General features: G+C 34.9%; 5 protein-coding genes and 1 non-coding gene across 6 annotated transcripts; 2 read left to right on the forward strand and 4 right to left on the reverse strand.

Moving 5' to 3' along the window:
* Positions 1-19,706: 19,706 nt before the first annotated feature.
* On the reverse strand, positions 19,707-19,780 carry Trnat-agu (transfer RNA threonine (anticodon AGU)). The gene has a single exon. It is a non-coding gene; the product is annotated as a tRNA-Thr (tRNA).
* Positions 19,781-20,479: 699 nt separating this feature from the next.
* Positions 20,480-23,227, forward strand: LOC133325587 (protein farnesyltransferase subunit beta-like). The gene is made up of 5 exons (XM_061534326.1): positions 20,480-20,575; positions 20,632-20,891; positions 20,954-21,389; positions 22,657-22,892; positions 22,957-23,227. Exons 1-5 carry the CDS (start codon positions 20,480-20,482, stop codon positions 23,225-23,227), a joined length of 1,299 nt encoding a protein of 432 aa, XP_061390310.1.
* A 1,351-nt stretch (positions 23,228-24,578) lies between these two features.
* On the reverse strand, positions 24,579-25,487 carry LOC133325590 (J domain-containing protein CG6693-like). The gene has a single exon (XM_061534328.1). The coding sequence runs from the start codon at positions 25,485-25,487 to the stop codon at positions 24,579-24,581; it is 909 nt and encodes a 302-aa protein (XP_061390312.1).
* Positions 25,488-28,188: 2,701 nt separating this feature from the next.
* LOC133325580 (myoneurin-like) lies at positions 28,189-29,877 on the forward strand. Its single transcript, XM_061534318.1, has 6 exons — positions 28,189-28,374; positions 28,449-28,754; positions 28,908-29,266; positions 29,330-29,464; positions 29,534-29,644; positions 29,724-29,877. Exons 1-6 carry the CDS (start codon positions 28,189-28,191, stop codon positions 29,875-29,877), a joined length of 1,251 nt encoding a protein of 416 aa, XP_061390302.1.
* Positions 29,878-32,209: 2,332 nt separating this feature from the next.
* On the reverse strand, positions 32,210-34,281 carry LOC133325581 (zinc finger and BTB domain-containing protein 14). The gene is made up of 6 exons (XM_061534319.1): positions 34,132-34,281; positions 33,819-34,068; positions 32,774-33,752; positions 32,572-32,706; positions 32,394-32,504; positions 32,210-32,330 (listed from the first exon to the last, which is right to left on the reverse strand). Exons 1-6 carry the CDS (start codon positions 34,279-34,281, stop codon positions 32,210-32,212), a joined length of 1,746 nt encoding a protein of 581 aa, XP_061390303.1.
* Positions 34,282-39,214: 4,933 nt separating this feature from the next.
* On the reverse strand, positions 39,215-39,992 carry LOC133325588 (ras-related protein Rab-23). Its single transcript, XM_061534327.1, has one exon. It carries the CDS (start codon positions 39,979-39,981, stop codon positions 39,253-39,255), a length of 729 nt encoding a protein of 242 aa, XP_061390311.1. The 5' UTR covers positions 39,982-39,992; the 3' UTR covers positions 39,215-39,252.
* Between the last annotated feature and the right edge of the window lie 18,688 nt (positions 39,993-58,680).

Here is a 58,680-nt window from a genome sequence, read left to right on the forward strand (position 1 = left end):
CCAATTATTGCAACCCTTTTCCTTTTGGCATTCCCAATTCTTACCGAAGATTCCGATGCCGCGCTCTTGATATTAGAGCAAGCTTCGCTGCACTCAGTCAATGGATTCTCATGACAGTTTTATTCAACTTTGGATTGACACAGCTTTCTCTGTTTATCAAAAGACTGGAAGCAATTTTTCTTTTTTACGGGTTTGGAATTCGTCAACTGTTCCAAAGACCTAATCCTCTTCACAGCAGTTTGCGTTCAGTTTTCGGATTTGTGTCCCAGATAACTGCTGTTTTCTTGTTGTCACTTTTGGCGATATCCTTGCTCACTTCCTCTACCATCTTATCAGCCTCATTACCCTTGTGTTAAAATGGTTACTACCCTTGAATTTGATTTTGGATCGCCACCTTGCTCGGAAGGTTAAGTCCAGACTGATTTATCCCTGTGTAAATCCAAATCCACTTTCATGGCCTGCTGGTAGCGAGGTTATAACAAATGCTTTTAACTAAGGCAGAAGTAAGTTCAATCGCTGCCAGGGTCAACCTAAGGACCCACAAATCTTAAGTAAAAACACGACTTATTACGATTTCAATCTTTATTATAATACTCTGGTGTTTACAATATGAATAATAGTTTGGATGTGAGGTAAGTTTTTATGTGTTGATGGATGGAATCTTTTAATCGTGGTATTGGTGACTGGATATGGATCGTTAATAAGTGATGTCGGCTGGAAACTAATCGGCTTGTATTCGGTTTGTATTCAAGTTTGTTGTGGTCGGCTCGAAGGTGCTGGGTTAACTGATGTCGGCTCGTTGGTGATCGGCTGGTTACAGTCGGCACGAAGATACTCGGCTACAGGGTTACCGTTGTGTGACTAAAGACGCACTTTGCAACCTTTTTGATGCCCTGTAACTCTGTGCGCAACTTTTTAAGCATTGTGCGACTTTTCTTCCCTGTTATTTATACCGTACACAACTATGTTGTCAGGGTATTATAGCTTTGTGCAGCACCAAAAGTTTGTAACGCCGCGAAATATTGATCCTAGACCCACCTTTAAGTATACCGATCGTCATATCTCGACTAGCTGAGTCGATCTAGGCATGTGTGTCCGTCCGTCCATTATAATTTGTAAAAACGATACAGGCCACAGTTATGGACCAATCTTCACGAAATTTTGCATGTAGGATGGGTTCTGGCTAATGAAGACCCCTATTGTTTTTGGAAAAGATCGGTTATTATTTAGAGGATGAAATGGACCAATAACTTTATTTTTGTCGGGTTTTCTGGTCGCTCCAGAGGCCGCAATTATGGCACAAACACCGCGAGAAGGGGATCGGGGCACAGAATAAGAATGCCTATTTTTATGAAGATCGGTCAATATGACCTGACTTTTGTGTGAAAATGGACCCTGACTTTTGTGTGAAAAATTACAAAATTTGTATTCTATAGTGTATATATTTACCCCTGAAGAACAAAGACCCGAGAAGTTGATAGCATATCCAAGAGGAGTGGTTGACCTTTAAATTTATACCAATTATATTGTCGTATGTACTCGGGTGTGAGAGTTACACTTAAGTATTTTCAGGTGCATACGTATTCAGATATAATTTAGTTGCCCATTACCCAGAGGGCGGAAATATAGCTCTGATCGCTTCAACATTGTCCATGAGGTTCTAGTTATAGTCAAGGAGAACGGCTATCATTTTCGATGATGATAAGATAGAAATTTTGGGATGAAATGCACCAAAAACTTAAATTTTTGTGTTTTTTGATCTATAGGCCACAATTAAAAGCCGAACATCACAATGCAATCTATGTCGAAGGGAATCTGGAAAAGTAATTAGAAGCGCTATTCTGAATATTTTGATATTCGGAAAATATGTCGGTGTAAGGAAAAGGTGCTGTTGACCTTTAATCGGGTAAGTGGGAGCAAATATCACGAAATATTGCCCAGAGTCGAAATAAACATCCGCAGAAAGTTAGAGTTCCGTGGTAGTTGTGTAGGGTATCATATGGTCGGCTATACTGCTCCGCTCACTGGTTTTTAAGTTGTATTTTCCTTTTTATGTGTAAATTCAAACTAATTTGGATTCGTCTACGTCGTTTTTGTGTTCCAAGAGTATCTGGCATATTCTCGGAACAGTTTTATTGACAAATGTATTTTTCTGTACGACTTTGTTTTTTCAAGGGAACTACTTTTTGTGTAACTTTTTTAAAATTCCCAGCGGTAACACTGCTCGGCCAGCTGCTGTCGGTACGTTGGAGATCGGTGGGCTACAGTAGGCTCGAAAATACTCGGCCTAGTTGGTGATCGGCTGGTCGACTCGTTGGTCGGCTGCAGGGATGGTCCGTGTGACGAATTTTTTGGCTTTCGACTGTCAAAAAGGTGTAAACGTCGAAAACGTCATATACCTGTATAAAATGTAATAAATGGTAAACCATTTATTTGAATATTATTACCATATACAGTTATTTTCGAATATATATTATTTTTACATATATCTGACTATTCCTTATAACTGATAAAAAAAAATTCTTAACGGTAATTTCCAAATTGATTAAGGGAAATCTATTTTGTCAAAAACCTGGTTTCCGACGTTTCTGGCGTATGTATTATAAGTCGGAAATGTATGTAATTTACGTCACTGTTTCTGACGGACCATCTCTGGTCGGCTGGTTCGGGTTTGTCAGGGTTCGGTTAGTAGTTATTGGTTATTAGTGTTTGAGCGTGTAGCTGGCAAAGAGCGGGAAGCTGGCTATGAGCGAGTCTGAAACGTTGTTAATAACACTCGTAGTTCATTAACGTCCGAGATCGTACCCTTCGGCATGAAAAAGTGGAACATATATCCGTATGGTACTACGAAGTGAATGAGAATTATTATGTACTTCAAGAAAAGTGTCTGTCGATTAATGCTTTGAAGTTAAAGAACACAGGTAATGATGCCGGCTTAGGTTTACTGTGAGACGTTACTTACTACAAAATATTGAGGTGGGTTGACATTAACTTGGGTAGTGCATAATGTATGAAACGGTCACATTACAAGGTACAGTTACAAAGACATCCAAATCTGAAGGAGATGTTTGCTTACAATCGCAGGATGGCAACGATGCGAGACTCGTTATTTAGGCTCTGCAACCTAATTTTATTACACCCTTCTTCGTACTTTCTATACTATTTGTTTCTATTACCCGCATAGTAAGTTTTGGTCTGCAGGGATAAGGATACATTTATATTTTATAGCAAGCAATCAATTTTTCTTAAAAACTTAACCTCAGCTCTGACAATTCTTTCTATAAAAAAATATATATTTTTTCAATATTGCTATCATTAAAGTGAGTGGATTCAAGCTCCATTGCTCTTTGTTTGCTCTTTCATAGCCTAACTTATTAAAAAAAATTAATTAAAAAAATATCCCCGATCAATTTTTCTGCCTGCTATCATACATTTTTCTAAACAACAATTTTGTCCTGCACTTAATTTCAATAAATTATAACAAGTAATTTTCAGAAAACATTATTTGTGCCATGTACAAGCAAATAACAAAAGTGGACAAGGAATTTGCCATAGCAATTAAGTAAATGTGGCACGTGTTAGGTAGGATGGCACAGCCAAGTATGAAAAAAAATACACTAACTTAGGGACACTGAGGTTGTAAGAAAACCATGTCTTGCAACCCCTTCTACATCAAAGACACTGGCACACTGAAATCACCCTTCAATAAATGAGTTCAAATTGATAACGTTTTAATTCCTGAGATGGTTTACTTGTAGTCCAAGGCATTCATCTGCTCCCAATGTCCTTTAAAAAGGAGGCATATGCAAGGTGTGCCTGGCAGAATGATTACCCTTTTTCGCTGGTGGTGGTGCTGGTGGTTAATATGTCAAATACCATTTCATATCATTAACACAGAAGATGCCGCCAAACGGCTATGCGAATGGGTCACTTTAATGAAACAGATCCCTTACCCTCTTTTCATGTGGTCACTTCTAGGCAATTTTCCGCCTAATACAAAAACTCCAAGCTTAGACAAGTTTTTCCCCTTTTGGAAGAAAAATTTAAAAAAAACTACTTACATAAATTTGTAAGGCCAATTACTCTCAATTGAAGTGACCAAGGAAAACCAGTTCTGCAGGTGTAGATTATTCAACCACTCTTGTCATATTTGTTATCCTTTTGGCTTAACATTTCAGGATATTTGTTCGTCCGTTTGCCAAATCGCCAAAACAAGCCGCATAATTCGTGAAATTATCCCCTGGTTTTCCTTCTGTTTAATTTGCTGAAGATATGTGCTTTTTGGAAAGGATAATAATAAGGCTCCTTGTGATTATGAGGATGATTGCCTTGGCACACTTTTATCTCCTCTTTGAGGGTTTTTTTTTTATTTTGGATTGGCTAGGGATTCCTTAATGAGTGACAGGTTTTCCATCGCTTCTTCAATTCTAATTCTTCTTTTCTTTCTTATTTTATTATTTTGACAATTCCTTTTATGGTTGATATGGGGGCTTATCCTGTTTAATGATAATTACCGTAATTTATGACCAAATTATATGACTTTATTGCCAAATTCAAAATATGGCGATACACAAGAGGTATCATTGTGGTGAAATGGATTAATGGGGGTTTCTTTGAAATGATACTAAAGGATCGGCTGAAATAAGATCCTTTACGCGAGCTGAAAGGACTCTCTATTGGCGATATGATGACGTCTCTTTAAGTGGCGTGAGTGGCAGTATTGCGTCTCTATGATCGCAATAACAGACAGTCCCTATAGAAAACCTGGAGAAAGTCTCCATAGACCAGCTGACGGCTTCCTTGAAGGTAAGAGAAATGCAGGCGAACTGAAGACTTCTTTATAGACGAGAGGAAGGGTGAATAAAGGTAGATTTTATAGATGAAATGAAATGGGGTTTCATCCGGAGGCGGCTCCTTTAGACAGCTGAAGCCTGTCATCATAGACAAGCTGAGGGTTGTCTTCCTAGGCAACATATAGGCAGTCTTTATATAGAGCTGGAGGCTTCCTTATAGGCTCTATACACAAGCTTAAGACTGTCTTTATGGATGAACTGAAGCCGGTTTTTATAGTCGAGCTGAAGAGATCTTACCAGAGCCTATAAGGATTCCTGAAGGGAGTCTTTATAGACGAGCTGAAGGGAGTTTTTATAGACGAGCTGTAGAGAGTCCTTATAGACGAGCTGAAGGGAGTCTTTCATAGACGAGCTGAAGGCTATAGAGCTGGAGGATTCCTTATAGGCTCTATACACAAGCTTAAGACTGTCTTTATGGATGAACTGAAGCCGGTTTTTATAGACGAGCTGAAGAGATCTTACCAGAGCCTATAAAGATTCCTGAAGGGAGTCTTTATAGACTAGCTGAAGGGAGTCTTTATAGACTAGCTGAAGGGAGTGTTTATAAACGAGCTGAAGGGAGTAGTCTTTATAGACGAGCTGAAGGGAGTCATTATAGACGAGCTGAAGGGAGTCTTTATAGACGAGTTGAAGGATAGTCTTTATAGACGAGCTGAAGGCTAGTCTTTATAGACGAGCTGAAGGGAGTCATTATAGACGAGCTGAAGGGAGTCTTTCATAGACGAGCTGAAGGGAGTCTTTATAGACGAGCTGATGGGAGTCATTATAGACGAGTTGAAGGATAGTCTTTATAGACGAGCTGAAGGCTAGTCTTTATAGACGAGCTGAAGGGAGTCATTATAGACGAGCTGAAGGGAGTCTTTATAGACGAGCTGATGGGAGTCATTATAGACGAGCTGAAGGGAGTAGTCTTTATAGACGAGCTGAAGGCTAGTCTTTATAGACGAGCTGAAGGCTAGCCTTTATAGACGAGCTGAAGGGAGTCTTTATAGACGAGCTGATGGGAGTCATTATAGACGAGCTGAAGGGAGTAGTCTTTATAGACGAGCTGAAGGCTAGTCTTTATAGACGAGCTGAAGGGAGTCTTTATAGACGAACTGAAGGCTAGTCTTTACAGACGAGCTGAATGCTAGTCTTTATAGGCGAGCTGAAGGCTAGTCTTTATAGACGAGCTGAAGGCTAGCCTTTATAGACGAGCTGAAGGGAGTCTTTATAGACGAGCTGAAGGCTAGTCTTTATAGACGAACTGAAGGCTAGTCTTTACAGACGAGCTGAATGCTAGTCTTTATAGACGAGCTGAAGGCTAGTCTTTATAGACGAGCTGAAGGCTAGCCTTTATAGACGAGCTGAAGGCTAGTCTTTATAGACGAGCTGAAGGGAGTCTTTCATAGACGAGCTGAAGGGAGTCTTTCATAGACGAGCTGAAGGGAGTCTTTCATAGACGAGCTGAAGGGTGGCTTTATAGACGAGCTGAAGGGTGGCTTTATAGACGAGCTGAAGGGAGGCTTTAAAGACGAACTGAAGGTCGCATTTATAGAGAAAATTAAGGCTTTTTTGTAAACGAGCTAAAAATGGTCCTCTCGGCAAAATGAAGGCTGCGTTTATGTAGATCAAAGGCAGGTCTTCATGGACGACCTGAAGTCGTTACAGACTCCCTTCGTCTATAGTTTGTCTGAACCCTCAGATGCTCACAAAACCTTCAGCTCTTAGGTACGTTAAATTTTTGGAGGACTTTATGGCCCTTTTCCCCCCTTCGCCACTCTTTGTCACTCATCAAAACGTCATTTCCATTTCGAAGTTGTCACTCATACCCCACACGTTTTTTGGCAATATCCCCCCTCAAAAATGTTTGCAAAATCAAAGGGGAAAAGTATTGTCAAAAAGTCTTTAAGACATGTCCTTGTTAACTAATTTCGAAAAAACAGAACTCCACCCTTCACATGTTTACCACACTTATAAATGTATTCATGTGTGCGTATGTGTATTTATCTTTGATATTAAGTTATTGATAAAAAAAATTGTTTGCTTCTTGTTCGAAAATGTCCTTAAATTTTAAATTGCATATTTATGAATATTCATGAAACACTCTGGCAATTTTATTCGGCATTAATGAGTGATCCGAGAGGGTGAAGTGTGTGCGTCCGTCTTTGTTTGTGCCAAAAAGGTGGTACTCCCTAACAATTTATTTTCACAACACATTAAAAAGTAACGGCTCTTAATGGAGCTGTTTGTTTTGGGTTATTTAGGGTTTGGTTGACTAACGGCCAAGAAAGTGGTTAGAATGATTCTTTAACAGTACAGGGAACATTGTGTTGCTAGCTTATTATTGGAGCAAAGAGATTAGACTGAGAGGGGGTGGTTATTTCCTCATTAGGTCCAGTCATATTATATACTATAGACCGTCATCTAATCCTCTCTCTGAAAAGTTAAAAGATCAAGATGAGACTTGAATTTTTAACACCGACCCTTTTTTGTTTTTCTTTCCATTCTTTACGAACAATTTTTATGATAAGTTTTATTATTGCAATTTGCAATTAAATACGCAATAAAATGCAGTTAAAGTGTTTCTTTGGCCATGGTAATTAATCACCCAGTACTTTTCGTCATTTCCACCATCCAAGTGAGGGCAAACTGAACAGAAATGATATGTGGCCGAAGAATGCAAAATATGTGTTCTTCAGTCGACCTGGTTGTCATTAAAAGTCAAGTTCGGAATTGAGTGCGGCAGGCAGGCCGGCAGGTGTCATACATTGTCCCGACAATATGTAATGCTGCTGCTGTTGAAGTTGTTGCTGTTTCTGTTGATGGCCAATAATTAAATACAAATTATAGTGGTAATTAAAAAAGATGACATTATTAATAAAAACCAGTAAGGAAAGTAGTAAAGTCGGACGGGGCCGACTATATGATACCCTTCACCACTATGGGTACATTAAACAGGACTATTAACATGAAATTGGATGAAATAAAATATGTGATATTTATCTAAATGTGAATCTACCTAGATCTATCCATAAAGTATGTAAATCGACTTCAAACAAATATAAATAGGTCATCCGTATGCCCGTACTTCTAGAAAACGCAACTACGTAATTCTATGCCCAATTTTGTACGTAGTGCAAAATTTGATGTCAATCTGACTAACATGAGGAGTTTGATGCCCAATTTACTTGAAATCGGGCAAAAAAAAATATATGGAAGCTCTATCCAAATATTAACCGATTTCAAACAAACTTGTCACAGGTTAGGTTATACTTATTTCAGAACGTTTTGTTCCTATTGGTTCCTTGGTGCGTCAATTACTTAAAATCAATCTATAATAAAAGGGAGCTATATCTAAATCAGGACCGATTTTCATGAAGCTTGGCAGACATCATTCTAGGCTCAATTCAGTACGGTATGCCAAATTTCGTGCAAATCGAAAGATATATAGGGACTTTGGGGCACCATTTACATGAAATCGGACGAAACTATATATGGGAGCTATATCTAAATCTGAACCGATTTTCTTGAAACTTGGAAGACATCACTCTAAGCTTAATTCAATACGTTATGTCAAATTTCGTGCAAATCGAAAGATATATAAAGACTTTGGGGCACCATTTACATGAAATCGGACAAAACTATATATGGGAGCTATATCTAAATCTGGACCGATTTTCACGAAACTTGGCAGACATCATTCTAGACCTAAATGATGAGGCTGTACCAAATTTCGTGCAAATCGAAAGATATATAGGGACCGTTTACATTAAATCGGTTTAATATATATATGGGAGCTATATCTAAATCTGAACCGATTTTTCCCAATTTCAATAGGGTTCGTCCTTGGGCCGAATAAGTGACCTATGCCAAATTTCATCCAATTCGGATTATAAATGCGACCTGTACTTTGTTTACAATTTAACATGGACAGACAGACGGACGGATATGCATAAATCGCCAATACAGGCTCCCTTTGTCCCGTCCCCTGCTTCAGCAAGTATAAGGAGACTCCCATCTAGCTAGTCTATAGATAATACACTCCTCATTTCTGTAGTGTCTATCTTCATCTCTTTTACAGAGACTCGCTTTCTTTACCATTCTAGGACCACTTTCTGCATCTTTTAACCTATAGAAACTCCCTTTAGATATTGTTTTAAGATTTCCTTCAGCTCATCTAAGGAGAATCCCAACGTTTTTAGGTAAGGTCCTAATTAACTATGTAACAGAATCATAACTGGATCCTATAGTTCGACTAGAGTTTTTCAAAATGTCCACCTCCTCCTTCCAATTCATTCATTAAATTTTAATTTTCATTCATTAAAATCCAACCACAACCAAAGCTTCTCACCAAACAAGAATCATTTTTTTTTTTTTGTTTATTTTTACATCCTTCAACTCCTCTTCAGCTCTTTCGTTGCGATTTTCACAGATGATAGCCCGAACACAAAATGTTAATGAGCAATTTGAGATTGTGCGAAAAGATTTCATTATTTAAGAAGCTGCTGCTGTTTTGTGTGGCAGCGTGATTCCGAATGCTTTTCATTTCATTTCGTTTCGTTTTTTTTTCTTTGAATTCAAGGGAAAACCAAAACATCGAAGTATCGAATCGAAGGGAATTCTTTTGTGAATGAATTTCGAATGGGCAAAACATGTACATCTGGTTAACTGGATGGCAGAAGAAACATTGGTGTGGGTTTTATATTAGGTAAGAATTTAAGAATGAAAACCATTTTAATTGGTATTTTGCAATGAGAGATGCTGGAGAACTAATAACGACATGAATAGCTAAATATACTCTCCAAAAAATGTGGCATTATCACCACTTCAGCAGACCTTTAGATCGGCCACAGAGAATATATGGACCTCCAGCTCGTCTGGGGAATTTTTATGGCCCATTATTTCGTCTATGAAGACCGCTTTGTTCTTAAGATCCACACTATGTACCCACTGACCTGCCCTTAGCAAGTCAATAGGAACATCTTCGACTTCGCTCGTCTATATATTGACTCAATGGCCTGCCTTCAACGCGTCTAAATCTCAACAATCTGACCTATCTTCAGTCCGTCTATTCAGACTGTCTAACCCTACAACTCGTCAATATAGCTTCCATGTTGGAACCGGTGTTTAGACGAGACATACCGGTTGGGATCATAATGTTGGGAAATCCGAAATATGTCCAAGATAAAAAAAATAAAGAAGAAGAAGAAGGAAAATTGAGAAACAAGGAATACGTGTAGTTATCCTAACCTATAAATACGGAAGCAGTGGTTCCCCGACGGCTAACCTGTCGAGGAATGGTTCTTCTTATTTTCAGTAGTTAACTAGAGGCGCACCCCACATCCATTGCTCTTGAAGTAGCTTCAACAGATTCTGTGGTACTTAAGCTCGTCTATAGGCACCCATTCCAGATCATTTGATTGTCGATTTCCTCACCCTTAAACTTGTCAGTAACCACTCACAAACCCATTTGATTGTACGGGAATACGCCCAATCCCCCTACATATCGATTGCAATTCCAAAGTGGCTATGTAGCACTTCAAAACACTACTGCATCTTGATATAGACATTTCTTGGTTGTTCTTTTTCAGCGAAACTACGGATACTCCCATATTTTCCGCTAGTTTATCAAAATTCACTGGCCCATCAGTCCGCCTTTAGAGATTCGCCCTCTTCTATAGGAATCACTGTCCCTTCAGCTTACCTCTAAAGAATTACTAAACTTAATATCTGATCCATATACGCACTGGCCCTTCTACAGGTCTCTGGTACTCTCAAGTGTTTGATTTCGTAAATATAATCTTCTTGGCCATTCAGTTCGCATATATAGACCTGCTGGTCATTCAGATCAGCTTTAAAGATTCTAGGGCCCTTCAGATCGTATTTGGAGACTCTCCTTCAGTATATCTGTAGAGATTAATTTGGGTTTTAGACTCACTGGCCCTTCAATGGTCTGGTAGGGTTTTTCATAAGCTCCATTATGAGTTTGGCACTGAGAATGTCTAAAATGAGTCAGGACCCTTTTATTGCCATGTCAATACATGGAACGAAATTGTAAATGGCATGTTGAAAATAATCTGGTTAAGATCATAAATAAGTCGTAAACGAGGAGAAGGTATCTCAAAACAACAACCTATATTAAAAATTGTCTTCGAAGAAGATTAGTTTCCCAATGAACCCGGTGGAAATGCCCACCATTTCGGTAAGAAAATACGCAGAGGAATATTGAAATATATAGAATTGGACAGTTTCTTTATATTATGGGGACATGGACCTAAGCTGACAAATTTCTGAAAAGAATTTAATCCACTTGGAACCCGGAATGTCAAATTACAGTCACTAATTTTGAAAAATTAGCCTTAATCATTAAAATATCTTAAATGGAACGGTATTTTATGGGAAAATTTACAACAATAATATATATTTTGAGGTGTCCAATTTTTGGTTCTCAGTGACCTTACATATCGTCTCTAAGGGCACTATGGGCTTTCTGCTCGCCTTTATATACACTGTGACCCTTCATCGGTTGCCATTCCCCTATCCCTCTCTTTAGCTTTTCCCTTTCTGCAAAAGAATTCAAAAATTTCCAGATATCAAATTAATTCCCACGATTTTTTTTTATTCGCAATTCATTTACAAGTGCAAAATAAGAGGTGTGATAGAGGATGGAGGCTAGCATCCGCATCCAACAATTCGGTCAATGTAAGGCAGCATTAAACAAAGACCAGTAGCAGTAACAACATCAGCTTCCCAAAACACCAACCTTAACAGGCTGAATGTAAAATGTATATGGATGGCGAGAGAGAAAACGAAGAAGATCGTTTATCGCTCTTAGCTAACATTTTGTGAGGCTGGTGTGAAGATGGGAGTACATTTTGGGGACTACATCGAGTGGTGTCTGTATTTTAATTTGAAATGACACCAAAACATATTCAAAAACATAAAAACGTTCGAAAACGTTCGCCACCATATGTTGTTGGTGCTGGTGGTGATCCATCCACCATTGATCAAGACAAGCCAAAGTCAGGAGGAAGAAGACTTACTGTGCTACTCATTCAAAGATCTGACAAACTAAAATAAAAAAATAGTGAGGTGTTAATGGTTTTGCTGGAACTTAAGAAGCATTACAAAAGACCAGCAACGACAAAAAAAAAAACAAACTTCAATTCGATTTAACAATAAATAAAACAAGCTACAAGGTGTTGGTATGATGTCGTCTCGCAGTACATTTGACCGCGTATTGACTTCTGTGGTATTTATTTCTTTTGGCTGCTGTGCTATGCTAAACCCGACTAAGACAGCAGACACTTTGTCTGTGAAAAACACTTGGGGAGATAAAGCCTCCAAAAAAACAAGGTGTGAAAAAAGAACTTTTTGTTTTGTCTGTCCGTCCCGTCTATCGCTTTCCCAAATACATCGAAGAGACCAAACTATATATTACGTATTCATTGCTAAGTCACTACTAGGATTCCCTGGCTTTTTGAAATCTCAACATTTCCTTCCAACCAAATTCTAACCAAGAAAGAAAAAAGTCAACAGCCATCCAGCCAGCCAATTAAATTAAGAAATCTGATGAGCTGGCCAAGATTCATGTGGCAACAAAGTGTTTTTTTGTTTTCTTTTCATTTTTGGCTTCTTCCAATACAAGTGCTAACTACCTTTACTTCTTTGTCCTCTTCTATAACATTTTGAGAGAATCGTGAGTCACAAGCCACAGATATTTTTATTCCGAACTTCTGTTGTTTTTTAATTTATTTTGTACGTTTGTTTAACATTTGTCATCGGGTTTAGTTGTGTTTTTGTTTTTTTTTTTTCTTCGATGTTCTTATAGCTTCTGTATGGATTTATCGCAAAATCATTTTGTTTATGGAAATTAACTGAAAGTCTATGGTCATGGACGAAGTGCCGCCAACAACAACATTTCAAAATCATTTATAAGTGCTTATTATTCAAAGCATCATTATTAGATTTGTTTTTGTGCAAATTTAATGAGCTATTTTCAAATGAGAAAAAAATCCCAGGATTCGCAGGGGAGAGGTTATTTATCTTTTTTTTTAGGAAAACCAGCCTTTTCTTGGGCAGATCTTTGGTGACTCACAAGGTGAAGAGTGGGGATTTTCTAAAGACGGCTAGATAGTCAATCAGCCTTTATAGTCGCACTGAAGGAACAGTGGATTTTCAATAAGAGATATTGATAATCTGTAGACAAACTAAGGGCAATTAATGAATATTTTCATATGTAATTTTTTCCATATAGTACATGTACCTTGCTTTAAAAACAAGTAACAATAATTATAATCACGGGAAAGCCACTATTTTTCCAAAAATGTAAGCATTTCATTAATATCACAAATAGTTTCCTACTTCGCTCTACTTTACCACTATTTGGGCTCATTTTTCTTTTCTCTCCGAAGTAAAAAAGAAAACCAGTGAGCGGAGCAGTATAGTCGGACGGCCATATGATACCCTACACAACTACCACAGAACTCCATCTTTCTGGGGATTTTATTCCCAGCCTGGGTAATATTTCCTGATTGTTGCACCCTCTTTCTCGATTAGAGGTCAACAGCAACAGCATATTTTCCGAATATTACCAATATTCAGTACATCCCTTCTAATTACATGTCCATGCTCCCTTCACCGTGGGTTATGTTGTGATGTATAATATTAGCCTGTAGATCGAATCGAAAACAAGTTTTCGGTCCACTTCATCCCAAACTAATTATCTGATCATCCCCGAAAATTGTAGGCGTTGTCATTGACCATAACTGGAACCACATGGAACATTTCAAAGCGATCAGAGCTATATTTCCGCCCTTTAGTGTGATAATGGTTTATTAAATAATATCTGAATACGTAAGCACCAGTAAATATTTACGTGTAACTCCCACATCCAAGTGCATACGAAAATATAATTGGTATCAATTTAAAGGTCAACCACTCCTCTTGGATGTACTATCAACTTCTTGGCTCTATGTCCTTCAGGAGTAAAATATACGCTAATACAAATTTTGTCATTTTTCACACAAAAGTCAGGGTCCATTTGACCCGCTAAATATTGACCGATCTTTATCAAAACACGCATGCTTATTCTTTGGCCCAATCCCATTCTCCATGTAATCCCCTTCTCGCGATGTTTGGGCCATAATTGCGGCTTCAGGAGCGAGCAGAAAAACAAAAATTAAGTATTTGGTCCTAAATATTAACCGATCTTTACCAAAAACAATAGGGGTTCATTGGGCCGAACCCATCCTACATGCAAAATTTCGTGAAGATTGGTCCATAACTGTGGCCTGTATCGTGTTTACAAATTATAATGGACGGACGGACACACATGTCTAGATCGACTCATCTAGTCGAGACCAATATTTCTTGGGGCACAAAGCTAGAAGAATTATTTGAAGAACATATCATCCGAATTAATTTGAAGAACATATCATCCTAAAAAAACAATATATGCACAGAAAAGAAAAATAATTTGTATATTGTATATGAATAGTGTTCAGAAAGTGTTGCCAATGTCTGGATTTCTGCATTTTATAAAAAATTCGATTGGGATTGCTGATCGTATCAACATTTGTCTTATATATTGTATTTGACATTTAAATCGAAATAATTTGGAAAATACATATGCGAATTTTATAACACAATAAAGAAACAATGAAATGCAAAACTAACCACAACGGAGTAGGTGTGTTTAATAACTGGAACTTCCGAGGAAATCCTCGTTATTTTATACTAATCTAATAACTTGAAATGTAAAAGGTATTTACATTTGGTCTTTTTTCGTTTTAATCTCCTCTATGAGGATTTATTTAGGTCGGAAAGTGACAAAACCCTGTAATGATCAATAACTGTTAAGCATGGATGAGTAATAGGATAAAGGTTAAGGAAACGTAGATTAAAAGCTGGTGATGAACGAAATAACATGGAGGGATGGATTTTTCTCTCACAAAACCAATCTTATTTTATTTCAATCTCTGCTGTTTTGTAAAAGGTCACATCGCTAGTTTATATTACGATCCGCTATAAAATTTTGGTTTTTTGTCCACCCTAACAGGTCTAATGGGGGAAACACATAAGAGGACTTCAGGATTGACATGTAAAGTTGGCATCTTTTATTGTAAAATAATAAATGTGAATGGCGTCCAAATTCAAGTTTGTCTATGTGTTTCTTCCTTTATTCACTGACCCACAGACTGAGCTACACCGGGGCAAATTTGTCATCTAGCCCGCACCGTCAGTGACTTGGTTCCACTTCCAAAAGCTAGGGGTCCCTAGGACAATATCCAACTTGGAAATTTGTGCAATAAAAGTATTCAATCTTTTTTCAATTTTACATTTTAGACTCGCATCTAAAAAGTCTCGAATGATCATATCTTAAGAAAATACAACAATACTTTCAAAGAATTTTGAACAATGTGTTCAAAAGAATTTGCATATATAACTCCTAGCTAAAGCGTAAAAATTGTTTATCTAAAATATATGAGCTTTCATAATTTATAAGTATCATGTACCTGAGGCGATACTTAGGTAAGTTTCCCCCAAAAATGAAATAAAATAACCATGTCAAAAGTCACAAAAGCTTAAGCAAAGTCAGTGATATTTATCACTGATATGAGGTTGAAGACAATGCGGATGATATGCATAATAATTAAATTTGGCACAAGGGGTCAATTCATCACAGCCAAAATAATGCAGCCAAGGGATGTACTTGGCAAGACCATTCCTCCGCACACTGTCTTTAAGACAAAGATCTATACACAGAAACTGAAGAACTGCCATCATGTCCGGTGTAAGTTGAATGGATGGATGATGTCTACCAGCTAATAGCATGCAATAATTTTTTTTTATTTACCACAGGGAAATGGGGTGAGAAATATTTGCATTTATCTGGGGGTAAAAAAGAAGATGAAGAAGTGGCAGGAGAATATGAAGAGGTAAATAATATGCAATAACAACGATTATGCTAATTGTTGGTCATTGTTTATAACTCATCAGCATGTGGAGGAACAAAAGCCGCATTGGATCTACATGTAAGTGGACACGCGCAATGACCCAAAAAAACTGACTTTACAAAATTGTTGGAGTTCTTTTCTCTCTTAATTAAATATGTTAATAAGTTGTATGTTCTCTCTCTTACGCTCTCTCGACTCGCCCTGTAAACATTAGTAAATGTCAATTTGAATAGAAAACTCATAAAATTAGTGTTTTGCTCATGTACCCAGGTAAATATGGCCCAAGTACATAGTTGCAATTTATTGGTGCAGCAGTGTGTACTCTTCTTGAGGCAAAAGATGCCTTCGACTCTTCGTGTCGCATGGCAAAAGGTGCAAATTTCAAAAACCAGAAAAAATGAATTTTAATAAATACACGTTTTTCATTTAACCTCCATCTGCTGATGGTGTCCCTGTTATTTCTTATTTTTTTTCTATGCCAAAGGATGACAATTTATTGCATGCAAAAGAAAAACATTTTGCAATTACATTTTTCCCCTCTATGGTGGATGGGTGGCAACTTCACTGTGAATGAAATATGTACGTTATTCAAGTCAATATTTTACAAAACAAAAAATTAAATAGTTCGAAATTTGCATAGCAAATTGGTGCTTCAATGAAAGCAGCTAGTACACATTTCTTTGAATATTTACAGACTAGAACCACACTGTTGGAATTAGCGGAACAATGTTTTTTCGTTTTTTGACAGATGCATTTTTTTTATTTGAAATATACATATAGGTTAGGTTTGGGGATGTGCAGTCACATGTGTGACTGCAACACTCTGAGACCGGTTAGGTCCGTTGTGATCATCCACAAGAAAAGATACAGTGAAGAGAAGAGACCAAGAAGACAGATCTGTAGGGGAGAGAAGAGTAGTAATAATATGTATACGAAAAATATTCATCGAAAATTGTTTACCGAATTATTGATAGAACTCTACTGAATAAAGTACTTACTTAAGTTCCGTTCCAGAACCTAAAAGAATCTACTGATTTTACATGTTTTCCAACTTTTTACTCGAAACCCGTTCCTCAACCCACAAAACTGGTAAAGCATTGGCTCAAATTTAAGAGAGCACAAAACAAAATGGCGTTCTCTTTGAAAACTTTTTACTCGAGAAATTTGGTCGAGTAAAAATGGTAAACAGGAATGCCTACTTCTGATTGGCTGTTATGTTGATTTTGAAGTATTGCCATCTAATTTTGACATGTTTACTAGATTTGCGTTTCCGAATTTTTAAAATTTTTTTGTACTCTGAGAGCAATTTTGAAATGTTTCCCTTTCACTAGATTTACTATTAAAAAAGTACTGGAACAGACCATTACTTAGTTGACTTGTGACAGAACTTTCGATCCATAAGTCGAGCTGAAAAAAGATTCCAGTAGTATAAACTACAATTGTAGTTGTACTACCCTATGAAGGACACGTTCAACTACGAACGTTTTAACCGCAACAACTTTAATATACGCTATAGGAGCTGGAGTTACCGCGGCTGCTGGCACCACACTTGCCCTCCAATAGGTCCTTGTTAAGGGATTTAAAGTGTACTTATTCCAATTACAGAGTCTCTAATATGAGTCCTGTATTGTCACTACCTCCCCGAGCTGGGAGTGGGTAATTTACGCGCCCGCTGCCTTCCTTAGATGTGGTAGCCGTTTCTCAGACTCCCTCTCCGGAATCGAACCCTGATTCCCCGTTACCCGTTGCAACCATGGTAGTCCTTGATACTACCATCAAAAGTTGATAGGGAGACATTTGAAAGATCTGTCGTCGTTACGAGACCATACGATCTGCAAATTATCTAGAGTTCAACCATATAAACGATCAAAGATCGCTTGGTTTTAGCCTAATAAAAGCACTCGTCCCAAAGGTCCCTGTTTATAATGCATGTATTAGCTCTAGAATTAACACAGTTATCCAAGTAACTGTTAACGATCTAAGGAACCATAACTGATATAATGAGCCTTTTGTGGTTTCACTGTTAATGAGTGGGTACTTAACCACGCATGGCTTAATCTTTGAGACAAGCATATAACTATTGGCAGGATCAACCAGAATAATGTTTTATTGTATGTTTTTCCATCGACAGTTTTTCCAATTTTAAAGACCATGTGGCTTTCCCTTCCTGTGTGGCCTTCCCCTTCTGCGTGAACCATCAGCTGGTTCGCTTTTATATGCCTTTTGGGCTGGGGCATCTTCATCCATCCGCACAACATGACCTAGCCAACGTAGTCACTGTAGCTCAATAGTCTAACAATGCCGATGTCTGAAAATAGCTGGTACAACTCATGGTTCATTTGACGGCGATATTCACCGTCAACGCATATCGGCCCATACATCTTTCGGAGAATTTTTCTCTCAAACAATCCAAAAGCTGCTTTATTTGCCTTCGTAAGTACCCATGCTTCAGATCCATATAACAGCATGGGTAGTATTAGCGTCTGGTAGAGTGTGAGTTTGGTCTGGCGGAAGGTGGCCTTGTTTTTTGAGTTGCTTTCTCAGGCCATAGTAGCACCGGTTGACCATCACTTTCCTTCTCCGAATTTCAAAACTGATGTATTTAGTTTTAATTATGGCCGTAGCAAGGTATATAAAATCTTTGAATACTTCGAAGCTGTACTTCTCAAGTTCCACAGTTGGTCCGAGTCTACTGGACGTCTTGCCCGTTGATACCATCATCTTGGTCTTCTCGCCTTTTACTGCTTTGGCAGACTCTTTCTCAATTTGTTCAAAGGTGGCTGTTACCGCTCGCAATGTTCTACCATTTATATCGATGTCATCGGCGTATGTAAGTAACATGTGTTGTTTGGTGTACAGAGTTACATTTCTGATCACCTTTGCCTCTTGTATGACCTTTTTCAGCAGGGTGTTAAACAGGTCACATGACAAACTGTCTCCTTGTCTGAATCCTCGTTCGGTATTAAAGGGCTCCGAGAGGTCCTTTCCGACTTTAGCTGCTGATCTTGTTCCAGTTCAAGTTATCCTGCTCAGCCGAATTAATTTTGCAGGAATGTCAAACGCACACATGTCTTTATACACCTCTTAACGGATAGGGCTGCCGAATGCGGCTTTATAGTCGACGAATAGGTGGAATGTGTCGATGTGTTTTTTCCAGGATTTGGCGCAGAGTGAAAATCTGGTCAATGGTGGATTTGTCAGGTCTGAAGCCACATTGGTATGGCCCCATAATGTCATTCAATCATTCACACTGTACGCTGGATAACACTTTATATGCGATTGAAAGGAGACTTATTCGTCTATAGTTGGCACATATCGTCTTGTCTTCTTTTTTATGCACGGGGCACAGGATGCTGAGGTTCAAATCATTGGGAATACATTCCTCTATCCAAATTGTACTAATCAGCTGGTGCATGCCCCAGAGCACCTGAACACCTGTCTTGAATATTTCGGCTTGTAACCCATCGCCACCTGCTGCTTCAGCCGATTGATTGCTATTCTGACCTCACCTTGGCTAGTGTATACCACTCTATACTGTCATCTATTATTGGTTCTGGAGTATCCTCTTCACCGCTACTATTTGATACCGGAACTTTTCCAAAATGCTGTTTACAGATCCTCAGCACGATGTCTGTATCTGTCACCAGGTTTCCTTCGTCCTCTCTACAGGAGGATGTGCCTGCAACAAAAGCTTTTGGTTTGGTGTTTTACTCATTGGTAAAATTCATTCTTACTCCTGTACATCTCGATTTGCCCACGTTCACGCTTTTCTTGTTCTTTCCTCGTTTTTTTTTTATTATTAATAATTTTCTGTTGTCAATTAAATCAAACTGATACTGAAAAATATAGATGTAAAAAAACCATGATAAAAAGTAAAAAAGGTTGCCGGTCACACACTGACAACCACTAAATTAGGCCCCGGCGAGATTCGAACTCACGATCTCCTGTTTACTAGACAGGCGCTTTAACCAACTAAGCCACGGCGCCATGTTGGCAGCAATGGAATTATTATCACACATAAAATGTGAGTGTGTGTGTATGACACATACTTTCAAGTAGGACAACAAAAATATTCTCCGTATAAATTCCACACAGTTGTAGTTACGTTGTCGGTTAAAACAGGGTTGTATTTCTTTGATTCGAGGGCAAACATTAGACGTGTTCCCTTATATTTTGAAACACAAATTCTCTTAATGTTTCTCATCCTCCATGAAACCGGAATATCAATAACATCACACCTTTCTCGCTTAGAAGTTCTTTATCCAATAAGAACCCATGCAGGACTTTATATGAGGGAAACATACAACTACATTGACTATTTTCTAATATTGCATTTTTAATACCAAACATTCTGGGAGTAGGGTTAATTTCCTTCACATTGGTGGTCCTCTATGGGACTTCTGGGTACAGAATAGCTTATATAAGTCCTCCATACTACCGCTTATTGCAAAAAATAAGCATTAAATAATTAAATACTCCAGAAATGTCAGTTACTTTCTGTTAACATAAACAAACCTTATAATCAAAAGTTCACATAGTTCATTTCAGTGAATACCCACTATTGAACTAGTTCATTGCAGAACAAAACAACTCATTACTAGATTCTCCTTAGTTGTTCTTTGAAGTTAAGTTTATTTTTGTTGTTTTTGTTATAAATATTGCAAAAAAGAAAAATATTCCAAAACAATGGAAGACGAGCTACTAGATTTTCGCGACTTTACACAATTGGAGGCATTTAAGTTTGACGATGAAAAAGTATCAACTGTCACCTCCAGAGAACAGGTGGGCCAATTTGTTTACCTTTGCTCTACAAAATTACTTATTCCAAATATTTACAGCAAAAAACTGAAAATTCCATAGAAAAATGTTTCGATCGTTACCTCCAGTTACGCTATTTGGATGGTCGAAGGATAACAAAATTCTATCGTGAACAGCATCAACGATTTCTAGAATGTATGCTACATCGTTTGCCACCGAATTACGAGTGTTTGGACAGCAGCCGGCCATGGTGTGTCTATTGGATTCTACAGGCGGCCCATGTACTAAATTTTACATTTTCCCCAGAAACATTGGAACATGTGGTGCAGTTTTTGGAAAAGTAAGACAATGATTTCTCCACTCCACACAGAAAAATGTATTGTTTGTTTTTTTCTCATTTAGATGCCGTCATCCTCAGGGTGGATTTGCCGGTGGACCCGGTCAATATCCACATTTGGCACCAACATATGCCGCTGTCAACAGTTTGGCCATGATCGGTACACCGAGTGCATTTCGTGCCATTGACCGTGATTCGTTGGAGAGATTTTTATTTTCAGTACGTGAGCCAGACGGCTCATTTCGTCTGCACGTTGATGGCGAAACGGATGTGAGAGGTGCCTATTGTGCCGTTTCAGTGGCTAAGCTAACAAATATGCCCGAAGAAACTATAAAGAAATTATTTGATAAGACTGGTGATTGGATTGCAAGTTGTCAAACGTATGAAGGTGGTTTTGGTGGGGCGCCCGATTTAGAAGCCCATGGTGGTTATACATTTTGTGGTATTGCAGCATTGGCCTTGCTCAATGAGGGTCATAAATGTCAACAGGAACAGTTATTGGTATGTATAGAGTTTGGTGTTTAAGTATCATTTTGAAATTTTGTGAAAGTCCATAAGTCTGGGGATGTATGTCATCTGTCATAGGAGAATATTTTTAAAGCACCCCGTGCCAGCTCGCCTATAAAATGGCGAGCTGAAGGGAGCCATTTTATAGAAGAGCTGAAAGGAGCCATTTTATAGGCGAGCTGAAGGGAGCCATTTTATAGGCGAGCTGAAGGGAGCCATTTTATAGGCGAGCTGAAGGGAGCCATTTTATAGGCGAGCTGAAGGGAGCCTTTTTATAGGCGAGCTGAAGGGAGCCTTTTTATAGGCGAGCTGAAGGGAGCCTTTTTATAGGCGAGCTTATCTTAAGGGACCCTTTTTACAGGCGAGCTTATCTTAAGGGAGCCTTTTTATAGGCGAGCTGAAGGGAGCCTTTTTATAGGCGAGCTGAAGGGAGCCTTTTTATAGGCGAGCTGAAGGGAGCCTTTTTATAGGCGAGCTGAAGGGAGCCTTTTTATAGGCGAGCTGAAGGGAGCCTTTTTATAGGCGAGCTGAAGGGAGCCTTTTTATAGGCGAGCTGAAGGGAGCCTTTTTATAGGCGAGCTGAAGGGAGCCTTTTTATAGGCGAGCTGAAGGGAGCCTTTTTATAGGCGAGCTGAAGGGAGCTTTTTTATAGGCTAGCTTATCTTAAGGGGAGATTGTAAGCTGAAGTGCAATATGTTTCCTGAAAGAAAACGAAGAGAGTACATTTGACTCTCTTTATAGATACTCCTTTGACTCTCTTTATAGCAGGCACGGGCAGAGCATAAAAAATTCTGTTCTCACGCACTTGTCTTTGTGTGTGTGTCAATGGTTTTTCAATTGGTTCAGTTGAATGTGTGTGAGAGAATAGCGATACTTACTCTCGCGAGAGTGCACGCGTGCGGTGCTTCGCCCGACTGTGCTTTATAGAGACTCCTTTGACTCTCTTTATAGAGACTCCTTTGACTCTCTTTATAGAGACTCCTTTGACTTCATTTCGTCTTCCACTGAACTTCAGGTTGGATATTAAGATACTATATAATTAAATAGTCATTCCTGAAATTCAGCTCCTCCGTTAACACCTTTTCTCATATCCCCTATAAAGATGCCCTGTTGAGACTCAGTGGGAAAATACGAAATTTTGGAGACTAATATGCCGGAAAATATTTCTCTGTAATCGCAATAATCCATCCTAAACATAACTTCTTCCTTTATTTGCCCACCGAACATGTTCTAATGATTATTGTTGTTCATTTTTTTTCAGAAATGGACTTTACAAAGACAAATGGCCTATGAGGGTGGTTTCCAGGGACGTACCAATAAATTGGTTGATGGTTGTTATTCATTTTGGGTTGGAGCTACGATACCCATTACCCAGGCTATTATGAACAATGATGGCAAACCTTTGGCCAAGGCGCTATTCGATATTGGTGCCCTGCAAGAGTATATTTTACTTTGTTGTCAAAAGACGAATGGTGGTCTTATAGATAAACCTGGAAAGTAAGTGATGCCACCTTGCAATTTTGCCAAAAATAACCAAAACTTTATTTGTTTTATCTTTTAGACCCCAAGATCTATATCACACCTGCTACACCCTTAGCGGTATTGCCATTGCTCAACATTCTGAATCCGCTGAAATTCCTGCAGTCTTAGGCGACCCAGTCAATGAACTACAACCCACACATCCTCTCTTCAATGTACCTCCAGATGCTGTTGCCCACACGACACATTTCTATGAGCAATTAAATAAATTACGTTCCTTTGCCGATTTCAATATTAATGATGATGGGAATAACAATGACGATGTTGCGGAAGATCCTGTTGAAGAAGTATAATTAAAATGAAAAGATGTTGTGAGAATCGACCCTCTCTATTTCTCTGGCGTGTTTTTATATGTATTTCATATTTATATAAACCAAATGTTAAAATCCCATATTTTTTGTAAATGCATTTTATGTAGCATAAATGTAAGAACAATAAATTCTTTTTTGGGAGAATTAGGAGACTGTATCCTGTGTATTATACCCGTATTCTAGTACTCTCAAGATGATCACTTGCAAAAATCAAATAAAAACAGAGAAATAATACAGAATAGCAGAAAGATGAACTAAATGTCCGTTTTAAAATAATAACAACAAGAAAAAATATTTTGATCTTTGATGGAATTTAAACGTGATACACCAAAAAATAACAAAAACAACAACTAATAAATGTTAATTTTTTTCTTAAAAACCAAATTAGAAAATTGTTTGAAAATGATTTTGTTTTAACAGCCAAAGAGACCTATAAGGATCAATGGGAAAACAGACGCACCTCTTGGGGTAGTTTTTGGTCAGAATTTGTTCTACATCGGCCTTTGTGAACTTCATCTGTCCAAAATAAGCAGTGTTAATCAGCCCAATCGCCAAATTGTGGGAGAAATTCTATTCCCACGGAAAGCATTTCTCTCTCGAAAAATCCTCCAATCGTGGAAAATATAGGAGTAAAATTTTTGGAATATGGCATCTATTTTTAATCTTTGTCTTTTTCATACTTTGTGTACCCTTATTTGCTTGCGCAAATTTAAAGTGTTTGTGTTGTAAGAAATAAATAAAAAGAAATAATGAAATGAAACCAATAAATGAATCTTTACGATTGGGGAAAAGGGAGAAGAAATTACGCACGGAATTATTTTTGACGATTGGGCTGATATTCTAATATGAATAAAAACAACACAGTTCTATTTTCCTTTTATTTTATTGTGCCAATCGATATAAAATCTATGGCATTAATTAAACAAATAATTCAATGGAAAAATATAACAAAAATATGAAAAGAATTTATATATTAAGGCCAATGCCTTGCTTCTAAATTAGGTAATTTATTATATTACGGACTACAAACTACTGATATACAGTGCTAGTAATTAGTTCAATACGACTCCCATTTTGTTTACCAAATATTCCACAATAAATATGCCTAGATAGGAAAATAAAATCCAACTTAAACTTATATTTTTGTTACACCAAAATAAAGGTAACCTTCGGCAGAGCAGCAAGTAACACAAATTACTCCGAAAAATATCAAATATCAATCAATTTTCTACTTGATTGTTTGCATTTTTCTCGTGGCGAACATTTGGAATATTTTGAATAGCAAAATATTTGATAAAACTTTCCCCCCATATATTCCTTGCGCTTCTTGCATTTATTCCTTGCGTTTCTTGACCTTTCCACTCTTCACAGAATGTAATGTTGTATCCACTTTATCTTTACCATTTGGTGTACCTTTTGATGACTTCTTTTTGCCACGTGACTTTCCCAGAGCATTAAAATCAATAGCCTCATCATCATCTTCATTGCCATATTTGGCCATTAATTTATCCATAAGAGAATTAAAACCTTCTTCACGTGATTTTTGCCGGCACATGATAGCTTGTTCCAAACTACCACCACCACTGCCATTTTCAGCTTTCTTTTTATTTTTCGCCTCAATTTTAGCCAATATTTCTTTGGCCTCCTTCGATTCACGGGCATATTTCTTATGACGTTTCTTACGTTTCAATTCGGGTTCATGGGTGAAAATTTTATATTCTGGTACCTCACCATCATCGATCATTTTACGTACAATTTCCTGTATACGTGGTTCATCTTCCACCTTCATAAATGGCACAGAATTCATCATATGGTTAATACAACCCTTACCATTCAAGTAGGCCTTCTTGATGTCGGTCTTTTCCAAATCTGAACCAACATAGGATTTTTCATAATTATTAATATCTTCTGTGGTAATGGGTTTGAAAATTTTCTGCCACAACTCTAACCAATTATTCAATTTGCCTTCCAAATTCTCATCGTCATCATCAATGATACCCTGTTCATCGTACAGAGCTCTTTTATCCTTATCGGTTAGAGTTTGATATAGTTTGGATAGAAGTTTAAATTTTTCTGTAGCATCTTTCTTTTGGGCTTCGGGTACACGATCCGGATGTACTAACAGTGATAATTTGTAATAGGCCTTCTTCAATTCTTTTTCGGTGGCAGTTTTTTCTACTTGAAATAATTTATATATGTCCTTCGTGTCGAAGAGTTTTTCACAGAGTTCCAGGGTGGACATTTTTGATGATGGTTATTGGCTGAAAAAAAATATAAAACAATTGTTAGTAAAATCATGTAAATTTATTTAATATAGAAAAAAGACACAAGCGGTTGATCATGTTCATATATTATATATCCCAAAAGGAAATCAGCACTTAAGCTAGAAAATATCGAATCTTCGTGAATTTTTTGATCGATTGGTAAACTTTGTTTGGGTGTCTTTCCATGATGAAATGCAAAAAAGGCAATTAATTCAAGTATATCTACATTGCTCAGCATGTATATCCTATGTAATTCAGAAGATGGAAATGCCAATTCTTCTTGGAAATGACTATGTATTTGTCACTTTCATATGTATCGATCAAAGACCCATGTTTACCATGCCGCTCTAGGGCTTATAAAACAACAATATTGAGTTTTTGAACAACAGTAGGCTTTACAATCCGAGTCTCCTTCGATCAAACATAACATTTTATACTACTTTAACTGATTTTTGAATATTTCACCTAGATATTTAGTCCCATGTAGTCTATTTTCAGAACAATAGTGAGAAGAGTATGCCGGGGATTACTTGGAACCAACAATAAAATACTTTGCAAATTCGAGATACATAAACAAAAACATGCATGCTAGAAATGGATGGCAAGGTGTGATCATTCCATGTCTACAACAAAATTAAGCACCTTTCCTGGAATTTTCTTCGTTTGACTCGCGAGTATCGTAAACAATGGGCAGCATTCCCGCCAATATTTCGCATATACAAATATCCCATTTCTAGAAAAAAAATGACAACTTACCCAAGTACGTAAAAATTATTTTATTTTGTAAGACTCTCTTCCTCTCTTTCGGATGCTTCTCACAGAACCACACTTGATAACAATTTTTTCTTCTTTTCACAGTTTTAATTTTTGTATAAATTAAATAAATTAAATTTCGCAAATTTGGCAAATTCCTTCCCGGACCAAATGTAAGCAATTTTTAAATGTAAACAATATATAGGGGTAAGTAGATCGACTTTTGACAAAGCACTAGACAAATAGTGTTGTTATTTTGTTGAGTAATTGGCGCCACAACTGCTGTTGCTTAAGCTGACTATACACTATCATATTAGTATGTGTACATTGTACTGGATTTCGTAGTGGGTTTAAATCGTTAATTCTATTGCATATATGTCAAATAAATCCTCATAAAGTAGGTTAACCCGGTAAAAAAAAGTTCTTATGTACATGCCGTTTACCATTATAGCTAGGTCAAGGTAGGTCATAGCAACTTATGAATTACAATTTCATATTTTGGTTTGTTCTGTCAAAGTCGTATACAGAACGTATGACTGTGTATGCAATGATTTGAAAAATGTATATATTCTAAAATCCATTTGTTGAAAGATGAATTTTACAACATTGGTAGATGTATTGGTCTGTTCCCCTAATGCAATAATCTACTACTGTTTACTACGATAACGAATTTCCCATTATAATATCGAAGGAAATAGTAAAATCTAGTAGATTCTTGCAGTACTGAAACAGACCATATATCATATTCCTAGCTCTATATTGAAAAGAATACCTGGCATTTCATAATTTTTTTTTTGCATTATTAGAAAATTGTTAAAAATATTTCAAATGAACAGAACTACTTGTTGCATTGTTCTTTATTTGTTCTGACATTATGGCCCACAACGAAGAGGTTATTAATTCCTTCTTGAATAAATATACCCAGTCCTGTATAATTGTACCATGGATCATAACACGATAAAAGCAGAATGGATCTGTTCCGCCATCAACAACAACAACAACAAGCTGACGATAATATTAATGATTAAAATTGATGTGTGTTGACCAAACCTTTATTTATGTTTATAAATGTTTTCTGATTCAAAACAAAAATAAATGACATATTTTTCAAAACCAATGACGTAACAACGCGAATTTTACAAAAACAGGCTGTAATGCTTAAAATTGATGTGTGTTGCACTTCGGTGTTTACGCGACAAGAAAAAACGCACAACGCGAACATTCTGCTTAGCACTTCAACGCGATAAGAAAAAACGCGTAACGCGATCATTGTACGGAGCCATTCATTCATCATGGTTGACCGTTCGTAAAATAAATTGTCTCTTCCCGTACTGCAAGAATCCACAAGATTTTACTATTTACTTAGATATCATATCATAAAACAAAATTCGTTATCTTAGTAAAAAGTAGTAGATTCTTGCAGTACGGGGACAGACCAAAAACTTGACAATAATACAAGGTAGGGCAACTTGAGGTAAATAAGAAAAAGGCAACTACGCAGGTGATGGCATCTTCTGTCAAATATAAAAAACTTTGAAATGTTATGATTTCTTCCAAAATCCACTAGGGAATATCATAAAATGTTTGTTTCATTCAACAAAATTATTACATCCAAACTCGGCATTTATCAACCTTGCCTAACACAATTAATTGCAACGCCGTTGATTGAACATGTGTGTTACTTTGTTCTGCATTCAGTTGTTTTGTTTTGGACTTGATGCGGCTTGCCTGCAGTCTCCATTCCACATCATTCGTAAATATTTCGTGTATCTACTTTGAGTTGTTCTTTATCGGCCATTGTGTCTTCTCCCCCATTTGTTAGCAAGTGGAACGTTTTTCATGTTTTCTTGTTTGCGAACAACGCTGTGAAATTATTTACAAATTTTATGTAGTTTTATTGGAATCTGCAAAGAAATAGACACAAAAATGTCCAATAAAACTAATCACAAGTGTCGTCTCTGTTTAGTTGATTCAGAGCCGGATAAAATGCAAGATTTATTCGCAAAGGTAGGCTCAAAGTCCCAGAATAAGACCATTGAAGACATTCGAACCGATGATGAGTTTTCCCAATTGCCTCTGTTGGATAAAGTGGAATATTGTTGTGGTGTTAAGGTAATATGAGACATTGTATTTGGTTATTTATCTTTATTAACAAAAGCTTTGAATTTTCTTTTATATGTTTTCAGCTACTTCCCAAACCCCAAATGCCCACCAAAATATGTACGAAGTGTTTAAACATTGTAAATATGTGGTCGAATTTTCGTCAAATGTGTCGCAATTCCCAGGCATTTTTAGCCTCACAAATACACCTGGCCATCGAAGAGGAGGTTGTGGTTGGTAGCATTAAAAATCTGCAAAAGGTACGCAATGAACTACTTAAGAAAACTGAAGCTCAGCAGCAACACAAAAGGGAACAACAAATTGCATCACATACGAATAGTACAACCCCAGCAGCAGATCCAGATCTTGATATTGATTATCTTGTTGAAGAGGTAAATCAACAATTGGAAAATGAAGATTCCATGGGTAATGATGGTGGTGATGATTACGATATGTATGTAGATGATTTCGACAATGATGATGAGGATCATGATCCAGATTTTAAACCTTTTAAAAATAAACAAAACACCAACATTACACGACAGCATTACGATTTATCCAAGCTTAATCAAATTGATTTCTCGGAGATATTTACACCCGAAGATTGTGCCGAAGCATATGATTATTTAAATGCCGGTAATGATGATGAATTGGAAAAAATCATAGAACATTGTGCCACTAAAAATGTTGCCTTACAAACCCTAAGGCGAAAGGCCATAATCTCAAGAACCAGAGAACAAATTTGCACAAAGAAGTCACCGAAATATAAAAAGAAACCAGCTGCGGATAAATTGCCAAAACCATCGATGTTTATGTGTAATATTTGTGGTAATGTTTATAGCAAGAAACCACTATTCCAATATCATATGCGTATGCATTCCGATGTTAAACCATATCAGTGCGAGTGAGTGCATATTATTTGAATGTTTATAGGAAAATTATATTAAAAAAATTATTTTTATTTTAGAATTTGCAATAAGTCATATCGCATAATGAGCGATCTAAGAAATCACATGTACAGGCATACAGGTGAACGGCCATTTAAATGTAAATTCTGTGATCGCCACTTTATGGACAGAAGTTCCAGGCATCGTCACGAAAGGTATAATTTTATATTTATGTGTATTTTAATAAAATATGTAACACATTTATTATTTTATTACAACCACAGAGTTCACACCAATTCACGTCCTTATACATGCAATGTATGCAGCAAAAGTTTTACATATTCGGCTATTCTAAAGAATCATATGAAATTACATACTGGAGAAAAGGATTATATGTAAGTATATAACTTATTATTTATTATTATTAATTTTGAAAATTAAAGAATATTTGTTATTTTCATTTCATCAAAATAGTTGTGCTGTTTGCAATAAGTCATTTACATTGGCCCATCAGCTGAAAGCACACATGCTGACACTAACACATCGCCAAAAGGAAGCAGCTTTTGAAGCCCAAGGTTATAAAGTAATATTTGAAGCTGTCGAAATGACCAAGACAACAAAAAATTAAATACATTATTGGGAAGAATAAAAAAATAAAAATATGAAAATGGTATTAAGAAACGTCTTTAGTATGTACATATATATGAATAAAATATATACTAGAAATTAAGAGAAAACAAACGCATATTTTAAATAAGGGTGTTATACAGGAAGATATTTGCCTTTTTTATTTACAATTCTAAATGTCAATACCCTGCTGACAGTAGCAACAAGTAATGCGATGGAGAACTATCGGGAAAAAACGAAAGAGGAGAAACGTATTTTCAGAAAAAAGAAGAAAGAGCATGAAAGTCGTGAGCGTGAACAAATCGAGATGTACAGGAGTCAGAATGAATTCCGAAAATTCTACCAACGGGTAAACACCAAACCGAAGGCTTTGGTGCAGGCACATCCTCCTGTAGAGATGAAGAAGGAAACCTGGTGACAGATACAGACAGCGTGCTGAGGATCTGGAAGGAGCATTTTGAAAAACTTCTGGTATCAAATAGTAGCGGTGAAGAGGATACCCCCATACCAATAACAGATGACGGTAAAGAATGTATACCACCTAGCCAAGATGAAGTCAGAATAGCAATCAATCGGCTGAAGAATAATAAAGCAGCAGGTGCCGATTGGTTATAAGCCGAACTATTCAAGACAATTTGGCTAGAAGAATGCACAAAAAAGGAGACACGACGATATGTGCCAACTACAGAGGAATAATTCTCCTTCCCCTCTTATATAAAGTACTATCCAGCGTACTGTGTGAACGACTGAAGCCAGTGGTCAATGACATTATTGGACCATACCAATGCGACTTCAGACCAAATCCTGGAAAAAACCCACGAAAAACACATCGACACATTCCACCTATCAGCAGTTAAAGTCGGAAAGGACCTCTCGGAGCCCGTTAATACCGGACGAGGATTCAGACAAGGTGATAGTTTGTCGTGTGACCTTTTTAACATCCTGCTGGAAAAGGTCATACGAGACGCAAAAGTGAACAGAAATGGCACTCTGTACACCAAACGCCGATGACATCGACATAATGGGTCGAACACTGAGAGCGGTAACAGCCACCTTTGAACATATTGAGAAGGAGCATGCCAAAGTGGGTCTGGCAGTAAACGGCGAGAAGACCTAGCTGAGACGTCCAGTAGACTCGGACCAACTGTGGAACATGAGAACTACAGCTTCGAGTTATTCAAAGATGTTATGTACCTTGGTATCGCCATAAACAAAACGAATGACATCAGTTTTGAAATTCGGAGAAGGATAGTGATGACCAACAGATGCTACTATGGTCTGAGCAAACAACTCAACAGAAAGGCCACCTCCCGCCAGACCAAACTCACACTCTACAAGACGCTGGATCTGAAGCATGGGTACTTGCACAAGCAGATGAGGCAGCTCTTGGAATGTTTGAGAGAAAAATTCTCCGAAAGATCTATGGGCCAATTTCCGTTGACATTGAATATCGCCGTCGAATGAACCATGAGTTGTACCAGCTATTCTCGGACATCGACATTGTTAGACGTATTGTGCTGCAACGACTACGTTGCTTAGGTCATGTTGTGAGAATGTATGAAGATGCCCCAGCCCAGAAGGCATAAAAAAGCGAATAACCTGATGGTTCACGCAGAAGGGAAAGGCCACGAATAAGATGGAAAGACCAAGTGGAAGACAACATTGCCGAATATGGCCTTTCAAATTGGAAAAACTGCGCAAAATACCGACGCGCCTGGAATTTTTTTTTAAGTTTGGCTTATGGAACGAAAGTTCTGCCACAAGCCTGCTAATTAAGTATTTACCTTCTGACCACTTCCTAATAATTTTTTATAGAAAAAAATCTATGAAAATTTTCCTTAGTCCTTGAAACCAATATTTTACAGATCCAACTTTTCGATAGATTAATTGAAACAAGTCTAGTTTAGGGCCCCCTCGCTGATCGTTTTGTAACTTTTACCACATGCAGTCCTTGGTATCGGTATTTCCGATAGATGCCTCAGTAAATTTTAAAATCCCAGAGAAAATATGTGCCCCAACGGACCTTTGGGGACCCGTATCACCGGAAATACCGATTTCCGCAAGAAAAAAAGTATATCGTTGTAATCAGGACCCCAAGGACTACATTTGACAAAAATTTCAAAACGGTCCTCGAGAGGGACCTAAACTAGACTTTAGCCGATTAATTTCTTTAATGAAAATAATTTAAAAAATAAACCTTTTTATGATTACAAAAAAATATATATTTACATATATTTTGTTCTTACACACTATTTATTATCAATATATTGCTGCTTAATTGTTTTTATGTTTTTACTAAATTCTAAATAACAAAAATAAAATGTATGCCACATTTACGACGTATCTATGTATTTGGTGTTTTCAATTGCATTTTCTACAGCTTTGTGTAGACTGGTATTTCTATGGGCTTTTAATTGATGGGCGAGTTTAAAGGATTTAGAACATGGATCACACCTGAATAAGAAAAAACAATACAATTTATTTCCAATATAAAAAAGGGAAATACAAATAGTTTACCTATACGGTCGTTCGCCTGTATGGACCTTTAAATGAGCCTGCAAAGTTGTTGCCAATGCAAATGATTTCCCACAGGCATCACAGCTAAATGGTTTTTCATTGGTATGTATTCTGAAAATATTAACAATTAATCCCATTAAAACCACAAATTTAAGTATACCAATCCACCAAAACATACCTTTCATGACGTATATGTGTACTTCGATCGGAAAATCTTCTTCCACAAAATTTACACTCAAATGGTTTCTCGCCTGTGTGAATACGCATATGAGCCTGAAGATTGCAGGCGGTTATAAATCTTTTGAAACAAATTCTAAAAGAAAAACAAATTCAAATTTAATATACATTTTTTTAAATAATTCCACTCTGTTTCTACTCACTCGCATTCGTGTGTCTTTTCTTGACGATGAATTTTCATGTGGACATTTAAAACTTGTCTACTATTAAATGTATTTCCACATATTTCACAGCTAAGTGGTAAGTTATTCTGTATTGATTTTCTTCTGGCAGTCGTCGTTGCCGACACCCTTTTCGATTGGTGCATTTTTATGGGATATTTATTTTCATAATTTAATGTAACATTTTCCTGTTTATTTGCATTTAATGACGGTTCATGTATTATGAACTGATCTATTTCATATTCACAATCAATATTTTGTTGTGAATTGCTTGAATAGGTAGCTTCGAAGTCAAGTTCATCTTTTGTAATAACCGTTGATGATACATTGTCGTCATCATCATTATTTTGACTTTCTTCTTCTTCGCCAAATTGTTCGGATAGCTCCTCATCATTGTCAACAACATCATCATCCTCATCCTGGGTTCCCTCATCCTCAGTAAATGTTACAAATGCAATATTTTCTTCTGAAATATGATCTTCTTTAAGATGTTGTTGTTGTTGTTCATTTGAATGATTTTCGGCCTCGTTGAGATCTTCATTGCTTATAATGTAATAAAGGGATTCATCTTCTTTTTTAACATTACTATCTTTGTCGATTTCTTCTTGGACCACATGTTCATCGGCAAAATTATTATCAAAAGTATCACTGTCAATCATTTCTTGTACCTTTAACATTTTCGAAACAAAATTTGATGTATTTGCATCAATATCACCGTCATCATCAACATGTTCTTCGGATGGTACATTTTTTTCAGGAGTGGCTACATGTTGTTCTGGACTATTATGATCAGAGTTATCAGTTGTTGATGGTACCTTTTGGATTTCATCCGTTAGCTTGGTGAAATAATCTAATTCCTCATCCATCTCATCTTCTTCTTTCTTGCGCTCTCTATTGTGATTCTTAGCAATATTTTCCTTAATATCTTCAGTCTTTTGTCGCTTATTTTTTTCTTTTTTGTCTATAATTTCATTTTTCCGTTTTTTATTTTCATAACTTTTCTCTTCCTCATCAGCGTTTGCTATACTGGGAGCTGATTGAATTTCTGTATCTTCCATACTGTTACCATCATCTTCACAGTAGGAATTATCATCCGATTCTATTCCATCTGTACTCCTTTCCTTTTTAAAGAAATTTGTAGCCGATCTTGTCCGCTCCAATACGGAACGTAGATTTATATTTGATTCCCTACATGTCTTACGAAAGTATACAGCTTGTTTTAATACTGAAATACATTTTCGACAGATTTTCTCGGGTAATCCATCGTTGGGCTTCATCTGGAAATAAATAAAATATAGGTCATGCACACTCGTATAGTTACACTACCGCCAAATACTTACGACCACACCAGAGGACTCAAATATATCTTTGACCAATTTGTTGCTTCCTCCACCATCGCCATCAAATATCGGCTTCATTTGTTCATTGTCTTTTTTGTTCTCCTCCTTAAGGCACACTCTGCATATATTCCACTTTATACTAATTTCCATTGTTTAATCAATAATTTATATTTAGTTGTTTATTTTATTGCTATTTTCTCATAAAATAAAAAATAAACAAATTCTTGTGGCGTCAATCAAGCGTTTGTTTCAACGAATTTAACCAACCAAAATTAAAAGCGTTCCACGTGCTATGAATAATGGGAGGCAGTAGAGAATGACTGATAATCATAAGATCGAAACAAAATGGTGTAAAGCGGTTATCAGCTGATGGGTAGCCCACACAAAAAGGGCTATGCCAGTCGATATTCGTCGTGTCTGTTATGTCCGTTTCCAGAACTCAAAAGATCTTCTATATATTAAAATTGAGGTACAAACTCACTTTTGGGGGTACCTCATTGTTTACGTATCAATTGTCATATCTTTATACTTTTATGCATGATCCAATAAACATATCGTGTCAGAAGCAATCGTTATCGACAATTTTGGAGTAAAGTCCCCAAACTTTCAAATATTTTGTTTACATTTCCACACAATTTAGTCAAAATCATGGCCTATAAATAAGGTCACCACGGGAGACCTGCTGATAATCGATACCTCTCAAGTTTGCTGTCAAAATACATTATTGTGAATTGACTTCCATTATGAAAACGCAAAAAAAGTCGAAATTTTTGACATTAAACTTGAGAAAAAACAGCTGTTTTCCGATTTCGATTGCTATCTTGGTTACCTTATTAATAGATCTTGGTCAAAATCGAAAGCATTTTGACAGATCGGGTGAAATCATCTGACCTTATCGGACGATCTTATTGTTGGATCATGCTTTTATGTCTTTGATGTCCAATTGTATAGGGATGCATAGTTCGTTTAAGCTGTCGATTAGTTTTAGTACAATAATCGAAAATCTATGTTTAGTTTTAGTTTACACTGGGGAATTGAAGCTTAATAACGTTTAGAATTTATGGATAATGTGATAAATTAGTACAAAACTGCTGTTCACTTTACATAGGCCATGTTTATATCAAACTTGTTCTAATATACGTCACTTAAAGTGTGTTTAGATTTACAAATCCATTCCATCCCAAATGTCATTTCCATAGTGTATACGTCAAATCAAATCTTCTCGATGTGTGGACAGGATTAATGTGACTTATACGTTATGGATTTGACGTTTAAAATTGAGTGGAATTGGTATACTAAAGGCGCCTTTAGATTCCACTCGATCTCAGATGTCAATTCTATACGCTATGAAATTGACATTTGAGATTGAGTGAATTTAGTAGTCTAAAAGGTGACTTCTAACAATGGGTCGTTCCCATTTTTAAAGACTAGTAAAACGTTTAATATTTATTATGGAGAAATCGGCGATAACTAATTGTGTGTAAAAGGTAACAGCAAGTGTTGTTGTACAAAAAAACGATACAACAACCACATGAAATTTTGTTGTTGTAAGTTCATGGTCATAATTATGACAGAAAAATGTAAACAAACAAACAAATTATTTCAAATTTTTTTATTTTGAAAATGAAATATTCAGTTTTCAAATAAAAATTGAAAAACATGAATGAAAATATATCAAATTTATATTTCTATCGCTTATAAATAATTTATATTTATAAATATTTTGAAGATTCCTGCCTCTAAATCTTGTATAAACCTTAAATATATGCAAAGGAATTGACAATTGAAACCCACAGGGTTAATGAAATCCGGTTAAATGTAAACGTACTTTAAGCTTTATATTTTGTTTACTTTATTGAAAATATGTTCCAATTTAGATTCCCAATTTTCCTTGCGGTGTTTTTGTTTGCAGGAGAGAAAGGGGAATAATTTGAAACAAATTGCTCGCACCGACAATTTTCTGGCAGTTCGTTTTGTGTATTTTGCTTGTAGTGTCAGTAATTTGAAATACCAATCCAGAACATTTTCGAACATAAAAAACATGCACAAAATATCAAATATATATATATAGTTTTGAAAATTGCCTTGTATAGACGCATAAAGCAATTTCAAAAGGGAACGATACAAATTGCCGCAAGTAAAATCGCCTAATCTAAATCAGGACTATGCCAATCGACATACATTGAATTTTATGGAATTTATTTTTCATATTATTTAAAATTGATAGATGATTTTCAAATTAAAAAGGATTCCCATTATCAAATTCTCAAATGAGACTACCTTCTGTAATTATGCCATGGTTATGGATATAGAACATTATGCAATAATAAGGTGATGTATCAAAACAAAAACTTTTGTTTTTGTCTCAACCATCTGTCAAATTTTTTCTTATAATATTTCACATGGTTGGCAACATTGCTCATCAAATTCAAATGGACTACCTATTTATTGTGCCATGATATAAAGTTTTATATTGTGAAAAAAGGTTCCATTCCTTGTTCGCCATTCATGACTATCAATCTACTTATATTAAAACACAGTATATGGATTTACAATATATATTTTTTATTTTTATTATATATTATTATATTATATTACATATAAATAATCATAGGACTAAATACATTTGTGTTTTTTTTTTAATTGCACAAAATGTAAAGTAAAAAGAACTTAGCATTATTAAAATTGTTATACATTTTTAAGAAATTAGTAACATATTTTTGTTGTGTAGTTAATTTATATATGTGATATCAGTCTCCTAGTAAACCAAGAATATATGTATTTTTTTTTCAAATTAAACAATAAAGTATTATCGATTAGTATAAGATTTTTATAAGGCAAGAACTAGGTAACATAATTAAGTTCAGCCTGGTTGAATGTACAATTTTTTATTACGATACCAATTTTTCCTTCCATAAATCAGTGTAGTTAAATAGCTGATGTCTATATAGACAGACTATTTTATTTTATTGTGGAAAATGCCTGTTATTGAGACATTTCAATAGTTTCCATTCATTTATTTCAACATTTTTATATTATAAATAAATATAATTAATTTGTCATGGAACATTCAGACAAGTGCAAAAATATTTAAATTACTAATTTAATCTCATTTTGTTTATAAAATTCTTATAGAACATTTAAATAAATACAAGCAATCGTTTTATATAAACAATAATTTTTTAATACCAGAAATTTTAAATAAAGAAAACATAAAAATAATAATGTTTATTGTCAAGTTCTTATATTATTTTTAAACACATTTAAAACAGCTAGACATATTAGAAAAACAATAAATACCAAAATAGTTTTAAAACATTTACAGACGTTTTACATTCAATAAACATTAGGTTTACATAAGACAATACAACTCTGTTTAATCAACATGTTTATATTGTAAATGTGTGTTTAAGCTACTGAATCCAATTGATCTCACATGACAATTCCATACCGTACCATAAAGGTAGAATTAATTATGACATAAAGCCATAAATGTACATATGCGATTCAACTCGACTCGATTAACGAAATCTAGAAATACACCCAAATTATTTACACATAACTTTAATCATCATCAGCAGATGTTTGTTTTAGTACGTTTATATTATACCGGATTTAGTTAACCTAGTGGGTTTAAATTTTCAATTCCATTGTATATATGGCAAATAAATCCTCATAAAGTAGGTTAACCCGGTAAAACTTTGTAATGTAAATGCCGTTTTAGTATACATACAAAATTATTAATTTGCGCCAAAAATATTTGTTTGCAATTCGAAAAATGAAAAGAAAAATTACAATTTAAAAATTAGAAATTTATTTTTGCATCCGTTAAATATAAAAACAAACAACATGCGATAACAGTTGCAAATATGGGTACATGTTGAGAGTGTAGTATTTTTTCGTACAAAAACCGCGTTGTATCTCATTAGTATCATGAATTCGATCATGATTTAAAATAAACCCTGCCACACAATGTTTTTAATTTGTATGATAAATCGTGGTAAATTCAACCTAATTAAGAAAATAAAACCTCATTCAGCCTTTAATCATGATTAAATGTTATATGTAAATTCGGTTTAAGGACATATCAATCAGCTGATCGAACCTAACATATGGAAATTGATGTATTTGAAATCTATGTTACTATTAATTGAATACATTGATTTCCATATGTTTGATTTAATGAGCTGATTGGTATGGCCTAATGGTGAATTGTCGCAGTGAAATTTATATGACATATGCGATATGTAATTGACATTTGAAATCGAATGAATTTCGTAAATCTAAACGTACTTTAAAGCGCCCAATACCCTGAAAACTATTTAGGGTGTCGGAAACGTCTTGGAAATTTATGTTGCCATTTATTTTCACGTGCTGTTCTTAATATGTTTATAACAATAAAATAATATATAAAGTACGTTTAAAATTACAAATTGAAAACGTACTTTTCATATGACTACCATAAGGATTACAAACTGAATATTAATAAATAATGTACACCTACAATATAGCGGCACTGCACTGATAAATTAATTGAGTATTATGACTACCTGTAATGAAAAAATAAAAGAAAATAAAGAGAAATCAATTAAAAATGTTAAGTTCTTCTTGGTATAATTAAGAAAGAAAAATAATACAAAACATATATTTACCGTTTTGGATTTTGAAATGATTTTTTTGAGAGGCTTTATCATTTGGTTGTCTGGCTTAAATAATCTTGTTGTTGTTGTGGTTTTATTTTCAGCTAATTAACGAAAAACAGTTTCCATTATTTTATGTGTTGATATGAATTTTGAAGATAGGTGGTGGTGTTGAATATGCTCCAGTAATTTCTTGATAAAAAAGCATGAAGTACAAGTGCTATGCGATTAATCAATGTTTTAATGTGAATTTAATGAAAAACTTCTTTTGACTGCTTTCATCATTAGACATCAAATGGCCGGTGATCCGCCAAATGGTATAGTTGTTGCTGCTGATGATGAATGATGTGTACGTGTGTTTGTTTGCTAGTTTTCAATTTGGATTTTTGGTGAAGTTATTATTTAGTAGTTACTTAGGCTAGGCCATTGCCTGTCTGCTGACCGACTGTTGGGCGCCATCATGTTTTGGCAATCATGTGTTTCATACTATGCCGCATTTTTTTAATATTATTTTACGCTTTCGTGCTGTTGAACTTTTTTGCAGTTTTATGGTGCCCGGTGTTGACTTGGCCTTTGTAAATGTTGGACTAAACGCACTAATGGTCTTGTGACTTTCATGGCTGTATGCTGAACCACCATTGACTTGAGACTGTTGATTTTGTTCCATGTAGGATGCCTGACTTAACTGATGACATTTGGTGGCCAAATAACGAAATACCGATGCCACATTAACATCTTCCTTCACGGAGGTTCTGATTAGTCGGCAATTCAATTCTTGTGCTAGGGATTCAACTTCATCGGCCGTCACGACCGCCTGATCGATGAGATCGATTTTATTCTGTACAATTACGGTGGGTATTTCTTGACATTCATTTTCCACCTTACGCTTCCATTCGCGTATGGCCTCGAATGAGGCCCGATCTGTCGTCGAAAAGGTTAGAACACAGGCCTGAGCACCACGATAATATGCTTTTGTAATGGCATCGAATTCCTCCTGACCAGCTGTATCCCACAACATGATTCGTACATCTTCGCCATCGATTTCGATTTGTCGCTCCAGGAAATCCACACCAATGGTCTTTTTGTAGTCCTTGGTAAAAATGCCCTTGCAGTAGCGTTGAATCATGGACGATTTACCGACTCCGCCATTGCCAACAATAACAACTTTGATGGCGAATTCAATGTCATCCTCGCGCATTGTGTTAAACATTTAAACTTTGGTAGTTTTATTTGCAGGATATAGGACAATTTTATAGTTTTCGATTTTTTTGTGGTTTAAAACAGTTCAATGTCTAAATAAGTATTGCTTTCTTTTTAAATATTCACTCGAATTTATTAAAGCTTCATATCATTCGAATTGGGTCATTCGATCCAAAAAATATAATTTAATTATAGGCTTTTACTCAACATTTTTAATATTAGATTTTCTATTTACTTCGTTATTGACAATTATAACGCGTATTTATTTCATAATCTATTTTTTTTTTTGTTTCAAATATTTTTAAAAATTGTTTTCGTTTTGTTTTTTTGCAACGTTTTTCTCTTCTTCTTCTTAGTGTGTGTTTTATTAAATTACATCACTTTGGTTGTCCCCGCTTTTTATGGTCACTGGAAAAATGTTGAAAAATTAGACGTCTTGAATTTCACTTTTCTTTAATTGTTGAAATCGCATGCGTAAATAACTAGTTTCTGTGCTGGTTATTTTTGTTTTAAATTTTGTGTAACGTTCAATGTGACACTCACACAACGGTATTGACACACTACTGGTGCTGCTGCTGGACTGGGTTGATGTTTGTAGTTGTAACACGAAAAATATTTGTCTATTGCGTCAAATGACAAACTAGTTCTCATCAAAATTCTTACATTTACATGTAAGGTGGCTGTTGGTCTTCTTTTTGCATACAAAAAATGTGGTGGCAATGACGCAGCTAATGGTTGTCAGTTAATTTTTTTATTAATTAGAGCAAGTGTAGTTTTAAGGCACGTTTAGACTATAGCTTTTATCGTGATAATGTGCATTATCCCAATTTATTTGCTAAATCGTGCTGAATTTACCTTGATTTATCATACAAAATTTAATTCACTTAATATCTCGATTAGTTCGAAATCCTATGCTAAATCGACATAATTTCAAATACAATCCTGTTTTTGCATCAAAAAACACTTCACCCAAAAGTATGCCTCAAATTACGTTATACGAAATAAAAATCTGTTTTTTATTCGACTATCTGTCAAATCTTATCTAGTAATATTTCTCATGGTTGGCAACATTGTTCGACGAACTATGCACTTTGACAGTTAATAGGATAGTCAGCTGTGCTAAATGGAGTACCTATTTATTGTGCCATGGCATGATTTTTTTTAATTTGTAATAATTGATACTAATGCCATGTTCTGACGGGTATACGAACAACGTAGTTCGCTCTCAGAATTACGTACATGAATTAACCGGTTCATACAACACTATTCTTAATTCATAACATCAGAGTTTTTTATTTCAAACTTTTTTGTTTCTTGTTTTACACCAAAAATTTAACATATTTTAGTGAATTACATATGGATCTAAATAGAAAAAATAATTATGTTTCTCCTGACTATAGTATGAACCCATATCTATTTACTTTTCATTCATGTTTTCCATTTTTTCTAAAAATGTTGTTGTTTTTAATACATTTTTATATTTTCTCAATTCAAATGTCACATACTGTCACATATAAAAATTTGGAGAATTTTTGTTTGAGTTGCCCCCCATTTGTTTCTTGTTTTGTACGCTAATTAGAACCAAGGGAAAGAAATGCATATTGCATTATGTAGAAAACAAAATTTACATCCTGTATACAATTTTCACTTTTCATTCATCATTTTCAATTTTTCTGAAAAAGTTTGAAAATTTTATAAATATTTTCATGTTGTCAAAATTAATCTATTTTCGATAAATACTCTCAATTGTTAGGGATGGGACAAATTTATTGGTTATTCAGAGAGTGATTCGAATTGAACAACGTACAAAAGTCGGTGTTCGCTCAGACAATTTTGTATGGGGAACTAAGTAATTCCTTCATAATTAAGGGTCGAACAACGAATGAGAGAGCGAACAACGCTCGTCTGTACATGTGCATAAGATATTTTTTTAATAGCTTGCCAAATGTTGACACAGAAGTTCTGAAACCAATGAAATCTTTTGGTCTGTTCCCGCACTGCAAGAATCTACTAGATTTTACTATTTCTTCGATATCATAAAGGAAAATTCGTTATCGTAGTAAAAAGTAGTAGATTCTTGCAGTACGGGAACATACCATTTATGTACATATAAGTAAACAAATAACAGCTAACTGTTAAAGCGGATTTACATATAACATTTAATCAAGATTACAGGCTGAATCAGGGTTTATTTTCTTAATTAGGCTAAATTTACCATTATTAATCATAAAAATTTAAATCATCGTGCGGTAGGGTTTATTTTAAATCATGATCGAAATAATGATACTAATGAGATGCAATGCGGTTTTTGTACGAAAAAATGCAACCGTCTAACAATAGGTGTGTCTGGTTACTTTTCCAGTAATATTTATTTAGAATTTTATTATTTATAGATTTTTTAGGCGACTTTTTGACTTTCCCCTACGATCACAGCATTGCAAAAGTAATGTAATTGTTGTAATTCTTTTCAATTTTGAATTGCAAACAAATATATTTTGGCGCAAATAAATAATTGTGTATGTATACTAACAAACATCAGCTGATCGACATTTAGATCATGATTAAAGTTATGTGTAAACAATTTGGGCGTATTTCTGGAATTCGTAAATCGAGTCGATTCAAAATTGTATATGTAAATAAAATGTTAGAATGCGCTGTTAAAAAATCAGCCGCTGCGTATTGTTAATTTTTATTGTCCATTTTTATATATCCTAAAAGACGTTATAGAGTAGATAAGTTGAAAGATGAAAAGATTATGGCGATAGAAAAATGTGGTTAATTCAACCGTGTCAATTTCCATGGCAATGATTTTGGGTTCTATTTCCGAGAAAAAGGTTAGCGTTTCAATTTCGAATCAATCAAAAAGTTTATTCAGTAGACATGGACAAAGTAGATGTTTGATAGTTTCTGTTCCCTTTTTGTCTTCACATAGACGGCAAGAATCTACCTCATTAATCTAATATTAAGAAAAAGATCTGATTCTGAAGTGGCATGTTATAATCAATATGGTTTTCTTTATTTCTTTTCTGCTACTAAATATTACCGGCCATATAGAATTTGAGGTACTATACCTTCATTCCCCATTCCATCGTTTTGTTAATTTCTCTCCCTAAAACTTGCGGATTTTAACAAAAAAAAAAAAATTAGCTAAGTTAAGGTATAACAGTGTCATTATAGCAATCGATTGACTGCGATCGACATCGGGAAAGCTGGTCAACTACTTCATTTCCCTTAATGCCACTATGGCCTGGAACCCATCAAAGTCCATGAAGTCTGTCAACAGCTCAGGACTCTCTGCTTGGTTTTGTTATTTTAAATTCTTCAAAATTAAGGTATGGGGGAAATATAGTCGCTTAACTTGCTATTGTGGTAGAGTTCGTACTCTCCTGTCAAGTTTAGGACATATGCGTGTCCATAGTGTGAAGTTTGCAATATCCTTCATCCTAAATGCGCTTCTGGTTGCCCGAAAACGAGTTTATAAATCAAGTAGAGGCACCGGTGTCTTCTTTCAGCCGTCTGTATATAATGGCCGATCTCCTAAGAGTATGGGGAAACATAGTCACTTGGAATTCTATTGTGGTGGAGTTCGTGCCCGTAGTGTGAAGTTCACCACGTCCCTATGCCCTTTATTCTAAATGCGTTTTTGGTTGCGTTTCAAGTATGTGAAGATTTATTATCGCATTGCAAGAATACAGAGCAGCATGAGGAGTGCTTCTAGGTGCTCCGGATATAAGGATTGTTGCCGACCTTTGCACACTACTTATTTGGACGTTCTCGCCTCAGTGCCTCCTACCAGACCACAAAGTCAGTGTATGATGTGTGCCGTCTCCAGTTCTTCCCCATTGAGTTCTTGCAAATACAGTGCTATTAGACATTTTCTTGTGCGCTAAACGGAGGTCTAAAATGGCGCCATGTTATTTGGCCTCCAAAGAGAGTTACAAAGCTACTCCATATATTGTAGGAAAATAGAAGTCCGTCTTTGCGGGATTGACTCCAAGACAATTTCTTGGCGCCCAAACCGACAAGCGTACTAATGCGCCCATCATAATGTCTGATTTTTTTGGTAACCATTTTTAGCTAATCAGCACTATCACACATCGTCGGCATAAGCCACTATTTCCGTTCGCATTTGGTCAAAGTTAACAAGAATGTCGTTATAACTAGAAGCCGAAGCAAGGGTGACACCCCGACATGTATTGAAAAACCTTGGTGCTCTCCACAATATTTGCATTGATTATCCTGTTTTTGTTAATGAAAGCAAAGTGGATAAATTCCAACTTTACGTTGTTGAAAGCTCTCTGTATATCGAGAAAATCTACCAACGTGAAGTTGAAGTTCCCCTAATTTCTCTAAATACGCCCACGTACTTCATGTAAAGCAGTATCTAAAGATTTGCCTATGATGTCGGCGTGCTGCTTGCTAATTTTATTTAAGTTTAATGATTTTCTGAGATAAAAATCTAATAACCGTTCCATTGTTTTCAAAAGAATAGACGAAATGCTAATTGTCCTGTAGTTTTTCGGTAAAGTGTGACTAGATTTCCCCACCTTGGGAATGAAGGTCACCTTTACTTCTCTCCACAGAATGAATGATAACCTTAGACAGGTACCGAAAATCTCCCTCAGTGTTATTAAAGCTTGAGGTATTTAATACAGAACGATGATTCAAACAAGGTGACAGTTTGTCGTGTGATCCTTTTAACATCCTGCTGGAGAAGGTCATACGAGAGGCAAAGGTGAACATAAATGGCACTATGTGCACCAAACAACATTTGTTACTCGCCTACGCTGATGAAATCGACATAATGGGTCGAACATTGCGAGCGGTAACAGCCGCCTTCGAACAAAGTGAGGAGTCTGCCAAAGTGGGTCTGACAGTAAAGGGCGAGAAGACCAAGCTGATGTTATCAACTCGCAAGAGGTCCAGTAGATTCGATTCAAAATCATGGACTATACCTAGAGTTTATAATTGCAGAGTTTGTAATTTCCTGTCAAGTTTAGGAAATTTGCGTGCCCGTAGTGTGAAGTTCACCACGTCCCTATGTCCTTAGCCTAAATGCGCTTCTAGTTGCCTGAGGTCCAGCAGACTTGGTTCAACTGTGAAATTTGGTGGTAGTCAAAGATTTTGGTACCGCCATAAATAAAACTAATGACATTACTTTTGAAATTCGGAGGAGAATAGTTTTGGCCAACAAATGCAACTATGGTCTAAGCAAACAATTTAGAGACAAGGCCGCATCTCGCCAGACCAAACTCACACTCTACAAGACGCTGATACTACCCGTGCTGTTGTATGGATCAGAAGCATAGGTACTTGCACAAACAGCAGCTTTCGAGCTCTTCGTTTGAGAGAAAAATCTATGGACCGATTTGGGTCGATAATTTTGTGAGAAAGGATGAGGATGACCAAGTTCAAAGGCATATAAAAGCGAACCAACTGATGGATCACGTAGAGGGGGAAGGCCACGACTTCGATATATCAAGTAGAAGAGAACATCTCAACGCATGGTCTTTCAAATTGGAAGAGCTGCTTACAAGACCGACGCATCTACGATCACAGCTGACTGTCAACTTTATATGATTTGAGTCTTTGTCTAAGTCTGATCTAGTACCTTGAATCGATTTAAAAAGCTCTGCTCTAGAACCTACAATAACCCTCTGAAAACTTAAACCCACTGGGTTAACCAAATCCGGTTAAATGTAAACGACCTTTTAATGGTAATTATTTTCGATTTTCACTTTATAAAATTGAAAAGGTAGATAAAAATATGTAAACAAACATCAGCTGACATCATTTAAAAAATATCAGAATCGATGTGTACGCTTTGAATTTATTTTCGAATTTCGAAAATCGAGCTCATTTAAAAAGTTTAATGCACAAGGTAACAAGAATAATGAAATAATACCTGACTGAGCTCTTAATGGCGATGAAAACTGTAATATAAATGTGATATTGGAATATTATCCCAATCATTCTTCAAAAATACTAGAAACTTTCGATTCATTCTCCACAAATATATTTTTTTGTGCAAAATCGGAAGTTCGTTTAAAGGATACTGTAATTTCGGTAACTATCCATTTATTCTGATTTTAAATATAAATCGAGATAATGCATATTAACAGTTTATAAGGTGTAATATTGACCCTCTTGAATATCATTTGTATCATATCGAATGTCGTGAACACACCAAGAATATATTACATTTATTATCAGCAACATAAATAAAGCTATAAACCCTCAGACCCAAGCCGATATAGATCTTAGTATTAATAAAACGCGCATACTAATTTGTTGTTTATCGATATTTCCATCCACCCTTGTATATATAAATATTTATAGAGTATTAACAGCACAAAATTGTGCCAATGACCCAAGCGGCGTTAGACACACATAAATATATTGATTTATCGTATCCCACTTTGTCGTATCATCACAGCATCGTGGTGCTCCAGCATTTTAGCGTTCTCCAATGTTTTTTTTTTCAAAGAAATTTGATAAAGATTTACATCCAAACACCTTAAAAGAAACATAGATTAAAAATCAGTATCATTTAGATTGAAAAATCCCTTAATTATACGTTAAATAACTAAATGACATGTAAGTTGGGCGCCATTACATTGGTGTCAAACATTTTAAAAATGTTGTGTTTTTTGCACTTGAAAAGCCAAAGCGATAACAATAAATCATAACTTGGGTCAAAATAAAAAATAAATAAACATTTATCATTTATTTATCGACAAAAAAAAAAAAAACAAAACAAAATAGGACAACTGCATATTTGTAATTTTTTTCAACTGTTCGATATTGAGGCGAAAATAAAACTCCCAACAAAACAAGTTTTTAAGTGTATTGAACTTTGCAAATATACATATATGTGTGTGAGCGCTCGCGCCTGCGCACTCATTTGGTCACATTCGAAAGCATGCTAGTAGTAGATACACTTGATGTTTGGAAAATTTACTATGTTTTTAAGATGATGATCTTAATGAATTTTCATTTCTCTTTTGTTATCGTTTCTGCTGGTCGGTCGTTGGCTCAAACTCACACACAGACACATACACCCTGACATCTAACAATATTCACTTTCTTTTTCCATAGATTTCTCTAGCAAAGATCATGCATCAAAAGAGCACCATGTAGCCAAACCTCTTGCGATAGCTTAGGAATTACAAAAAAAAAAAAACAAAGTTTTTCATCGCTGAGACAAACATCTTAACAGGTTTATGGATGCGAGTGTGCGTAAATAACGCACAAGCCTGTTGAGAACATGAACATTTATTGTGGAAATTAAATTTCTGGTTTATAATGGGATTTATTCCTTTTGAGATTTTAGGCGACCAAAATCAGCTGTTTGTAGTTTCCATTTGATTTAAAACTAGTATAATAGTACGTTTACATTGTACCGGATTTCGTTAACCCAGTGGGTTTCAATTGTCAATTCCATTGCATACATGTCAAATAAATCCTCATAACCTACCGGTAAAAGGTTCTAATGTAAATGCCGTTTAATGTAAATGGACTACATTATACTAGTTTTAGTAAACAAAGTAGTAGATCTAAAATAAAAATATCAGCTGACTGCCAATTTTATAGCATTTATATACTAGTCTAAACTATTTGGATTTAATTATTTGTTTTACAAATCGAGTCGATTTAGTAATTGGAATGAGGTTAAAAATAAAAAAAAAACAACTATGTAGGTAATATAATCTTCTATCAAATATAACAAAACGAGTGGTTTTGTTTATTTTACATTTTTAACACATAACTAAAAACGGGAAAAAATAATAAAAGGTCATGATTATAAAAAAAATGATTTTCAATAAAATTTGAATACATTTAAATTTAATTTGAATTTTTATTTGACAGAACAAGCCAGCTTCGTTACATTTGAGTCTTACGATCTAATTGATAGTCGGTAATCTATTACATGGTTGTATTTCCTACACCTCGGCCATCCTGACGGTTGTGATCGACACGGTCACCTACTTAATTATACTACTTACATTCTACTATATACAATATAATAATTCAATATTGGTAAGAGCAGCCCTAGGTGCCCCTAACAAGAGTCTTCAGATTTACAAAGCCTTATATTGCAGGCTTCAACTACATTAAACGTATTTACTACGCCCATTTTGCCTTAGACCGTTGCTCGCTATATGCCTGCGACCTCGCAATTGCAGCCTCTGCCTTGCTCGTATGTCCTGAATACCCTCCCCGGGGTCCCTTATGATCTAATTGATAGTCGGTAATCTATTACATGGTTGTATTTTGACAATGATGTTAATCTAAACAAATCTACTACAAATCAAATGGTATCTATAAGTACATTTACATATACGATTTTAAATCGACTCGATTAACGAAATCCAGAAATTCACCCTAATTGTTTACACATACCCTTAATCATGATCTAAATGCCGATCAGCTGATGTTTGTTAGTATACATACAAAATTATTAGTTTGCGCCAAAAATATATGTTTGCAATTTGAAAAAGAATAGAAGAATTACCACAATGGAAATGTTTTTGCAATACTGTGATCGTTTGGAAAGTAAAAAAAAAAACTAAAAACACAAAAAATCTATAATTAATTTTTATTTTCCTTTGATCTGTCATTTTAGTATTTGTCAGCCGTTAAATTTAAAAACAAACGGCATGTAAAAACTGTTGCAAATTTTGGTACATTGTGAGAGAGTTGTATTTTTTCGTACAAAACCCGCGTTGCATCTCAGTAGTATCATGATTTCGATCATGATTTAAAATAAATCCTGCTGCACCATGATTTAAATTTGTGTGGTAAATCATGGTAAATTTAGCCTGATTAAGAAAATAAACCCTGATTCAGCCTTTAATCATGATTAAATGTTATATGTAAATTCGCTTTATGTCCTACCTTGTAATCATAGTACAATAAATAGGTAATCCATTTAGAGCAGCTGACTATCTGATTAACTGTCAACGTGCATAGTTTCTATTTGACGTGCAATGTTGCCAGCCATGAGAAATACAGTATTTATAGATTAATTGACCCTACGGTTAATTGGTTTCCACGCTTAATTGATCCACATATGGGGCAAAAAAATATTGCATAGGAAAATACGTGTAAATTTTCTCGGATAATTAAACCCTGTTAATTGATTTTCCCGCTTAATTGGTTTAAAATTCATCAAAAATAAATTTCCTTTTTCTTTTCACCGGTTAATTGCAAAATAATAATTAAAAATAATCTGGATTTTTTTACATACATATTTGACCCAATTTATGAAAAAGACTAGATGGCATCTCTACTAATTCAAAACATATGTTTATTGCCAAAGAAAAACTGCGAGAAAACGTAATTTGTATTTGACATTGGATTTCTTTTAAATTATTAGTAGTTCCAATTATACGTGATTACTGTAATTGAACAAACTATTCAATTAAGCGGGTTCGGATAATTGGTTCCTCGGTTAAATGAACAAAAATTTGTGCAAATTTTGATATGCAATTAACCGAAAAATACTGTAATATTATAAATAATATTTGACAGATGGTCGAATAAAAACTGATATTTTGTTTTCAATAAATATACCATGGTGCAATTATAAAGTGATGTATAAAAAACCTTTGTTTTTGTCTCGACCACCTGTAAAATTTTCCCTTATAAAATTTCACATGGTTGGCAACATTGCACATCGAATTCAAGTGGAAATTATACAGTTTGACAGTTAATCGAGACATCAGCTGCGCTAAATTGACTACCTATTTATTGTGCCATGAAATATACCATGGTTTAGACCAAAACAATATTGGTACAGAAAAAGATAAAAATCAAATGGCAACACTTCAAACAGGAATGGAATCACAAATCACTGGCCAACGACATTATAATCCCCAATAGTGGAAAATATATTGATGGTTCACAATTAAACTCGTGCCCATTAAATGTTTTCATTGTGACAACAAAATAACATGCGAAAGGCACGCCTATATTTGAAATTCTTATTGGAAATTTCAATGAAAACAAAAATCTTTTGTTTTTCCAATTCTTTTGTAATTTTCTCCTCTCTCTCTAAATTTGTTGTTATGTAAATTTCTGATAAAAAAGAAATAAAACTAATATGAAATAATTTTGTATGAAAACAAAATAAGTCTAAATTCCCAAAAGTATCAACTATCACTTGGATCTAAACAACTTGCAAAGAATGAATGACATAAGCAGTTTTAGTCAATATTGAAAAGGTGAAAGATGTCTCAAAGGCGTTCACAAAAAAAAATAATTTATTGTTTCAAAACAATGAAATATCGTTCTCCAAAACAAATTTCCATGTGAATGTTACTTGTTTTACCCTCCAAATATTGGCTATTGTCGTCATCATTGGACAAAATAAATGCGATACTAATAATAATTAATGCTTTATTAATATAATTATGTACAGTTTACCGTTAAATTTGATAATAACTTTTTATGACGAAAATCATATCTGTGGAATTTTGTTATACTTTCAAAAATGTGTTTTTTATTGTAATATTATTGATGATGGATTTCGTGCAGTTTTTTTATGTATATTAGCGAAATGACTGTCATGTGTCAATCATTAATTTATTGTAATAAATATTGTGAAGGGATTTCAAATATTTTTTGAAACGCATTCACATATATGAAAATATTTCAAATTTGAAATCAATTTAATTTTAATTAAATTTACACAACAACGCTTGCATTTAAATTTTCAGCTGTTTAATAAAGTTATCAGCTGTGTCTTTTTGTTGTCACTTTGTTAGATAAGTTTGAAATTGTACTGAGAATACAAATAATTACAAAAAATACAGAAACAAAAAAAAATAGAAATGAATGCTAGAATAGCACTCAAAAGTCAATATGCATTTTCTATTCCTTCTAAATCGAGTGACGAAAGGCTTTGTCACACGAGCCATCAATGTCATATGTGCTGTCAGGTTTTCTGTCAAAATTGCTTCTGTACACACATTTTTTATTTTTGTGTTCACTTAATGTGTATGCACTTAATTTTACTTCATTTCTTCGAGTTATTTTCTATAAAAAAATTGTTTTCATTTCCTTGGCAAATGATTTGCATATGAAAATACATACAGAAATAGTGCCGCCCCAAAACTAAGTTACATATGTGTTGTCCTATAATTTTAACAGATTAAATTTTTCGTATCGCCACACAACATGTATGGTATTAACATATGTAAAATTTGACAGTACATATGCCATTTATGGCCATAAGTCCTAGCTGTCAAAACTAGTATTACAATCATGACACAATAAATAGGTAGCCCATTTAGAACATCTGATGGGTTGATTGACTGTCAAAATGCGTAATTTCTACTTAAATTCGATGTGCAATGTTTGGTCGAGACAAAAACAAATGTTTTTGTTGATTCAAATACAACCCTTATTAAAGATGGTCCAAAATACATAATCTTCTCTTTGTAGGTGTATGATTTGTGTTGAAAAACGGACATTCTCTGCATTTGCCACCCGAAATGAAACGTTGATTTTTTGCTAACGAAGGACTAAGTGAAAATGCTCTTAAATTTGGACGATTATCCCCGATTTTCCAAGAATATTTTTTTCTTGTAGAAGTTGTTAAAACATTATTATTTTGTTGTTGTTTTGTAATACTTCTTGTCAAAAAGTAATTGTCGGCATGACAATTTAATTTCTATAACAACAATGTTGTTTTTGTAAAATGTTATGGTCTGTTCTCGTACTGCAAGAATCTACTCGATTTTACTATTTTCTTCGATATCATAAAGGGAAATTCGTTATCGTAGTAAAAATTAGTAGATTATTGCAGTACGTGAACAGAACATTGATGTCATGATTGAAAAGTTGCCACAGAAAGTATAAAGCCCGTGAAATGTATATATAAACAAATAACAGCTGACAAATCAACTTTATATAATTATAATACTAGTCCAAACATCTAGGATTTGATATATCGATTAACAAATTTAGTCGATTTAGAAGTTATAGCCTAAACGCTCCTAAAACGTTGTCATTTTAGTACTTTTATTAAACGTGATGCATTTGTTGATGCAAATACAGTGTTGTATTTGATGTCATCTTCGATATCATAAAGGAAAATTCATTATCGTAGTAAAAATTAGTAGATTCTTGCAGTACGGGAACAGAACATTGATGTCATGATTGAAAAGTTGCCACAGAAAGTATAAAGCCCGTGAAATGTATATATAAACAAATAACAGCTGACAAATCAACTTTATATAATTATAATACTAGTCCAAACAGCTAGGATTTGATATATCGATTAACAAATTTAGTCGATTTAGAAGTTATAGCCTAAACGCGCCAAAAGCCTTGTCATTTTAGTACTTTTAGGAAACGTGATGCATTTGTTGATGCAAATACAGTGTTGTATTTGATGTCATCTCGATTACACACCGGATTTCGAGTAAATCTAAATAAGTAGAGGTAAATCGAAGTAAATTTAGCTAAAGTTAACAAATATATCAAGATAAAAACTATAGTTTAGATTTACGAAATCCACTCGATCTCAAATAATCCACTGGATTTGTAAACATTATTAAGGATTTGTGAACATTGGCATGTTGAGTTGGCTTCTTTTATTGTAACAGAATTCTCCTTTATTCTTTTACAATATTCCAAATTCAAGTTTGACTCTGATATTCCTTTACAAATTGCAAATTCACGAATCCAACTTAACAGAGTAGGCCGGGATCCTCGTATGGTTCCCCCTTTACGGACACGTAATACGCTATGGAATTGACACTTGAGATCGAGTGGGTTTAAAAGTCTACACGTGCTCTAAATGCGTCTTAAAGTTGTCAATCAACTGACATTTGTTTACCTGTACATAAACATTCATAATTTATTTTGCCATATTTGCAAATTGCAATTATTTCTAATACCATGTATTTGGTAAATATTTTGGTAATTCTAATAGAAATTACTCTCCATCAGGTGAAACAAATAAAATCTGGTTATCCTATTATACATATTACACACACGTTTATAACAACATTGTGACATCCGTTACATAATTATTGAAATATTTCCACTAAATCATGTCCGGAATAATTCCAAGCATTTTTCCTACCGTTTTTGTTATCATTAATGCAAGAATATTCTTTATATTTAATGAGAATTTAATTGAACAGAGGAAAATTCTTTCAATTGACTATTCCGACTTATTTAAATTTCTTTATAATGACATATTTGTGGTTTGTTCTAACGTTAAGATAATACATAGCACATTTGTTCTTTCTGCACATACATATCTACACACTTAATAAATCAGTGTATATATGTGGTGTATTCACTCTGCAAAATTATTTTCAAATCTGTTGTTTTTTTTTACATCTTTACCACCACTCTCTATCTGTTGAGACAATCAAAACTTATTAAATTATGTAGTGCGGTCGTAAACTGCATACACATGGAAAACGCGATGAAAAAAACTATTAACCAGGGGAAAAAAGAAAAGAACAAGAAAGTACAAAACAATGGCAACAGGAGGTGGATCAACCATAACAACAACAGCAACAACAGTTGTTTGCTGAACTTAACCATAGACGTGGAAATGCACAGGTGACTTGAGGCTAACGCTGTCAAATTAATGTCGGCAATTGTGAGATATCATGTGGCGGCCTGTATTGATAAATAGAAATAACATATTGAAATAAAGGATGAGATACATACGAGTATTTCAGGCATGAATATTTAATTTCATTGTATTAAATATCAATCAATAAAGAAAACTCCGAATCAAATTTTTGTTTGGGCGCCGTTCTCCTTTACTCTTTTTCATTACAGAATGTCAACTTAAACGACATTTATATTAGAACTTTTTGCCAAGTTAAACTGCTCTATGCAGATTTATTTGACATATATGTAATGGAAATAACTATTTGACAAATTCAATCTGTTTTATTATAAGTATTTGTTATGTACTCTTAGTTTTATGCTAAATATGCATCGAACGCGTTGAAAAAAAATCATGATTTATTTTCTGCATATATATGGTCTGATCCCATACTGTAAGAATCTACTGGATTTTACTATTTTCTTCGATATCGTAAAGTTTGTCGTAGTTTAAAAGTAGTATATTCTTGCACTACGGGAACAGACCAATTATTTAAAAAAAAAATCATAGGAAGATATTTTCATTTAAATTTTGAAAGCTGAATGTTGTCAAAAGCAAATTTCTGAAAAAAATTAGAAACATACAACTGCATAGGACTACCTTGTATAGTTATACCATGGGTTCAGATTTATTAGAAATTATATTTAGTTTAATTTAATTAAAATTTACCAATCGACATACGTACAATTTTATGGAATCTATATTTCTTTTTTTTAAATTAATATATGAATTCCAAATGGAAAAGAGTGGCCATCATCAAATTCTCAAATGAGACTACCTTCTGCAATTATGTCATGACATACACATTAAACAACAAATACCAGCTAACAAATGAACTTTATATTATTTTAGTACTGTCTAAGAGAGTATTTAGACAACTAAATCCAATCGATTTCAAATTTCAATTTCATAGCCACAAATTCAGTGAATTATATTTGACGTATGCGCTATAGAATTAACATTTTAGATCGAGTGGATTTCATAAATCTAAACGCACGTTAAAAAGAAATTTTTTGTTGCCTCGATTAAAAAAGTCGATTTAGAATGCATTGTATAATCGTGCTTTTAGGATTTGTTATTTTACGATTAAAAAATTGCGTCGATTCATCTCAAGCATGACACAATAAACAGGTAATCCATTTAGTGCAGCTGATGTCTCGATTTACTGTCAAAGTGGATAATTTCTACTTGAATTCGATGTGTAATATTGCCAACCATGTGAAATGTTATAAGGAAAAATTTGACAGAAGGTCGAGACCAAGACAAAGGTATTTGTTTTGATACATCACCTTATTATTGCATCATGATCTCAAACAAGATCTATTAATAGTGAGTGTCAGCTGTTTTCTATCAAATCGAATGTCCAAAATGTCGACTTTGTTTACTTTTTCATAATGAACGTCAATTCTCAATAATTAATTTTGACAGCAAACTTAATAGACAGCTGATATACAGCTGGTCTCCCTGGACGATACAACAGTTAAAACATATTTACATCGACTAAAAGCCAATCAGCTGACATTATTTGTGACAAAATATTGGTTTGACATTTGTTAACGGAAGTAAAATGCATATCAATTGAATTATTCCCGCAATGTTACATTAAAAATGTCACTTTAGTGCGCTTAGTCGAAAAAAGTACTGGTAAATGTCTTTGAAAAAAAGTACAAGAATATTTTGATTTTTTTGTTCAAAATGTATGACTATATATTCGGTAAATACATTATATACAGATTTCTCTTTTTCAGTGACTTATGCTAATAATTGATGTGGAATATTTTTGTTCCTTATACCATCCTTCTAAAACGACATCTTGAGGGAAAAATAGATAAAAAGTAGTAATAAGTACGATTTTGTCCCTAAAATTATGTTTTGTGTTTTTTTAAGATTTTTGACGTTTAGGCTGATTTTTTAGTTTTAGTCTATTCTGAGACTTAAGCGGTGTACACACTATCATTTTTTACTGTCAACTTTTTTATCGATTACTGACTGTCCAACAACCATAAATATTTTTGTGGTTGCCTGATAATAACAAACATGTGAGTGCCATTCAAAAATGATAGTGTGTACACCGCATTATAGTAAAACATTATGGCGAACATTTCTGTAGAATATTCTGAGCACCTTTAACCTCGTTTTGAATGAGTTTTCAATTGCCTCTGGAAAAGGGGACTGAAAAGACACCTTCAATGAGTCGGTTAAGGGTTAAAGTTGTGTACATTCCTCGATATTTTATCAGTAATATTGCCGAAGATACTATATACCCAACATACAAGGATTTCAAGAAATCATAATTCGAAAATTATCAAAATTCTTGAAAAGGGGAATTGCCCTTTCAAACTTTGGAATTTCCCGGTAATTATTTTTTGTGTTGCACAGTGTTATTTTTTTGCAATTTCACGTGGAAGTAAATACTTTGTTATTGATGAAACAAAAATTTCTAGAAGAACAATAAATCTTAAAACTTTCATTCATGTTTCGCGTTTATAGTTATTTTAGAATAGTTATAGTTAGAATAAACACAACAACTTGTGGCGTATATTTATTTTATAACTGACAGAAGAAGTCACTACCTACAGAGTTGATTTTTTGTTATTCAACTGAAGTTACGCTACCTTTACATTATTGTGCCATGCCCAAAACTTTCAATTATATACCTAAACTCCTAATTTTTATACCTAAACGGTTATAATTTATTTATTTAAATGACGGGAGTTAATTACCGAAAATACACACCCATTTACGTACATTCAAAATTACACAAATCCAAAATTTACAAATTAATGTAATTACATTCTCATATAATTAATGAGAAAAGATAACTACAAATTTAGCCTATCAAGTGTGTTGGCGGCATTCAAAAACACCTCATTCCAACCCATCCCCAAAATTCTTCCTACGCCTATGTTATTTAACATAACAATTGTTTAAATGATCATAAAGATGGTTGGATGGTTGGCTTGGATGGTTGATTCGTTTCGTGGTGGTTAGTGGTGCACTCCTCTAACTCACTCACTCACCACATTGTGTTTTGTTACATTTTGCTGATTAAAACAGCTGCAGCAAAGCGCCGATCTGTTTTTGATAGTTTCTGTTGTTGTGCTGTTTTTGGAGCTAGTCTTCTTCTTTTTCTTTAAAGCCATTGTCGTTATTTGTTATAGTATTGTTTCGCTCATTATATAGTGGTCTTCATTATCTCAATTTCCTCACGTCAGAGATTTGTTACATATGTTAGTCGAACAATCTCCGGCTGGGTCGGTCTTTTGGGGCGACTACTCATGCAATACTTTTGCTACTCTAACTCAAGCTCCTACTTAAGGCAATTATGAATAAATTTCTCATATTTCAAATCGCATATACAACAACAGCAACAACATACATAAATGGGTACTTCTAACGGTATCGCGGCTTTGTACTCAAACACTAATGCGCGCGCGGTCCCGGTGGTGCAGAAGATACATTCAGCCAGCCAGCCAGCAACAGGTGAGAGACGTCGTGTGCTGCTAGAGCAAACCACCAGCTAGCTAATGTTGTCGCTGCTGTCAAGAGTGATCTTGGTGGTTAATGCCTGCCTGCCTGGCTGGCTGACTGGCCTGCTCGTGTATCTAACAAAAATCTTTGTTACCATGGCTTTGCTTTGTTTTCGTTTTGTGTTGTAGTGTGGTGTGGTGTCACAGTGATCCATTAGGTGACGGCAAAACTTACTAGTTTTTTTGTTGGTTGCCTCTACTATTTGTGTATGATGAGGCTGATAATTGTGTACATATGTATGTGGTTTGTAATATTATACAATATATATTTAAAAAAATTGTCTTTTCCATTTCGTGTTATTAAAATAGGTTGTAATTAATTTATTTGCATCCTCAAATATCCAAATTACAATGTATTGAGGCGGCGGTCGGCATTGCTTTGTTTTGCTATTTCGTTTTTCTTTTTTCTTCTTCTTCTTCCGTCATAGTCACCCACCAGTTTCATGTCTTTGCCGTTTTTTGTATGCAAAAATCCAAGAGTTTTAGTTGAATATCTCATTTTCTTTGTTTTTCCACAACACCAACGTATGAACGTTGTGTGAGAATTTTGTAAATTCATTCACCTCCACATTACTTTATTTTAACTCTTCGTGTAAATACAAAAACCCAGCACAGAAACTTGATTTCAGCATTTTTTTTTTTTGTAATAACTAATTTCGTTGTATTTCTTGATCTTTAAACCGCAGTGAAAGTCTCTTTTAGGTTTATCTTCTTTTTTTCTGTTAATAAAACAAAAATTAAATTAATATATACCACTAGTTTTTTTTTCTTCCTTATTTTTTTATTTTTAATTTTTTTTTCTTATTTCCTGTAGTGCTCTTTGGGTTTTCAATCAACACAATATTCTTTTTTTTCTTCTTTTGTTCAAAAACTTTGCTTTAATTGTTTTGTTGTTTTTTTTATTTTACTCCACACTTCATTGATATGTTTTCATCAGTTTGTTGTTATACATTTCTTGTTAGCATTTCATATTTTCCAATTACCCGCTTTATATCGAACTAAAAATTCAAAACCCGGCTTTAAGTTGTTAACTCTTTAACGCTCCTGTCAAGACTGAATACCCAAGCCACAGGTGTGCTCTTTTTTCCCCGCAACTTCACTGGCTGCTGTTGTTGTGTAGTTGTTGGTTGTCAAGAAATTCTTAACCTGGCTTAAAGTCATCTGGGTAGTGGTGGTGTAAGTCATAGTCCATTATTACAAATACACTGCTAACCAAGGTAGATATACAAGGTAGCCGCATCGGCGAATTGGGAACATGATATGTCAAAATTGTTTACCAGGCGAATAATACTAATTTCGCCGTGACATAAAAAACTCGAAGCAAATTAAATTCAACCAATCAGAATTAAACATTTTGAAAAAAGAAAAATATTTGTTTACTTTTTGAAAATTGAAAATTTTTAAAATAAATGAATTTTAAAATATCAAAATGATTTTTGATAGAAAGATACATCAAAGTGCGCTTAAATGTGATAATGTTGATGACATCGGATGTAGTGAGAGATAACAAGATTTAAGCTATTCTTTACGTAGTTTT

This window comes from Musca vetustissima, unplaced genomic scaffold (genome assembly GCF_032173495.1).
Source record: "Musca vetustissima isolate MV318-11 ecotype Yass unplaced genomic scaffold, APGP_CSIRO_Mvet_v1 utg5655, whole genome shotgun sequence".
Classification (NCBI taxonomy): Eukaryota; Metazoa; Arthropoda; class Insecta; order Diptera; family Muscidae; genus Musca; species Musca vetustissima.

Coding starts and splice junctions, on each gene's coding strand:
- LOC133325587 (XM_061534326.1), top strand. CDS start 20,480: ATGGAAGACGAGCTACTAGATTTTCGCGACTTTACACAATTGGAGGCA. Junction 20,576..20,631: donor CTGTCACCTCCAGAGAACAG/GTGGGCCAATTT, acceptor AAATATTTACAG/CAAAAAACTGAAAATTCCAT. Junction 20,892..20,953: donor GTGGTGCAGTTTTTGGAAAA/GTAAGACAATGA, acceptor TTTCTCATTTAG/ATGCCGTCATCCTCAGGGTG.
- LOC133325580 (XM_061534318.1), top strand. CDS start 28,189: ATGTCCAATAAAACTAATCACAAGTGTCGTCTCTGTTTAGTTGATTCA. Junction 29,267..29,329: donor GTTAAACCATATCAGTGCGA/GTGAGTGCATAT, acceptor TTTTTATTTTAG/AATTTGCAATAAGTCATATC. Junction 29,645..29,723: donor ACTGGAGAAAAGGATTATAT/GTAAGTATATAA, acceptor TCATCAAAATAG/TTGTGCTGTTTGCAATAAGT.
- LOC133325590 (XM_061534328.1), bottom strand. CDS start 25,487: ATGTCCACCCTGGAACTCTGTGAAAAACTCTTCGACACGAAGGACATA.
- LOC133325581 (XM_061534319.1), bottom strand. CDS start 34,281: ATGGAAATTAGTATAAAGTGGAATATATGCAGAGTGTGCCTTAAGGAG. Junction 34,069..34,131: donor TTGAGTCCTCTGGTGTGGTC/GTAAGTATTTGG, acceptor ATTTATTTCCAG/ATGAAGCCCAACGATGGATT. Junction 32,505..32,571: donor ACACATATACGTCATGAAAG/GTATGTTTTGGT, acceptor TAATATTTTCAG/AATACATACCAATGAAAAAC.
- LOC133325588 (XM_061534327.1), bottom strand. CDS start 39,981: ATGTTTAACACAATGCGCGAGGATGACATTGAATTCGCCATCAAAGTT.